Source organism: Jatropha curcas, chromosome 10 (assembly GCF_041381405.1).
Source record: "Jatropha curcas cultivar XTBG-Jc1 chromosome 10, XTBG_Jcur_1.0, whole genome shotgun sequence".
Lineage (NCBI taxonomy): Eukaryota > Viridiplantae > Streptophyta > Magnoliopsida > Malpighiales > Euphorbiaceae > Jatropha > Jatropha curcas.
In genome coordinates this window covers 14250426-14311373 of record NC_143160.1, presented here as the reverse complement: position 1 = coordinate 14311373, position 60948 = coordinate 14250426, and the positions used below count along the sequence as shown (strand labels likewise).

At 32.8% G+C, this 60948-nt stretch overlaps 3 protein-coding genes and 1 long non-coding RNA gene across 21 annotated transcripts in view; 1 reads left to right on the top strand and 3 right to left on the bottom strand.

The window, feature by feature from the left end:
* Positions 1 to 9609: 9609 nt before the first annotated feature.
* LOC105641350 (polygalacturonase QRT3) lies at positions 9610 to 13354 on the bottom strand. Its single transcript, XM_012225869.4, has 3 exons — positions 12816 to 13354; positions 12383 to 12610; positions 9610 to 10759 (listed from the first exon to the last, which is right to left on the bottom strand). Exons 1-3 carry the CDS (start codon positions 12990 to 12992, stop codon positions 9668 to 9670), a joined length of 1497 nt encoding a protein of 498 aa, XP_012081259.1. The 5' UTR covers positions 12993 to 13354; the 3' UTR covers positions 9610 to 9667.
* A 2850-nt stretch (positions 13355 to 16204) lies between these two features.
* On the top strand, positions 16205 to 20824 carry LOC105641343 (uncharacterized). The gene is made up of 3 exons (XR_001047237.4): positions 16205 to 16463; positions 16632 to 16688; positions 19568 to 20824. It is a non-coding gene; the product is annotated as an uncharacterized LOC105641343 (long non-coding RNA).
* Positions 20825 to 21691: 867 nt separating this feature from the next.
* On the bottom strand, positions 21692 to 24750 carry QRT3 (Pectin lyase-like superfamily protein). Its single transcript, XM_012225860.4, has 3 exons — positions 24205 to 24750; positions 23811 to 24047; positions 21692 to 22835 (listed from the first exon to the last, which is right to left on the bottom strand). Exons 1-3 carry the CDS (start codon positions 24433 to 24435, stop codon positions 21828 to 21830), a joined length of 1476 nt encoding a protein of 491 aa, XP_012081250.1. The 5' UTR covers positions 24436 to 24750; the 3' UTR covers positions 21692 to 21827.
* Positions 24751 to 58686: 33936 nt separating this feature from the next.
* The window catches only part of EMB1895 (ARM repeat superfamily protein), a 15218-nt gene continuing 12956 nt past the window's right edge, over positions 58687 to 60948 (bottom strand). For 11 of the 18 annotated variants that reach the window (XM_089726621.1, XM_089726625.1, XM_089726626.1 and 8 more), the window contains one exon: positions 59619 to 60358. In XM_089726621.1, coding sequence (XP_089582747.1) covers positions 59794 to 60358 — 565 coding nt within the window. In that variant the 3' untranslated portion in view covers positions 59619 to 59793. Of the gene's footprint in view, positions 58928 to 59618; positions 60359 to 60948 lie in introns of those variants that run through there. The other 7 variants (XR_016322858.1, XR_016322856.1, XR_016322857.1 and 4 more) reach the window with 7 other exon arrangements.

Below are 60948 nucleotides of genomic sequence, written 5' to 3'. Positions count from 1 at the left end.
GAGATTGAGAAATTTGACGGGAGAATGAATTTTGCACTGTGGCAAGTGCAAGTCAAAGACGTGTTGATTCAGTCTGGACTGCATAAGGTTTTGAAGGGTAAACTAGTCAGCGGAAAGAATTCAGGAAAAGACAGTAGCAGCGGAGACTTAGAAAAATCCAAGATTAGCGATGAAGAATGGGAGGAGCTGGATATCAAATCGGCAAGTCAAATTCGTATGTGTCTGGCAAAAAATGTTCTTGCTAATGTGCTTGGATTGTCTACGACAAAGGAGTTGTAGGAGAAACTGGAAGAATTGTACCAGGGCAAAAATATATCGAACAGGTTATATTTGAAGGAGCAATTTCATACGTTGAAAATGGCAGAAGGTACAAAGCTGTCAGATCACTTGAGTGTTCTTAACGGCATCGTCTCTGAATTGGAAACTCTTGGAGTGCAAACCGAAGATGAAGATAAAGCTCTTCGACTCATCCTGTCACTTCCTTCGACATATGAGCACATGAAACCTGTTCTGAAATATGGTAGTAAGGAAGTGGAGTATGCGGATGTGGTTAGTAAGCCCATTACTGAGGAGAGAAGACTGAATGAAATGAAAAATAAATCATATGAGGATTCAGCTTTATCTATCAGTACCAGGAAAAAGAATAAAAGCTCCAAAAAGAGGAAGGTTGTCTGATGGGGTTGTGGTCAAACTGGACACGTGAGGAAGGATTGCCCGAACGGTGGAGCTGATTCGGCTAGAAGCTCTAACGTTGTTGCTGCCAATGTGATCTCCTGTGGTGAAGGAGATGATATGATCTCTCTGTAATTGAGAGATGTGTGTCCTCATGGCATGATTGCTACCCGTTGAGATGCCATGAAAGAGGACGGATTATTGGTAGCTGGTCCACGGAAATGCGCACGGCATTGGTTGACAGTTGATGCAAAGTGTGTGGTGAAAAAAATATGTTGATGGCTAATGAACTCTCGAAAAAGTCAATAGGAGGGTTGCACCATAAACTATTAGCGGGATTCGACATGGCCGATGGAAAATTCTTGGAGTCGGTAAAGTGGTTCCAAGTGACGATACTCTTTTATGGTGGAGTATGATAATTCTTGACGATAAGAATTATGATTGTCGGTAGCAGACAATCTTGTGTTTTTTTATTTTATTTTCAAGGTGGAGATTGTTAGCCGCCTTTGTTGAAAAAAAATAAAAAATATATATATATAGTTTTGCTCAATCCTACATCGGGGAGATGAGCAAAAGAGGGTGGTAGGTTTGGCTATAAAAGGAAGCCAAAGTTTAGGTTTCTAAACACACCAAAAACACTTGAATGTGTTTTATATTATGGATTTAGAGCAAGTCTCTTGGAGTCCCTCGGAATATAAAATATTTGGGTTGTTTTGAGGGTGTCGGGTAGAAAAATATTTTGTAATTGTGGTTGTAACAATTTGCCGCACAGTGAATATTTTTCTTGGTTGTCGTTTGGCAACGGCCGTGGTTTTTCTCCACTTGGGGAGTTTTCCACGTTAAATTATTGTGTTATTTATTCTCTTTAATTTCTCAGTCATTATTTTATTTTCTCATTTGTTCCTGCTTGAAGCCAGTCCGAAGGGCGGGAAAATAGCGATTTTCCCAACAAAAATTTCTAATACAATCCACCAGTAGCCAGTTACAGCGACGACCATATTGATTAGCAAATTTTTTATTTATATCTGAAAATTTGGTTGATGACACCTTACATGGTTCGGTTCTGTTAAATAATTTGGTACTTTTCAAAAAGATATAATTTAATATTTTAAATACTTTCTCCATCCGACTTTAAGAGTCACATCTTTTTCTTTTTTTTTTTTTTTTTTACACAAGAATTAAAAAAATGATTAGAAAATTTGATTTTCTAAAAATACATGCTAAAATGACTAAATATCCTCTTCCTAAAATTAAAAAATCTCTGGTAATATACCTAATAAACATGGATAAAATTAAAAAAAACATTAATATACTCTCAAATTTCTTAATAGCCACATAAAATGGAACTAAAATACACTTATGTGACTCTCAAAGCAGGATGGAGAGAATAAATAAAAGTTGGCCTACTGTATCATAATACCTTGAGGTTTGTAAATTTTTATAATTTTCACTATATTTGATCTTTCTGATAAATTTATCTCAATTTCGTCATTTTAGAGTAATAAAACCTCGATGACAAGAAAATGTAAACAAAAGGAAAATTATTCTCTTGTTTTGTGTGTTTTATCATTCACTGAGGATGAGCATTCTATTGTTAAACCGAATCAATATACACAGGATAAATTGAAATTTTTAAGATAAAACCTAAGACTTAATGCATAAATTTGACCTTGAACTTTGGTCCATTATCCTTTTGGCCCGCTGAACTTTGTGAAAGTTGAATCATGACCCTATCGTTTGGGTTACACTATAAAAATATCCTAAACTGTGTTACTTGTCGCAAAATCACCATAAAACGACCTTCGTACCCCAAGTACCCCCATTTGAAAACTTAGATATATTAACACCCCAGTTTATAAATCATAAAAAGAACTGAAGTGATATTTAGTGTAAAACCCACTAATTTGTCTTGTGTTAGCTTAATCCGATGAACCAAAAACTCATTGTTCCTCTTACCTGTAACCCAAAAACCCTCTCTTGCAAGGAACATTCATCTTCTAAAATCGCAAATAGTTACTGGACTTTCCAACTCTGTTTCCCTCGCAAAGTTTTAGCAATAAAGAGGAATGCTGTGACTTGTTTATGATTAACAGCCTTAGCTTAAGCTTTTATCTTGTTTCCTCTATTGGTTCAGTAGCAGGATTGTTAATATATCTTGATAATTTATATGCTGAGAATCCTTAGTAGGCTTTTTGCAGCAGTTCATGTCATACATTTAATTGTCAATCGCACTTGCATACTTGATTTGTACAATTAGAATATATGAATTTATCAACATTATTATGTTGAAAACCACATTCTAAAATTACAGAATTCAATTTTCATGGCATTATTTTGATGCTTGTAAGCATTGAGACCTGCAGGCAGTAATCCTAAGACCTCCCATAGGAAATTTCTTTGAGACTTGCGTTTTGTGTGAATAAAAAATTGAAAAAAATGAAGAGAAAATAACAAGAATTTATAAAGAATTATAAGTGCAATAATTGTTTGGGATTTTAGAAGATGAATCGTTCATTTGTAAGAGAAGGATTTTTGGATTAAGGGAAAGAGGAGCAAAATGGTGAATTTTTAGTTCATTAGGTTAACCTAGCACAAGGTAAATTAGTGGGTCTCATACTAAATATCACTTTAATCCTTTTTATGTTTTAATTTTTAAACTGGGGTGCCAATATATCTAATTTTTCAAATGGGAGTGCCTGGAGTACAAAGATCGTTTTATGGTAATTTTACAACAAGTAACATAGTTGAGGTATTTTTGTAGTTAAAACCCGATATTTTCACATTTCAATAATAACTATGCCCCTCGCCAAAATGAAATATCTTTATAGAGATTCAATTATGACCCCACATTTTCATATTTCATTTTGGTGAGCATAATTATTAGTAAAATGTGAAATTGTAGGATCATAATATAGGTTCCTCACAAGATTTAAGAGGCCATAAAGATAATCGCTAAAAGTACAGAGTCAAATTTATGCATTCGGCCTAAAATATAAACAAACCAAATAACATGAAGAAACAGATTGTATAAAAAATCAGTTTGATTTTATCTATTCGATTCTATTTAGATATTGGATATATTAAGCAACAAATACTATAGCATTCAACAAGTATAAGATAAAAATGGGTATTTTCACCTATTAAGGACCTAATACAAAATATGTAATTATAGTGCATTTGAAAGCATGGAAAGGGCCAGAAAGCACTCTAATCAGTAACCACAATAATCAGTGGGTCATAAAATGGGGCAATTTATTTATTTCTATCACTAAGTTTAGCTAAATAATATGATTTTGAAAATATTCATTGTTAACTATCAAAATTGAGAATTAAAAGTATTTAAAAATCGGTCCCTGCTTGGAGTAATTTTAGGGTATATATATTGGAGTTAAGATAAATTCTACTAGGATAAGGATTGTGAGAATTCTATATTATCTATTAGTTAAAGTATATTTGGGACTCTAATATTCCTCGGTATATATTTATATATCATTATTTGAATATTTTATTATTATATATTATCAGTAGTTCTCCCAAAAAGAGTTGGTCATTTATGTCCAATAAATGTTATAGCTCATAGTGCGTTGTGGTTGAATTACTTAAACTGGAATGAATGGACTACTTTAAGACCGAACAGGTGGATTGAGTCCATTTAAATGTTGAGTTGCTTTAGCTCGGCCTGAACTACTTTAAGTCCGAATTTATTGGGGATTGCTTGAATGTGAACTGTTTAAGCTCGAATAGGTGGACTGCCTAAGTTCGAATAGGTGAGCTACTTAAGCTCAAATGGATGGACTGGTGAAGTCCATATGAGTGAGCTGCTCAAGCTCGAATATGGATTACTTAAGTCCGTTTAAATTGGCATGGACTGCTTAAGTCCGTTTAAATTGGCATGGACTGTTTATGGATCGCTTAAGTCCAAACTAGATAATTTGTTATGTCCGAGTTGATGGACTGTTTATAGACAACTTAAGTCCGAACTGGAGAATTGGTTATGTCCCAGTTGATGAACTGTTTATGGACCGCTTAATTTTGAACTAAAGAATTGGTTATGCCTGAACTGATGGACAGTTTATGCCCGAATTGGAGGGCTGCTTAAATCCGAACTAATGGACACTTATGTCCAAACTGGAGGACCCCAACTAATTGACGGTTTAGGTTCAAACTGGAGAACTACTTAAGTCCAAACTGGAGAACTACTTAAGTCCGAACTGATAGACGGTTTATGTTCGAACTGGAGGACTGCTTAAGTCCAAATTTATTGTGGACTGCTTAAATCCATTTCATTGAGGACTGCTTAAATTCGTTTTGTTGACCTCCATTTGGTTGTGCTACTTGCACTTTTATGATAAAAAAGAGAATAAAAGTACAAGTACCTGCACTTTTATCATGATAAAGAGAATAAAAGTACAAGGCAATAAACTAATTAACAAAATTGCTTTATTTTATCAAATGTGGAGAAAATAAATAAATATCATTAATTTATTATTATTCCAATTCAAATTCAAATTTTCATTGGCTATCATTAGTAACTTACCATCACCTCACCCACAAAAAGAAGGTAAAACGTGTAGTTCAAGACTAGAAGCAATATAATTAGCTAGATGATAATGAGACTGAGAATGTAATATTACAAAAGTTGTATTGCATGCTGCATAAAATATTTTCAATTTTTTGAGATATCAAAACAAATTAAGTTAATTCTATAAACTTTTGTATTTAAAAGTTCATTAAAACGTCAGCCATAGTCTACTTCCTCACCCTTTCTATCTCCATGTTTTTAATTATAAGATTGTAGAGTCATTTCTAAAACTCAATCATTGAAGTAATAAATCAAACTATATAGTTAAATATTTGCAAAACACTACTGCTTACAAACAAAATGACCCAATTTTTGATGTGTGGCGACTTGACATGCAAACCCACTATAGTGCTTACTAATGTGAATTACATGAATCGGTGCTTGAACCAATTTTAATAATCTGTTTCACTTTAATCCCTTCTTTTTTATTAGGTTCTGTTTACAAACTTTGAACTTTCTAATCTATTAGTAATAATCTAATCTATACATTAAAGAAGTAGTACTATCTCATTTGAGACAATATGATGCACTACTTAGAAATGGCAGGGAGTTCTGCAGCTACTAACTTTCTAGGACGATTTTTATTGGGTTCCTGAGATATAATTCTGGTTTGTTCTAGAGGAAAGAGAGGTTCTTCAATCCACTTATGGGTACAGGGAAGAGTGAAACCAGTAAAACGAGCTTTGAGAAGCTGACCAATTTTATAGGTTTTAACACAAACTTTTTACCATTGACTTCGCTGAGTAGAATGAGGGATTTATGTGAAGTCAAAGGTTGAAGATTGGCATAGAAATCTTTGACTATCATCTCATGTGTGGGACCATCAGAGGTAATCAAATGAAGCCTCCTTGTTTTCTAAAGGGTTCTAAGAATCCATGTCGGGTGAAGTGCTCAACATCATCTATAAGACGACCGGGGTGAACAGAACGTTTAGCGAAGGCCCTAAATGCTTCAAAATTTCTGGTTATGATAGGGAAGTCAAAATTAGAAAAGGGAAGAGAAGAAGAGGTACTACTAGTGCGCTTGCGTTTTGGAACCATAGTTTAAGAGTTCTAAGGCGAAGAAAAAGGGATTAACATAAGGCCAAGACAAATGAAACAAATCCATTAATCGAGCCCATCGACCAGCATCCAACAATACATCAAATGCCGATACAATATAGTTCCATATACAACACAAATAGTCACAACCAAACAATAACAACAGTCACAATGATAATCAATAATCAGCAGGTATTGTAAATAATAAAAGTTGCAGCAAAGATACCAGGCAAAAATGGGTTTAACAAAGGAAGAAAAATCGTTTAAACAACTAAAAATAAAATAAAATGGCCAGCCCAGAACAGAGATCAGGCCAAAACAAATACTAATAAATAATTTCCAAGCAAAACTCTACTTTAATGTTACCCAAAAACAACAGCTTAAAATCAGTAGAACAAATGAATATTTCAGTTTTGAGAATAAAATTTTAATGGAATTGAAAAAAAAAAACCCAAAAAAGAATATTGGAGTTCCAATTTTTTGAGAGCACAACCTTAATGGCAATGAACCTTTGCTGCAGAAATTCATATTTAGATATAAAACAAATGTTAATATAAACTAAGTTCCAAGTAAGAATCATCTATAAATTCAGAAGAAAAATTTTAAGCAATAATAATGTCAAATATTTCATTAGTTGATTAATAATTAATAATATTAGAAATAAAGTCAAGTTCCTTCCTTCCATTTTTCATAAGGCCAAGACGTTGCTCTTCTCTTACCTTCCATTTGACAAGTATTATTATAAAATTAATAATAATAATAATAATAATAAATCGACTTTGGATATCTAGATATTCATTCATTCCTGCAATATAGAGCATAAAAATCAAGTTTCAAGAGTGTAAGAGAGCAAAAGACAACAAACTCAGGTTTAATTCATAAAATGCAAAAAAGGTAGGAAAAATACAGCAGCAATATAACTCAGATATGAATAAAGGAGAGAGTCTGAACTTTTTTTTAATCAACTTAAATAATCAAAAAACATTGATGTTAAAGAAAAACAAAAGAACTATCCACTAGAATAAAGACGAAAAAAGCAAAAAAAAATCTTCAGGAAGCTGACATGGCACTCTCCTGTTTCAGTATTCATTTTTTCTTTTTTTTTTTTTTAAATTTTCTTAGTTTTAATACGTATATCATTTATTTGTTCCTTTTCCCACAAATTTGTAAATTTTTATTACCATGACAATTTAAATAATTGTTAGAGATAATTATTATTTTAAAAAATAATTTGCAATTCCTAATTAATCGATAGTTTAGCAATCTTTCATAAAATTTAAAATTCTAAAACTTAAAATATATATATATATGAATTTTTAAAATTTTTCTTTTTTCTTCTGTATATATATATCAACTTATATTTTTTTCAAGTCTACCATTTTTTATTTTCTAAGTTTTGAAAAGTCTATATAGACAATGAAACCATATATACTAAATAACTTATAAATTATAAATAAATTAGAAACTAAAAGTATAATATACAATGGTCAATCTATTCAAATCAATTTGATGTAATTATTTGTTCCCAAAAAAAAAAAAAAAAAATACCTAGCCGCTTTCTCTTTCTCCCCCAAACCTAAAATTTAAAAGTTCTCATTTATTCTTCCATGGACGGCCGCCGATGAGCCCTCACTGGTGATCAGCGCTTTTTCTTTCCTTTTTTTGTTTATTTTTTTGAAAATAATCCTCAGTATACAGATCTGAGTTATTATCACCCAATTATTAGAATTTGTTGTAGCCCATATATGAAATTTTGTTCTCAGATCTAATTCTAAGTTATTGTTGTTACCACTATAGTAATTTTGTTCAACATCTTTTGTTTTGGATAGTTATACAGAAATAATACAGATTTCCGGTAAAAATTTGAAGGTAATCAGATCAGATCTGTAGAAAGATCATGAAGCTGGATAGTGACCATTAATAGCCACTAAGTGGAGCAAACAATCGCTGATGACACAAATATTAAGTTTTGTCAATTTGATCAGATACTTCAAATCAAAATTGTGGTTTTTAATTCTTTGTATAAATAGTTTATTATTAGACTTCCTATATAAAAATATAGAAACATATTGATATGTATCCCATATCCATATACAGTTTCCTTTTCATGAAATTTTTAATTTAATTTCCTTTAAAAAAAAAAAAAGTATATTATATAGTAAAAAAGCAACCCGGGCAGTAACCAAGTCTTTACCTAATTAAAGATAAAGCTATACCTGAAAAGGAGGCATAAAAGCAGAAACAGAGTGGAGAGAAACTCAAGCTATGTAGGAGAGATAGAGCGTCAAATCTTGGCTTGCTGAATTTCGATTAAAAATACATGGGTTTTCGAGTAGAAATTTGATTAGGTTTTAGAAAGGGAGAGAGAAGGCGTTGATGCGGCGAACGATTGAAGAAAGTGAGAACATGACAAGGGAAAGACAATTAATTTTTCTATAATGCACAATTTTTCTTTTTTTATCAATCAATCTCATGTAAATGTAAATAAAATGCCTATATCTGTATATCAGATCACTCTATAAATATTAATGAAAAAAATATGTACGGTAAGATCTTATTGTATTTTTTTGAGAGAGATAGGCTTCTTAGACAAATCTCGATTTGTGTATTAATTGTTATTATGGTAGAATGTGTGTTTTATGATTACCGCACTATTTGTTAACTATCAAAATTGAGAATTAAGAGTATTTAAGAATTAATCATGCTTTGAGTAATTTTACGGTATATATATATTAGAGTCAAGATCAATTCTACTAAAATAAGGATTATAAGAATCATACATTATTTGTTAATCTCAATATATATTTAAATATTATTATTTGGATATATTATTATATATATTATCATTTATTAAGGTTGTTTGAATTTGATTTTTTAAAAGCATTTGTTATATTCAGTCCCGCATCACTTAGAAGCTAATGGGGTCAAATGATTCCCATTCAATTTTTTTTGTCGAATATGTGTGTGTGATCCTATTAAATTTAACAATTTGACCCACTAAATTTGACAATGAATCATTAAACTATTTTTATCTCTTAATTTTTCTGTCATCTCTTTTTCAAAAAAAGAATTTAAAAGCATAATTAGGTTAGTTAACGAGATAGATAACCCTATCATTTAGTCTATAATATTATTTGGACCGATTGTATTTCTTAACAATAGTTAACAATGAAAAGAAAAAGTAAATTAGACAAATATTTTAGGACATTTAAAAATGAAAATATGGACAAACATTTTGGATGGTGGATGAAGTAGTTAACAACAGTGAAAAAGAGATTATTGAAGTTTGAGACAACATTTCATCTCCTGTAAATATTTTCAAAATAATAATAATAATAATACATACTGAATTTTGATTAATTGAATAACATCTTTACATAATTAGAGTACCTTCTCCAACCATATTAAACTGATCAACCACAACAGAAATCATCCCATTAACTACTTTATCACTCTCCACAACTACAACATTATTTGACACATTTGTCACTAAAAAAGCCATGAACCCTTTATTATTACTACTATAAAATGAGCACTGAAAATGACTTATCCTGTCAGGAAAAACCAAAACAGATGAAAAATCAGCTACCCATTTTCTGGTACCTCCATTACTTCCTGCACCCACAGTTAGCCTCCCAATGGTTGATCTCATCCCCATCCCATTAACATTGTTCTGGTTAACCACCACTTGGTCAACACTTTTAAATTCCCCATCTAATTTCACTATAGGAACCATTTTGTTTTTGTTCCCATTAAACATATTATTTATTATATTTAACCCAGAAATTTTCCCATTTATAGCTTTTAAAACCACATTTCCATCTCCTATAAAAAGCCCATTAGTAACATGGACTTGACTTGGGTCTTCCATTACTATAGAGTTATAATCTAAGTAACAATTATCAATTCTAGTTAATGAAGCATATAATTTTACTAAAATTCCAATTCCACCCCAATAAGTTGCTTTGTTATAACAATGTACTCCTGTGAGAATGTTAGCTTGACCTCTTAATAGAATACCAATAGCAGCTGAGAAAATTGCAACGTCAGTTATTGCATTGTCATTGCTAGCTAGATCGATGGCCGTGCCGGAGAAATCTCTCTCACCTGTATCTCCACCAACTGTGGAATGTTGCCCTAAGAAGCAATTTGATATGAAGGTCTCATGCCCTTTTTGGACTAGAATTCCTTGTGTTGTGAAGTGTAAAAAGAAGCAATTGTTTATGCGAATTCGAGCTGAATCTGTAATGAAAATTCCTCCACCTTTATAGTTCAAATCGAATAGAATGTCTCTGAAAGTTATGTCCTCGTAATAGATTATGTTGGTTAGGTCTTTAGCATCATAAAAACCTTGAAGTTGAGTTGAATGTTTTTGATCAAGTACCTTAGAATTTGTTGACCATAGTTGGATCAGATGCTGATCATTAGGAAATGTGTCTGATGCTCGTATTGTTCCTCCTTTGACCTAATCCAATTGAGCATAGAGTTCAATAAATTAAAATTCAATTTCAAATTTTATGCACAAATTTTAAATTGGGTCTGATTAAGAAATCATATATATAAGCAGTGAGTTTGCATTTTGTTCAATCACAGAGAATGCCAAATGTAATGATGTAAGGCATAGGCAAGCAAGAATCCTACATTTACTGGTCTGAGAACTTGAACTCAAAGGGTCTGTTCAGTAAAATTAATTATTTTAATGACGTTTAGCTATTTGAATAACTTTTCATAAAAAGCTAAAATGTTAAACATTACAAGAATTAAAATTTTATAAAACGCTACTTTAACTTTTAAAAGCTAATTTAGACGCTATGTTACTAAATATTATAAAAAATAGTATTTAAACTAATTAAAAAATTGTTGCCGAATATAGACAAAGTCTTGTTACAAACGTAAACTATAAAACATAAAACCTCATTTTCTTTTTCATTTATCCTAAATTGTAGTCTCATTTCTACAAAACCAATTAGCTTATTCTAGGAACTCCGCCAACTAATTAAGATAAACCAATGTCAAAAAAAAAAATTAAGATAAATAAATTTTATATTTGTAAATTAGGAAAAATTATAAAAGTCTATTGGAAAAAAAATTAAAAAACGAAGCAAAAAGTTATGATATTATATATATATATATATATATATATGTGTGTGTGTGTGTGTGTGTGTGTGTGAAAGTCAAATTAAACCAATTTTTATCATATAAATGTTGTAATGGCTAATTTGTTTCATTTATTTTCACATTAAAAGTCAACCACTCCGTTAAGGACGGTAATTTATGGAATTTGTTGAAGCTTCTGGACAGGAGTTGTTGAAGCATACAGGCTATATTTGGAACTTGGAACAGTGATTTCAATTAAGAGATTGAGATTTTGACAGTAATTACTAATACCTAAAATAGGTAACAAGTCAGAAATTTACGGTTCCGAGCAGAGCAGAAGTCAATGCATGGAAGGGAGAGATAGAGAGATCACACAGCACAAAACGACAAAATAAGACAGACCCACACGCATTATGTACACTTACGCACAAAGTGACCTCAAAATGTTCAAGTGTCTTTACCCTTATATATATATATATATATATTTGTATAATAGACTTTGCAGGTTATGCCAAAAATAAAGTAAACGACGGAGCTGAAATACATAAATTCAACTTTCAATTTTATAATTTTAATTTTTGGCACCTTAAATTTTACAGATTATTTATTATGTAGTTAAATATATAAATTTTATTAATATTATATATTTTTTGATATTAATATCAATAATTTTTTGAGTTTTTTATTTTTATCTGTAAAATATTAAATTGATATGTATTTAGCACGAGTTTTAAAATAATAATTTTTATAAATTGTAATTTTTAATTAAGTGTTTAATTGACTTAATTTTACAAGATGAAGTATTTAATAAAATAATTTTAAAAATTAAAATGTTTAATAAGTTTAATTTAATAAGTTGAAATGTTTAATGAATCAAATTAAAAATTAAAATTGTTACAAAATTAAAGTAATAAAATTCGGTATTCAATTTATATATTCAGGCAAAATGAAGCAAAATTTTGTAGAGATATATAGAAGGTGAGTGACTGACCACAACATTGCCTCCACCAGAAGCAGGAAACCTGATAGGCTTGCTGATTTTATAGTTGCCACCTTGCAAATCAATCACAACACCACCCAAGTCATTCACACCATGCACCAACTCATTTCCATTTTGCACTTGAAACGCATCGTTTAATGCCTTTAGGATGGCATCACTGCTCTCTTGTGCCCCAGTTGGGTCTGCTCCATATCCAATTGGATAAAACACTCTCCCATTCTTTAACAAAAGAAAGATCGAACCCATTAAAAACAATAAACAATATTAATTTATGTAAAGTAAAAACTTTTTTATGTAATATTTTGTATTTTTAGAATTGAAAGTAAATACATTCTTCATTTCTTCAAGAAAACAAAAACCCATCAAATATATAAAGAAAAAAAAAATTTTGTTCGAATCTGTTGGAATGACTAATGAATTATACCTGTTTGGTTTCTGGAACTTGAATGTCCCTAGACGGGGTAGCTACTATTTCTTGAAGCTTTGCTTCCATTTCTTTTCTCTTCTGTTGTCTCATAAAAGAAAAAGAAGACGTTTCTTGAACTAACACTAGTAAAAGAACGCCCATCACAAGAAAAATTCTCAAAATTTTCATTTGCATTATGCTTTTGTGGTTCTAAAAATTTCTAATGTTTAAGCTATTCTTTAAAGAATGGTAGATAATTAGTAGCTACTGGGCGAGTATCAGCCTTGATAATAGCGATCTTTATAAAGAAAATACAGGCACATGACTGTATAGCAGAAATTGAACGCAACAGTATAAAGAACTAAAGATGGAAGGAATTTTCAAAAGGAAAGTGAAAGGAAAAGGAAGGAAAAGAAAAGAAATGGAAACAAATTAATAAAATAAAAGAAAGAGGGAAAGCTATATTTGAAAAAGGAAATGCAGATGCTAGAACAGCTTGATCTGGATGTAAAGTGGTATAATGGGATTTTCGTGGTTCTTTTTCTACTACTTTTTATTAATTTCCATTTACTTTGTAAGTTGTTCCCGAATTTTAATAAATGAAATAGAGTTAGCTGATCAAAGAGGCAATTATTGAGGTAGCTGAGGAAATATAATTAATGTCCTTGTATAAATCGATGTGGCTTTCACATTTGATTGTAATATGTCCAACTTTTACACGATGCGACCCCTGGCCCCTCAGTCCGCATCTGATTCTAATTTCTAAATTTTTGAATTTAATTTAAAAAAAAATATAGCTTTTTATTGTTTTAATATTTTTTCAATCTATATATATAAATATATATGAAAGCCGAAACAAATCATTCTCTTTATTCAACATTCTATTTTTCTTGTTTTAGAAAATTGTAAATTTTTCTTTATATTTCTGTATTTTGATTGGCCAGTTTTTTAATTTAATATATAATATTGAATTGATAATTGATAATTGATAATTTTTTTTAAACCTAATATAATCTAATCATCTAACCTACCTAAACAAACTAAAACACGTCGAAGGGTGGATACGTTGAAGAGGATTCACTTCATTATAAGGAATGGAGATCAGACTGACAACGCAAGTTGGAACTAGAAGGGAGTGGAAGAAATTAACACTAAAAATATAATTCGCAACACTGATAGAACAATGAGCAACATTGAATCTTCCCCCGAGGAATTCAATATGTTTAGGCGGTTCATGAGCCATCTCTGAATGCGAGAACGATGGCTGGAAGCACTGGAGTATCCATTTGCAGTTCTTCTAGAGGCAATAACAATGTTATAAAAAAACTTTATCATTCTCTTCCTTGATTAATTAATTTCGGTATATAAAGGTAGATGTTGTTTTAATTAGGGGTTTTACATTTTGCAGGATACAAGATAATTTATAAAAGTAATGGGATGTTTTAATTTTCCAATTATTTATCTAATATCTAGCTTTGTTTTTCCTTTTGTACTTTCTGTTGTTGTTTGTGTTTTGTCATGTCAACTCAAAATTCTGACCAGATTTGGCTTTGATTGCTTGGATGACATAGTGATAGTGGAACTAATTATAAAAGATTTATTGCACAGGGGAGGACTTCAGTTGCCTTTAATTCTCTTTCTTATAGTAATAGAGTTTGAATTCCCTTTGGTTTTTTGCGGTTTGCTAAAAGAATGCAGGAATGTAATTTTAATGGTACATGGTTTTGGATCGTGTGTGTATGCATAAATAGATTTTTGAGGATTTTTTTTTTATTATTATTTTTACTATCAAAAGTGGATAAAATAATTTAACATGTTTAAGCCAAATCATTTGCTATTTATACTTTTTCTATTTAGTTTCTACTGCATTGGTTAATTGATCGGTAAAGCAAGGTGGTATGATTGTGTTTTGACACACACACACACACGTATATATATATATATATATATATATATATATATATATATATATATATATATATATATATATATATATATATATATTTGTTAATTATTTGATATCAACATGAAATATGAATACCTATAGTACTAAGTATAAGCATTTAAATGCAAAATAACTCTAAATCAAATTAGTGTACATAATTTTTTCTAGAAAAAAATTTACATGATTTCATAAATAGTATATTTCATATATGTATAAATAGCCATGCACGAAGCGCAGATCAATGACTAGTTAAAACTATAAATAAGTATAAATTTAAAAATCTATAGCATATGCTAATCAAACGGTATTTGGTTAGATCATCTCATTTATGTGAGAAGTGGAATCTCTCGAATTTGAATTCTCTCGACCATAATTATTTTCAGTAAACCAATTGGAGGATTGCCTCTATTGTGTAGACTGTAGTAGTATTTCAGCTCATTGAGCTTCTAATGAATTAAAAAAAAAAAAACTCTATAAAATATATTAAAACTTCAATCAAAGTAACCCTCTCTTTCATAATTTGCACATGGCTTTCAACTTCTTTTAGAAAACTCAACTTAGGGGTATAAATGAGTCGAGCAGAACTCGAACCTGCTAGGCTCAAAGTTTAGCTCGATACAATTTAGCTTAGCTCGAAAATCAATAAGCCTGAAAATTTTAGGCTCAAGCTCAACTTGAGCCTCGAGTTCAACTTAGAAAATTTTAAGCTGAAGCTTGAGTAGTTTAACATAATATTATATATATGTATATATAAAAGCTCTGATAAGGAGCTTTCAAGTTAAACATTATTAGGCCTGAACTCGACTTATTTGCTAAATGAGCAGGCTCGAGCTCGATTCGAGCTAAGATTTTTCGAACTCTTTTCGAGCCGAGCTCTAATAGTTTACGAGTTAACTCGAATCATTTACACGTCTAGCTCCACCATTTAAATTATAAAAAATTATAAATATGTCCCCATATTATATTGAAATTAATTACTTTGTCTGCATAATTTTTAAAATACATTATTTTGTCCCTGTCACATCCATATTTTCTAAACATGTCATTAACATGCAATAAATCATTTTGAGTATAATTACATATTATTATGATTTAATTATGGTTTTGGCGAATTACAGAGCTATAAGGGTATCTTAGTAATTTGTCATGTGTAGAGACTGTGTTTTGATAAAACAGTGCAATTTATGCTGGACAATCAGAATTTATATTATACATGTGTGTAGTGTCAAATTTTAGCCATCCGATTGAAAAAGACCAAATTAAATATACACTATTCTATAATAAAGACAAATGTGCACCTATGCATTATTTACCCAATGGTTTAAGACCAAATTTTATGCTTTAACTACCGTCCAAAGACCAAAAGATATTATTTTAAAAAGATTCCTTATCCCAAATCCTACAGTTAATAATCTTGTATGCAACCTATTATCCTATGGTCTTAAACTAATGCATTCAATTAACCAAAAGACAAAACAAAACCACTCATTTTGTTGCAGTCCCAAAATCAACGGACCACTCTTCTCCTCTTTCTATCTCTCTCTTTTCTTTCTTTTTCTTCTTCTTTCTTTCTCCTCTTTCTTCTCTTCATCACCATAACCGAACCGCCTCCTTCTCCCTGCTCAAACACTTATGTTTCTTCACCAAAATAAGATATTATGGAGAATTAAAGGCATATACCACGCTTTTGAAGTTTATTTTGTAAGATCGAACATTTAAGAGTAAGATTTTTAAACATTTTTATTTCTTTGTCTTTTTTCTCTCTTCAAACCCTTGTATAATTTCATTCTCCATGGCTAGTCTTGCATAAAACATGTCATTTGCATATAGCATAAAAAATATTTCATTTTCATTTTTATTTTAAAGCTCCTCATTTTTCCTTGATTTAGAGGGAGAGACCTCCAAATCCAAGGGAAAGGAGCAAATTGGAGCATAAAAAGATTGAGGTTTGTGATTATTTTCCTTATTTTAGATATTCTAGGAATTTATGTTTGATTTCTTTGTTTACATGCTTCAAGACTTAACTTTTGAGTTATAAATAAGTTGATCTATGCTTTAAATGTTCAATATTTGTAAATATGTGCATTGTGTAAATTTTTAGTGCATGAGTGTTGATATGGCCGAACCTAATAATGATTTTTTTCTTAAAAATTTATGTTAGTTTTTAGTGATTTTATGCTTAAATCTACATGTATGAATGTTGTAGAAGCTAAATATGGATTTTTTTTTTTGAAATTTAAATATTGCTAAACCTTATGGTATTATTTTTATGATGTTTAAATATTATTTTGTGCATGTGATATGTAAATATTATAATGAGATGTTAAAGATAATAAAAGGATAATTTTAATAAATTATTGGACTTGATATGTAAAAGTTATATGGGGATAGAATTTATTTTGGATACCAAATAATATTTCATGACTCATGGACTTATTAGGACATGTTCCAAGGACTATGGAGAAATTTCCCTACGCTTAAGGATGATTTGGACAAAAAGAGAACTTTAAGGACCATTATGACATTTTGTAAGGATCCAAATGCAATTTGCATTAATTATGAACTAAAGAACAATTTGGGACTTAATTAAGGACCATCATTATAAATTGGACCGTTAAAAGGGATTAATTGTGGACTAGGTATAATTTAATATACCATTAGTCTATTTATTCCAAGTGGGATCCATTTATAATTGTTAAGGACTCCCAAGGGCCAAATTGTAATTTAGACTTAATTAAGTTGATGATTCATTAGGATTAGTGATAGTTTAGTAGTAGTAATAAATTAATTGGTTACTAGCAATTTAATTAAGCGGATAGGTAGTTGATCGGTGACATCTAGCTTAATTAGGTACTTAATTGGTAAATAATAGAAATAATAAAATAATAGGATTTTATGACTACTACATCAATTAGGTAGCTAATTAGTATAATTTAAGAAGCTAAAGAAATATTGGGTTTAAAAATCCTCTTAGATCCACTTAAGTCTCAATTATGAGTACAGTAGAAATAACAGAAATATGAATTAATAAAATGGTGATATACTATGTTAAAAATTAGTGCATTGGGAATTGTGTTATGGTCTTGGAAATTGTGCCTACTAGTGAATTACGAATGACTATGTGAAAATATGCTATGCTTATGAATTTAATTGGATGACATGAATTTATGTGCCATGGTAGAATATTTTAAGAGATAAAATATTTTTTATGAATATATGTTATGGATTTATGCAATTATATAAGAATTATGATTAATTAAGTACGATTATTTGATTTTTGAGTTATTTATGAAAATGAATTTATGATAGAATTTTTAGTATGGAAAAAAATGATTTTTGTGAATAAAAAAAATTTATGAAAGAGAATATTTTTCGGACTGTAATAAAATATTTCAGTGTAATTATGAGACCGAACATTTTATTTATGACAACTGATATGTATGAATTATGAAATGAATTAATTACAATTAATATCTTATCGGTCTTGGTCTACTTGGTTGAATCAGTAGTTGTATAGAGGTATGACATGTGATAGGAATACAGTATTGTCTACATGTGACACGCAGTATCTTATAGGGGCTAACGAATCCCATTTTATGCAGCTAACAAATTCCAATGTTTAAAGGGGCTAACAGACCCCATTTTTTGGATATAACCATTTGATTTCGACTGACGGGTCATATGATATTATATGGGCTTTCGAGCCGTAAGTTTATAAAGGAATTCTCTATCTGCTATTTGATTCTTCTAAGTATGCTAAAGGCCTAATAAAAAACGTAGTTTTCATAAATTAATTAAATAAATAATTATGTTGTTTTTATGAACATATGCTGATTTATGTGATATCATGATTAAGTATGTCTAATTTAGTAATACATGATTATTGGATTTAATTAAGCATACTGACTATAAATATTTGTATTATGCGTGTGAAATATGATATAGCATGATTATGATAAAATGTTGTGTATGATAATATGTGATATTATGATTGCTTATGTGTATTTCCCTGCTATAAATGGGAAATGAGCACCACTAAACTTTATGCTTAGCGCGTTGACTTGTCACGCGTAGGTTGCTAATTCGGGATAGGTGATCCATAGCAACATCAGACTATTTAGAAGCCCCTTTATTCTACGACAGTCAGTTTGTAAACAATTTCTCTTTTATTTCAGTCTTCAGGAAAAATCTAGGGGCATGTAAATATAATTAAGACACTAGAATTTTTTTATTTAAGTCAAAATGTTATGAACTAAATATTTGGAACAACAGTTTCAGAGTCAGAATATTTTATGGCATGTAATGAATATCTTAAATGCTTTCAAATAAAAGGAACTGATTTATTTTTGTGTTGAGTTTTTATGAGATGTGTTGGATGATGGGTTGCAAATGTGGAGTTTGTTTTGGAAAAATAAATTTGAGAATGTAGTTGTGTTGTGGACAGATTACAAAAGTGTTTTAAATATTTTTCTGTATTTTTGTGATACTGAATATATAGGAAAAAATCTTGCATTTTTTCTGTAGGATTTCTCTGAAAATTTTTCTAAGTCATTTTTATAAAACTAAAAGAAACGTTTTTAAACTGTTCAGTATTAAGCATGCTAGTTTAATACTTCGGTGTTAAACCTAATGTGGCTCTTAAGATCTTGTTTTATGAAATCGGATTTTGGGTGTCATATTTAGTGGTATCAGAGTATTAGGTTAATTGATTCTAGGATTTAACTTGTTTTAAGATATAATAAGAGTCTAATTAATTTACATGCCCTAAGAGACTATTAAGGAATATTCCTCTGATGTTGTATCTTGTGGATCTTTATGGTTGTAGGCTCATTGGGTTAGGATGTCTGTGTCAGGCTCCTAAGACACTGTGGACGAGGAGGCAGAGAGCTATGATCCACCCATTCCTCCTGTTGCACATGTTGCTACTGTTCCTATTGGTTCGACTGATCGCCGTGCTCCCAGATATGGTTAGGATGCATTCCTCCAACAGATGGCTGACATACTGAGGCAGGCTGTTGGTGCAGCTCCTCCAGTTTATGTTCCTGCTCCCAAGCCACCGATTGAGAGGTTGAGGAAATATGGGGTTGTCGAGTTCAAAAGCCGAAAGTCAAATGATGCGTCTGTTGCAGGGTACTGGTTAGAGAGTACTGAGCGAATCTTCAAGCAAATGTAGTGTATTCCTGCTGATTGCCTGATATGTGGAGTATCTTTGCATAAGGAGGAAGCGTACCAATGGTGGGATACAGTTTCCCAATCTGTTGATGTCCATAGAAGGACATGAGACTTCTTTCTATCTGAGTTCAGGAAGAAGTATGTTGGAGATTTATATGTGGAGCAGAGGAAGACTGAGTTCATGGAGCTTCGACAGGGTAGGATGACTGTTTCAGAGTATGAGAGAGAATTTGTCAGACTGAGTAGGTATGCTAGAGAGTTGGTGTCCTATGAGGAGGAGAGTTGCAAGAAGTTTAGGAAAGGCTTGCACGACGTTTGAGGATGCATTTGGTAGCTCACCATCACACTGAGTTTTCTACTCTAGTATTTGCTACACTGGAACTCGAGGAGGTTAGGACTGACCAGCAAAATAGGAGATCTAGATCCCAGTAGTTCAAGAGACCTCAGAGTCAGTCAGGTAGTTGATTTCATAGCCAATTGGAGGATAAGATGCAGAGGTCACTTCAGCCATTAGGGTGTAGCCCGACAGAGGTCACGGATATGAAACTTCATCTTTTAGATCTGCTGTGCAATCGACTTCTGTAGCCAGTACCGGAGGGTCTGGTCGGAGTGAGTATCCTACATGTGCCCATTGTGGTAAGAGACATACAGGTGAGTGTCGTAGAGTCACAGGTGCTTGTTTCAAATATGGTTCTATAGATAATCTATTCAGAGATTGTCCAATGGACTCTACTACCACAGTTCTGCCTCGGTCAGAGAGGTATGCTCCAGCTGCATCTAGAGGCAGAGGTGGAGGTCGTACAAACTCAGTGGGTACAGTTGGGCAGAGATTATCAAATTAAATTGATGGAATTAATAATGTATTTAGAAAATTAATTTATTAAACTAATTTAATTAGATTTATTTGTAACTTTTTTTTTGAAAAATATAATTCATTAATTATAATATCAAACATCATAAATAAATCAAATATTATAATTTTATTTAGAATAAACTCTCACAAAGAAAGGACAAAAAACTCCAAATATGGAGACAACAACAATAAAAATCAAAATAGATATGCTACAGGGTAATAAATCTGAGTTTATTAAGAGATTAAAAGAGAGAGAGTATCAGTTGAATCCAAGAAAGAATAGAAGGTATTGTCCACCACTGATCAATATCAGTAACCCCAAACTAAATTAGGATTAGACAATTAGAAAACGACAGCCTCAAACTAAAATTAGGATTAGACAATAAGAGAAAAAAGGGAGAGAGTTTGAATTGATTGTTACTTTGTTTCTAACAATTTGAATGTGAGTGCAGGCGTGCATAGGTGAAAATATCTATCAAATTTAGTAGAAAAATTTTCAATTATATATTTATATAATTATACCAAATGCATAAATATTATTATTTAAGTTATATAATAACAAACAATGTTGATATTTTCAAACTTTAGGATTATTAATTACTAGTATTGATACGTTCAAACTTCAAACTTGCTTTTAAAATCAAAGATTAATCTCAAATATCTTTGAATCACAGTGAGATTTGAATTCAAGATTGAAAGTGCAACTATTATTTCATGGAAACTTGTTAATAGTGTACCTATAGGTTGTGACTTGGTTGGCAATGCAGTTCGGACACGTGGAAAGAGCCTCGGGTTCGATTTTCACTAAACACACCTGTAGGGAGAGGTGAAGAGTCTTAATTGTGACTAACCCCTTAATTTTTAAGTCAAGTCGGTATATCGATAGATGTAATGGTCTACGTGTACATATATAGAGACAAAGCCTAAAGGAAACAAAATATATATCTTATTTTTGTTTTGTTTTGTTTTTCTTTCTTCAGGACACCAAATTAGTCCTGTTTTAAATTCCACTATACTTTCAACAAATTACAGCTGGAGCTTCCAATCAATATACACAGCTTCAACTAGTTTGTCCTTGATTCACCGTGACGAAAACCCTAGCCTCTACATCAACATCCGACTCGATTACAACCCGATTTTCCGATACATTTCTTAAAGCATAATTAGGAAAAGAGTTTCCAATTGCACGAAATGAATACTGAACATGATTAATTAGATCAGGAAATAATAGAACTGGACTAAAATCAACGGTCCATGATGTCCCATTCCCTTGCACACTTTCTCTAGCAACCGTAGCCCTTAAATTCATACCCCTGACATTATTCCTATCCACAATAACTTGATCAATGTCCTTAAAAGAACCATTTGATTCATCCAATTGAACAATATCGATTCCCTTATTATTCCCTGAAAATGTATTATCGACAACGGTGACCCCTTTCGCTACTCCATTTATTGATTTTAGGACAATAAATCCATCTCCGAGAAAAAAACTATTAGTAATTGTTAGTTGGACAGGGTCTTCAGCAATAATTCCATTATAATCCAAATAACAATTAACAATTCTGGTTTGTGTCAAGTTAGGCAATTTTAAATAAATTCCTGTACCACCAAATCCTGTAGCTTTGTTATAACAATGTACCCCAGACAATGTGTTGCCTGGACCTGAAACCATTATTCCTATTGCAGCTGAAAAGATAACAACATCGGTCACCGCATTGTCGTTACCCATCAAATTTATTCCAGTGCCTGAGAAATTCCGTTCACCTGGATCGCCTCCGGCGGTGATGTGCTGGCCGAGAAATGAATTTCTGATATAGGTTTCATGACCCCTTTGGACTAAAATTCCATTAGTGTTGAAATGTGTAATGTAACAATTGTCTATGGTTGTTCTAAGTGAATTAATAACTGAAATGCCTCCGCCTCTAAAATTGCAATCTAGCATTAGGTCCTTGAGAGTTATGTACTCATAATTATAGGAGGAAGAAGAGGATGTTGTGGAAGATAAATCTATAAGATACCCATCTGTCGGAAAATCATCCGAGGCTAGCAATGTGCCTCCACTAATCTGTTTAATCAAAATAAAAAATAAAAAAAAAAGAAAAAAGTCAGCTATTTTGTATTTGAAATTCATATAATACGAAGAAAAATTAGTGAATTTTTGAAATTTCCACAGAAATTACATGTAATTTCATGGATTATTTTTGCCGGAATCTACTAAAAACGGAAATTAAAGTCATTTACAAATGTCAAAAACTATTCTTTTAAAATATCGATTCGAGTTTTTTATCTCATATGGTCTGTATAAATACTTTAAAAGGTTTTTATAGTCTATTAACTCATCTAGTTTCAACACTAAATTTTTAAATTTGTTTGAATTTCTGTAGTTTGGACCTTTAAAAACGAATTTTTGAAAGAATTTATTTAACATGGACCTTAGATTTCTTTTTTTTTTTTTTTTCTTTCTTTTTTAAGGGAAAACGTGGACCTTAGATTGAATAGTCACAATCTGGGTTTCTATTAGACTAGTTGGCTATCTATTTGGCCACTTTTCAAATTACTTAATATAGAAAAAGTTAGTATGAACTGCACTAGCTAGTCATCTAAACATTTTCTAACTTCATAATTAGAATTAGAAAAAACGTTCTAATATTTCAAAATTGCAATTTTAGTCCACATAGGTACATATCGAGAAGTCTGTCCTGCCACGTGTATATGCAAAATTTTTCTTATTTGTTAGAAACTGAGATTACATAATTTTTTCCATTGAAGAATCTTAAGTATTAAATTTTCTTTTTTTTTTTTTTTTTACTTAAAAAAATTTACATGTTGAGAATTTTTCCGTCTTAATTTTTAAAAATCAAATTATAGCAATTTATTTCCATTAAAAGTTCAGATGTACCAAAAAGAAAACTACCTGTACGAGTTCAAGTGATGGCAGTTGGTAGTTTGGTAGATGGATACATTTTTAAAAAATTACAAGAGTAGAATATATTTTGTATATACATATATATATATATATAGGAATCAATGGAGAGCGTACCATAAGATTTCCTGCTCCAGCAGCAGGCAATTGCAGAGGTTTAGAAATCCTGTAAATCCCTCCTTCAAGATTAATACGCGCACCTCCAAGATTTATGATTCCATTCATTAACAAAAAATCTTTAGAACCACTTTGAAAAGCAGCTGCTATTGCTTTTCCAAGTGCGTCTGTGCTGTCCATTTTCCCACTTGGATCTGCTCCGTACGATGTAATCTGATATACTCTTGCCTGGTCCACCTGTCCCACCACCAAGAAACCAAGAATCAAGATTTGTATGAAAAGCAAGAACTATCCAAAAAGAACAAGATTAAATGCATAATTATCATAAAAAGGTTTCAAGCAAAAAGAAAGTTTCAAGATTAAAAAAAAAATGTAAAGTTTATGTATTATATACCTGTGGTGATGGAACTGGAGCAGAAATAGTAGGAGATGGAGATGGAGATGGAGATGGAGAGGAAACTAATTCGCGATGGATTAAAGAAGACTTAAGAGATTGCAATTTTCGAATTTGTCCATGGTAATGATGATCAAATGGTGGTGATTCTCCATTAACATGGATTATGATCAAACTTATAAAAGAAATAAAGAAAAAAACCAGAGGTTTTGTTTGGATTCTTGTGTCCATTTCTTGCTATCTTCTTCTTTCTACGTTACAGAAAGAGGTTGTTGAAGAAAAGGCATTATATACAACAAGGGAGAGGGGGAGAGACAGAGAGAGGAAGAGAGAAACTAGGATATGGACATGGAAAGAGGAAGGTCTAACTATATGATTTGATAAGAAAATGGGACATTTGAGTTTTCATTTTTATAAAGGATCATACAAAGAAGCACATCCTCCTATTCTTTTGGTCTCTTTTTAATGTTGGGTTTCTTGATTTGTGAAAATTTTCTTCTGTGACAGAAAAGTAAGCAACTTACCAACTTCTTACTTTTGGGACCTTTACAAGTTTGACATTGTGTAAAAGGTATAATTTTTCTAAGTATAAAGCGCATCTATTCGTACGGCAGTTGGGCCTTTTGGTATTGGAGACGGAATATCTTTTAATCGAAGATTACTTCATTTTCACACAACTTAATTTGGCCGGCTTATTAAAAAGAAACAAGAGATGTTATGATGCTAGCTTCCAAATGGAGCTTAATTTTGTTCTTGTATGATGATTTTTCTCATTTTTATTGATTTTTCTTTGATTTGATACCTCTCCTTTTTAATTTGGCTTTAATGGCGGATTAGAAATTAATAAATGGTTGGAGAAGTTGGGTAGGTTACAAGGGTGGCCACGGTTCCGGAACTGCCGGTTTCGGTTCCGAAACCGAGCCGAAAATTAATGGTTTTCGTTATGGTTTAGAATCAAACGGTTCCGGTTCCTCAATGGTTCTAAAATCAACGGTTCCGGCCAGTTCTCTGGCCGATTTTTCGACAGTTTCGGACCTGTTCTGGCCAGTTTTGGACGGTTCCAACCTATTTGAGATGGAACTAGAATCGTCGGTTTCGACTGGAGCTGGAACCGCCGATTCACGGTTCTAAAACTGGTGGAACCGGAACCAAACCGATTTGGACCGGTTCTGGTTCTGGTTCCCACCGGTTCGGAACCGATGGTTCTGATTTCGAAAACCGAATCTTGGCCACCCCTAGTAGGTTATGAAAAAAGTTTTAATTTCATTCCGACAGCAAAAACAAATTTTTGGCTAAATATATTAATTTGCCCTTAAAGTTTACGTGTTTAATATCGTGACATCCTTAAGTCTGTGATGATGTATCATGGCCTTGAAGTTATCAATTTTAATAACAATTATGCCTCTTGCCACGTTGGTGAAGCATGCATGAACATCAAATGCGCAAGAGAGGTGACAGACCGTAAATGCTACCAACGTGAGCTTCTTCTTTCTCTTCATCTCTAATCAAAAAAAATATCCCTCTTTAGTATTTAATCAAACACAAGATGAGAATCTCCAAAAGCCAAAGCAAGAACGAAAATTCAGAAATCAAATAACATCAAAAAGAAAAAATTGTGCTCACGCATTCTATCAAAGCTAATCCTAAACCTTTTGTGCTAAAAAGTTCCTAGATATAGTTTATAGAAATTAAGAAATCTCTTAGGATCTATGCAAACTCTTACAACATATAAAGAAAAAGAGACATGTATTGAGAAAGAGAAATGATTTCGAAAGGGATTACTTGCAGATTGAAGATTGAAAACTCTTGCAACTTCTGTAAATTGATTTGTTTCTGTTGTGTTTAAACATAAACACAAAACACATACATATATATAAATGTGGCATTAATAAAAATTAACAATATTAGTCTACTGATTTTTAGCCTTGAGTTTGTGAAGAATTATCCCATTATCTTGATTTTTAGTAAAGATATTCTTCTTTGCAATTTATGATTTTTCTTCCTTTATAAACTCTAATTTTGCTTTCTTATTTGACTCTAATTTTATTTCCTTATTAGCCTCCCTCAAGGTGAAGACGGATTGTAAATAAAGCCACATCTTGCTGTGAAAGAAAAGAAAGGATGCTCTCGCAAAAGGCTTTGCAAGAAAATATGCAATCTGATGTGAAGATGGCACAAATCGTGTGATTATATTACCCGTGGCTACTTTTTCTCGAACAAAATGGAAATCTATTTCCATGTACTTTGTCCGAGCATGAAAAAGAGGATTAATGGACATATGTAGAGCATTAAGATTGTCACAAAATAATTGAGGAGGATGAGTTAAAGAAATAGACATTTGGATTTTGGACGCAGGGGCAACAGATCACATTGGCAACTCAATTTCTCTATTTACCTCTTATAAAAGCATTAAACCTATGAAAGTCAGATTACCTAATGACAGCTTTGTTATAGCCCATCACTTAGGAACAATACACTTTAGTAATGATTTTTACATCATTGATGTTCTCTGTGTTCCTGAATTTAGTTTTAATCTCATTTCAGTAATTAACAAAACTTATCAAAACCTTAAATTGCATCTTACACTTACAAGGTGATTATTGTTTCATTCAGGATCCCAATACCTTTAACATGATTGGATCAGCTGAAGTTAGAGATGCTTTGTATGTCTTGCAAATTTCTTCTCAATCCATTTCCTCTGAAGTTGTTTCTGTCTTCACAATTCCCTCCACAACTGTACAAACAATCTCTCCTCTTAAACTTTGGCATTTTAAATTAGGGCACCCCTCCACCACTAGACTTGCTACACTACATAAACACTTCCCTTTTGTTTCCTATAATAATGATGTAAACAAACCTTGTGATGTTTGCCAATTTACAAAATAAAAGAAGCTTTCTTTTTCTCGTAGTAATTTGTTACTAATACTGTCTTTGAATTACTACATGTTGACGTATGGGAACCTCTCTCCATGATAGGTGTCGAGACCACCAAAAATAATTCATGCTCTTCCTATTCTAAGTAATTTGTAGATAGAATGAGAAGGGTCGAACCTTAGGGACTAGTTTTGATTAAATCTTTCAATAACCAAAACATAAAATAATAAAAATAAAAATGGGGGATTTGTAGTAGAGAATGAATCAACAATTACAATAAGTAAGAATTCAATAAAAGAAACAAGTTTAAAATCAATAGGAGATGAATTCAGTCAAAAGCAATTCTTAGTACGAAATTCACTTGATTGATCATTGATTCTAAGATAACTCAATAATTTCAAGCAATAGATAAGTTATAATCTTTGAACAAGCGTCGCCAATCAATCTTTCCGTATTATTAGATTAAACAAGACAAGCGCTATGAATAGTCCCTAACTAGCAAACAATCCTAAACAAGTGATAGAGCTTAATTTGCTAATAGTAATAAAAATTAGAAAGACCCTGCCCTAATTAACAAACTCTACAAGCGAGGTTCATTTAAACTAGATTATGAATTTTTCATAATATAATCCAAAAGTCTCGTTACAATCAAATTATATTATTTGCTACTTGATTCAACTTAACTAAACAATTATGGATTTAATCTTGTTGATTAGTTATATGCTATCCTATTAAGTTGACCAACTGGCCACATTGAACAAACAATAAGATAACAATGGAGATGGAGTTTCTCATATATGCAGAAAAATAGACAAATACTGATGGAATTAAAGAAGAAAATAAATAAATTATGATCTCATAATCATAGAAGAACTTCTACTCCGAATTCAACCTTTGACTGAAAACAAAATATTTAGCCACTCATGGCCATGGAGAAAACACAAAGGAAAGTAAATCCTAAAATAAATGTTGTTTCTAAAGATGAGAAAGAGATTTCCTCCTCAATAAACTTAATGTCCTATTTATAACAAGGGAAACGAATACCAAGCTAGGAAGATAAAACCTAAATATCTTTAGAAAATTCAATAATTAAAAGAAAATCTAATATTCAAATCTGAGTATTTCCTAATCCCTTAAATGATGGATCAGCTGCTTTAAATGATTTCCTTCTAGCTAGCAAAGCATCTCAATCCCAATCAGCTCTGGATATGCCTCCCACTAAGCTTGCCCAAACTTAACTTGAAAACTTCTAGAGGGTTTTGGACCTGCTTTGGATGCATCCCCCGCTGAGCTTGCCCAAGCCTAACTTGAAAATTTCCAGGAGCATCTTAGAAGTTCAGCTCCAGCTTGGTAAAGTTCTTCAAAACTCCAAGAATTAGCCTCCAAAACTCTTTTCCAATAGCATAATCTATGGAAAATATGAAAACCAAATGAAACTTTTCATTTTATACCAAAAAGTAACCATAGATATTATTTAAACAAATAATATTTTATGCTAAATTAACTATTTAGCACTTCATCACATCTATTCATGGTCACAAATAATTTTTTGACACTAGTTGATGATTATTTAAGGCATACGTGGATGTATCTCATGAAAACTATGGCTGAAACTAGATCTTTATTGCAGAACTTTATACACCTAGTAAAAAACAATTCAACACAACAATCAAAATCATTAGAAGTGATAGTGGCCCTGAATTCCTTATGATAAATTTTTATGCCAAAAAGGGAATAGTTCACCAAACCACTTATGAGGAAACTACACAACAGAATGGCAAAGCTGAGAGAAAGCACCAGCATATTTTGAATGTCACTAGAGCCTTAATGTTTCAATCACACCTACCCCAATCATTTTGGTCTTATGCTGTCTCCCATTCTATGTACCTCATTAATAGGATTCCTAGCCCTAACCTTTAAGATAAAAGCCCTTATGAGAAATTTTATAATTCCCTACCTGATCAAACTGAACTTCGAGTATTTGGATCATTGTGCTATGCCTCCACATTATCTCACAATAGAACCAAACTCGACCTTAGAGCCAGGAAATGCATTTTCCTTGGCCTCAAAACTAGTACCAAGGGCTATATTATTATGGATTTGTCTTCAAGAGAAATTTTTCTATCTAGGAATGTCGAATTTTATGAAACCTGTTTTCCCTTTTACAAATCTACACCACCGCTTGACATACGACAATTAAATGGCATCACAAACACCATCTATTCTTTATCACATGATTTTGATTGCACTTCCCCTCCCATACTTGCACCTCAGTCATATATTACTTCACCTCCTTCATCTAGTATACCCTCCACTTTACCCCCTCCTATACAATGACCTAGACATTCTTCTTGAATAAGAAAAGCTCCCTCTTATTTGCAAGACTATTACTTAATTCTATTTCAGTAGCTTCATCATCTGCAGGTACAAAATATCCTTTGTCCTTAATTTTATCTTACAATCACCTGTCCCCTTTATTTTCTACCTTTATTCTTAATATCACTACTTATTCAGAACCCAAAACTTTTGCTCAAGCCAATAAAGATCCCAAATGGCAAGCAGTTATGGTTGCTGAGTTACATGCTCTTGAACAAACCAAAACCTGGAAGTTGGTTGACTTGCCTGCAGGTAAAACCCCCATTGGCTGCAAATGGGTTTACAAAGTCAAACATAAGTCAGATGAAACCATTGAAAGGTTCAAGGCTAGACTTATGGCCAAAGGTTACACTCAAATTGAAGGCATAGATTTTTTGGACACTTTTTCCCCTATAGCTAAAATAAAAACAATTAGATTAGTGCTTGCTTTGGCTTTTATAAATTGATGGCATATTCACCAACTAGATGTGAATAATGCCTTCCTGTATGGTGATATCACAGAGGAAATCTATATGGTTCCACCTTCAGGCCTTTCTCTCTCTAAGGCTAATCAAGTGTGTCTCTTGCAGAAATCACTCTATAGCCTTGAGCAGGCCGGTAGGCAATGGTTCTCCAAACTCTCTCAAGCATTATTACAATCTGGTTATTCACAATCATCAAGTAATCACACTCTTTCTTTCAAGAAACATTATGATTCCTTCACTGCTTTGTTAGTATATGTTGATGACATCTTCTTGACGGGAAATAACATTTCTGAGATTGCTTCTATTAAAGATCATTTGGATTCTTTGTCTAAAATCAAAGATTTGGGTAAATTCAGGTACTTTCTTGGGCTGGAATTAGTAAGATCCCAAGCTGGCATATCCTTATGTCACTGCAAATATGCTTCGGTGCTCCTTTCAAACACAGGTTACTTAGTAGCAAAACCTGCCTCCACCCTTATGGACACTCATCTCAAGCTTGGTTCAAACACAAGCCAACCCCTTCCTAATTCTTCTCTTTATAGGAGATTAATAGGCAAATTATTATACCTCACCGCTACCTGTCCTAACATTACATTTATTGTTAACAACCTCAGCCAATTCCTTTCTAAACCCACTTCTATTCATATGCAAGCCCTACACAGGATACTAAGATATATCAAGTCTGCTCCTGCTTCAGGCCAAGGTTGTTTTTTCCTTCACAATCTACTCCTCATTTAAAAGCCTTCAGTGACTCTGACTGGGCTGGATGCATTGACACTTGTAGATCTGTTTCTAGATTTAGTGTATATCTTGGAGATTCCCTAATCAGTTGGAAATCAAAGAAACAAACCATTGTTTCTAGGTCCTCTTCAAAGGTAGAATACGGGCCCTTGTTGCTGTTACATGTGAGATACAATGGATTAAATATCTTTTAGAAGAGCTTGTTGTGTCCCATCCACAACCTGCTAGTCTCTTCTATGATAACAAATTGGCTTTGCATATTGCTGCTAACCCCACATTTCATGAGAGGACTAAACACATTAAACTGGACTGCCATATAGTTCGTGACAAAATTGCTTCTTGTCTCCTTCACTTGCTACCCATTTCTTCCTCTCGCCAACTTGCTAATATCTTCACAAAAAAAAAAAAAAAAAAAAAAAGCAATACCAGCTCCTGCCTTTAATACCTTTATTCTCAAGCTGGGAATGATCAATGTTCATTCTCCAGCTTGTAAGAGGTATTAACAATAGGTGCAAACACAGACAATTCCATCAAAGAAGCAGTTTAATTTATAATCAATTATACAGTTGTATAAGTTAAAGTAATTAGAGAATCAGTTAGAAAAGCTTAACAGCTCATCACAGTTAGTTTCTTTTCCGCCAAATGTACTTTGTATATAATCTAGCCTGTTGTGATCAATAATACATAACTCTCATTTTTCCTCAAAACTAAGATCATTGCAAATCCAACAGATTGGGACAATCATCTTTATGATTCACAAGTTAAGTTGGCTCACCAGTTCAAGAGTAACTGGCAAGCCGATCCAACCCATATATAAGGTTTACAACTCTGAATATAATTGCTAAATTTTGAAATATTGCTATTGAAATATGTAATAGTTTGTAAAACTTACTGTACAAATATGTTATTAAGTACTTTTAATTTTGTTGGTTGTATTTTTTTATTGGTAAATTTAATGACATTATTTTTACTTATTATTATTATAGTTCTTTTTAAGAAACTTGTTGTAAAATCTTGCTATTTAATTACTTTATGAAGCTAATTATATAATTATGTTTGTGACATCCTACTGAGTCGAGTCTTTTCATAGAGTCGAGTTGAGTCGGGCCGAACCAAACCCGGTTGGGGTAGAATGGGTTTATACGTGGACTTACTTGCATGAGAGAAAAAGATCAAAGTATGAGGGTTAGGATTTACTTGCACTAAAAGATCAAGTTTGGGTATTAAGTTGTAACCTGTTGACTTTTGAGGTACCATTTAGTAAGTTTTACATAAATTCCTTTATATTTTGATGGCCTACCCGTAATAAGCATTTCACTTTCCCATTTTTCATCCTTATCTTCATCTTCTTCATCTCCTTCCTTTCTCCATCCATTTTCATGGTAGTTAAGCATTAAGGCAACCTCTATTTTCTCCAAGTAAGTAGAATTTCTTGAAGCTTTATGTTATCCAACCTCTAATTGAGTTATATTGTAGATAAGTTATAAGAATTTTGATGTGTATAGGAGAAGTGAGTTCAAAGATTGTAGAAAAAGGAAGCTAAAGAAGAGCTCAAGCTTTTTGGAGTAAAGGTTTGATATCTCTTGACTTTTACCATTTTCTTTGTATGAGAACTTGTGTGGTGTGTTGATAATGAGACAATATATTGCTTAATGTTGAGTGAGAGGACTCGAAATGGTGAGAAAACATGGGATGAACTGAACAAATGAAGTAGATATTGAGTTATACTGAAACAGGTTTTTCTGGAAAAAGAACCAGTGACTTCACCTTGATTTTGACCCTATTTAATGATGGAATTAGGAAGTTTCATAGAAGATTTATTTGTTCCTCTATGTGTTAGCTTTACATGGGTTTTTGAATCACCCAAATCGGAGTTGTATATTGAGAGATATGACCAAAAGAGTACAGACTGCGCAGGCTGGAAAACACGTCGCGCGCTCGCGAATTTCCTTTGCGCGCTCGCAACTTGTGCCTGGAAACTCTCTGACTCTCATTTGGTGCTTTACGCGGTCGTGACTTTCATTTGCGCGCTCACGACTTTGGCCTGGAAACTCACTGACTCTCATTTTTTCATCTCACGCTCGCGACTTGTGTTTTCATGCACTTTTGGACTTCATTTTCAATGCAATTGGATTCCTTTGCTCACCTTGTATGCCTCCAATCATTTTAAAACAAAAAGACAACATTAGAACATGTATCAAAACAACATGAAAGCATACAAATGATGTGAAATCAAGTAAACATTATGATTTATGAAGTTATGAACATAAGTTATGAACTATTAATGTGATGTTGTGTTATACTATTGACATACCAACATTTTGCTCCATTGAGGTTAGGTAGAAACCATGTAGATAAGACCATGTCACGACATAGGATAGCAGATCTGCACCCCATACAGTTTGGTACTCCGGCTACAGGTCGTTGAGTGGATATGATTATAAAGGCCATAGCAGCCAAGCATACAGTATTCATCCAGTTTCATACAGTTTTTCTTATCACTTCGGTTTCACTATAACCTTATGGAGCCATACAGATATCTTGACTTAACATTGCATGAATCATACAGTATAATAAACAGAAAGAAAGACCATCAAGGTAAACTGAACGTATCATGATATGTGTGCATATATATGCCATATGTGTTTATATGGTTATTTCTACACATGTATGTGCTTAATTGTTTCTTTTTATGTTGAGATATCCACTGAGCTTTATTTGCTCAGCGAGTTACCTGTTTAACTCGCAGGTTTTGAGACTGGACCGTAGAGAGTCAGCTTACAACTGCTGCAGTTCATCTGTAGAAGACTCAGTCTTCAGGGTAGCTACTCATTTGGATGTGTATATTTTGTCTATCCTTTTCATGGCATGTACAGGGCACTCAGTTGGGCCCATTCCATTTTGAAACTAGTATCATGTCTTGTAAATATTAAGTACATTATTAATGTAAACAACATCAGCATGATATTATATTCAATATACATTATGATTTCAGCATGTCAGGCCAGTAAGTCAACCAGTTTGTAACGTCTCGGCTCGGTTTATTCGGGTTTATGGGTGGACCGGAAAGGGATGTTACAAATTTTGGTATCAGAGCCCTAGGTTTAGTTTCCCCGGGCTTGCATTCATAAGTCAGTATAGTGTACATGCCATGACTAGCCTGATGAACTAAGCAGTTGTTGTTCTTTTAGGAGGATGTCACAAGAAGGTGAGAGTGAGTCACACGCCTCCAGAGCAGTGGAGGGTGAGGCTCCAGCAGCACCAGGTCAAGAGACGCTGTTAAAGCAACTTGCAGATACTTTCAGACAGATTGCAGGGGTGATACCTCAAGCACCAATAGTAGTAGAAAGAGAAAGAAAGCCCCCACTAGAGAAGCTTCGAAAATATGGTGCGAAGGAATTTAGCGCTAACAAGGATGATAGTCCAGAAATAGCTGAGTATTGGCTAGATGGGACATCGAGAGTTTTGGAACAATTACAGTGTACACCAGAGGACAAGTTGATTTGTGCCACATCATTGCTCATAGATGAGGCCTACACATGGTGGACTACTGTTCAGCAGCGAGTATCAACAGAGCAGCATACTTGGCAATTCTTCTTGGATGAATTCAAGAAAAAGTTTATCACAGAGGCTTACCTTGATGCGAGAAGGAAAGAATTCTTATACTTGAGACAGAACAGAATGTCCGTTTCAGAATATGAAAGAGAATTTACCAGGCTCAGCAGGTATGGTAAGGGGATAGTGGCTACAGAAGCCGAGAGGTGTAAAAAGTTTCAGGAAGGCTTGAACGATGAGATTCAAATGGGAGTGGCAGCTTCCAGATTCAGAGAGTTCTCAGCTTTGGTAGAGGCAGCTCAGGATATAGAGCGCATTCAGGCCAGTCAGCGTACCAGACGCCAGCGGTCTCAGCAGAGGAGAGACCAGACTCAGAGTGCACCCAGTACATATCAGTCGGAGAGTAAGAGATTCAGAGGTGCTAGTATTTCAGCTGGTTTTAGGCCATCCTTTAGCCAAGGCTCAGCTAGGGTTGCTAATGCCCCAGCGGTATCAGTTGTGGCTAGTTCTGCCGGTGGTAGTCGAGGTTCAGGCAGAGGAACTGGTAGAGGCACCAGTAGAGGTGCAGAGTCAGCCGGTTATACTTTTCCACCTTGTGAGCATTGTGGCAGACGACATGGTGGAGATTGTTGGCTGGTGACTGGCAAATGTTGGCTATGCGGAGCATCAGACCATCAGAAGAAAGACTGTCCTAAGAGGGCAAAAGTTCCTACACAGTTCATAGCAGGCAGAGGTAGAGGTGAGAGCTCCGGAGGGCAGAGACAGCAATCAGAGACTGTGGACAGACCTAATACAAGAGGTCCAGCCAGGGTCTATGCTATGCGAACCAGGGAAGATGAGGAAGCTCCAGATGTAATAGTTGGTGAGTTTTTTTTATGTGATCATACAGTTTATGCTTTAATTGATCCTGGATCATCTCATTCATACATTAGCATACCGAAACCTTGGGTTAAAGGGTTAGCAGTTGTGTATGTGAGTCAGAGTATGTTGGTTACAAATCCATTAGGAGATGTAGTAAAAACCCATACAGTGGTCAAAAGTTGTCCAATTGTTATACATGGAAAGGAGTTTCCAGGAGATCTTATGGAGTTGCCATTTAGAGACTTTGATGTGATTCTAGGTATGGATTGGTTATCTAGACACTAGGCTGTAGTTGATTGTGCAAAGAAAAGGGTGACATTATATACAACAGCAGGAGAAGAGATAATAGTAGTCGGGAAGCGGCGAGATTTTCTGGGTAACGTGATATCAGCCATGGCAGCAAAGAGATTAATTCAGAAGGGTTGTGAAGCATACTTGGTATGTGCATTACAAATAGAGAAAGAAAAGTCAAAAGTGCAAGACATACCAACCGTGTGTGATTATCCAGATGTATTTCCAGAAGAGTTACCAGGGTTACCACCAAGGAGGGAAGTGGAGTTTACCATAGATGTTTATCCTGGAGCAGCACCAGTATCAATTGCACCTTATAGAATGGCACCAGCAGAGTTAAAAGAGTTAAAGATTCAGCTACAGGAGTTATTGGATAAAGGCTTTATCAGACCCAGTGTATCACCTTGGGGAGCACCGGTATTATTTGTAAAGAAGAAAGATGGATCATTCAGATTGTGCATTAACTACAGACAACTGAACAAACTGACAATCAAGAATAAGTATCCATTGCCTCGAATCGATGATTTGTTTGATCAGCTAAAGGGTGCAGGTATGTTTTCTAAGATCGACCTTAGGTCGGGATACCATCAGTTGCGGATAAAGGAATAAGATATCGCTAAGACTGCATTCAGGACCCGATATGGTCACTATGAATTTTTAGTAATGCCATTCGGTCTCACAAATGCACCAGCGATTTTCATGGATCTCATGAACCGCATGTTTCATTCATATCTGGATCAGTTTGTGGTGGTGTTTATAGATGACATTTTGGTCTACTCCAGAGACAGGGTTGAACATGATAAACATTTGCGGATTGTACGTCAGACACTGAGGGATGAACAACTATATGCCAAGCTCAGTAAGTGTGAGTTTTGGCTGGAAGAAGTTTCTTTCTTAGGACATGTGGTGTCATCGGAGGGTATCAGAGTGGATCCTAAGAAGATTGAAGCTATTGTTGATTGGAGACCACCCAGAAATGTCACAGAAGTTCGAAGTTTTCTGGGTTTAGCCGGTTATTACAGAAGGTCGTAAAGGGATTCTCTATCATTGCATCACCTTTAATAAGATTATTGCAGAAAGCGATTGTATTCCAATGGGATGATAGATGTCAGCAGAGTTTTGACACTTTGAAGAAAAAGTTGACTGAAGCACCAGTGTTGACCCAGCCAGTGTCAGGTAAAGACTTTGAGATTTACAGTGATGCCTCTCATATTGGGTTAGGATGTGTACTCATGCAAGACAGGAAAGTGGTAGCTTATGTCTCCAGACAATTGAAGCCACATGAATTGAATTATCCAACCCATGATTTAGAATTGGCAGCCATTGTTCTAGCGTTCAAAGTATGGCGGCATTATCTGTACGGTGAAAAGTGTCACATTTACACAGATCATCAGAGTTTAAAGTATTTACCGACACAAAAAGATTTGAATTCAAGACAACGGAAGTGGATGCAGATTCTGGCTAATTATGATTATGTCATTAATTACCATCCAGGCAAAGCTAATGTGGTAGCTGATGCCCTTAGCCGGAAATCATTGTTTGCTTTGAGAGCAATGAGAATTAGCATGGAGTTGCAACAGCAGGGAGTTCTTCTAGCACAGATGCAAGTACAGCCATCTTGGGTTCAGGAAGTTGCAGAAGCACAGAAGAAAGATGCACAAACAGTATTATGGGTGAAACAAGTACAGGAAGATCATGGTGGAAAATTTAGATTGGATAACAGTGGAGTCTTATTCTATGAAGACAGAGTTGTTGTACCACAGATAGGGGAGCTTAGACAAAAGATTCTGCATGAAGCTCATAACAGTCCATACACAATGCATCCAGGTAGTACCAAGATGTATCAGGATTTGAAGAAATGCTATTGGTGGCCAGGCATGAAGACAGACATCGGAAATGTTGTAACAAGATGTTTAACATGTCAACAAGTAAAAGCAAAACATCAACTGCCAGCTGGATTACTTCATCCAATAACTGTGTCAACATGGAAATGGGATCAGATCACGATGGATTTTGTTACTGGCTTACCTCAGACGCAGCAGAAGCATGATGCAGTATGGGTAATTGTAGACAGATTAACCAAATCTGCACACTTTCTACCAGTTAGGATGGACTATTCTCTGGACAAGTTAGCAGACATTTATGTTAGAGAAATAGTTCGACTACATGGAGTTCCATCATCCATTATATCTGATCGTGATCCAAGGTTTACATCGAAGTTTTGGGGTAAACTGCAAGAAGCATTAGGAACGAAATTGCATTTCAGCACTGCATTTCATCCTCAAACAGATGGCCAATCAAAGAGAGTCATTCAAATCCTGGAAGACATGATGAGATCATGTGTTATAGAATTTGAAGGCAGTTGGGACAAATATGTACCTCTCATGGAATTTGCCTACAACAATAGCTACCAATCGAGCATTAAGATGGCACCATATGAAGCATTGTATGGTAGACAATGCAGGACACCTGTGTGTTGGACAGAACTTAGTGAGAAGAAGATTTTGGGTCCAGATTTGGTTAGAGAAACAGAAGAGAAAGTGGAAATCATTAGAAAACGGCTGAAAGAAGCAGGTGATCGACAGAAGTCCTATGCTGATTTAAAGAGAAAGGATATTGAGTACTCGGTCAGTGATAAAGTATTTCTGAAAGTTTCACCATGGAAAAAGATTCTAAGGTTTGGACGAAAGGGTAAGCTTAGCCCTAGGTTCATTGGTCCATACGAGATTGTTGAACGTGTTGGACCATTAGCCTATCGCTTAGCGTTACCTTCAACCTTAGATCGGATTCATAATGTTTTTCATGTATCAATGTTAAGGAGATACAGATCAGACCCATCACATGTGTTATCAGCAGAAGAGATTGAAATTCAGCCAGATCTCACTTATGAAGAAGAACCTGTTCAGATCCTAGCCAGAGAAATTAAAGAATTGCAGAACAAGAAAATAGCATTGGTAAAAGTTCTTTGGAGGAATCATAAGACAGAAGAAGCAACTTGGGAATCTGAAGACACCATACGACAACAGTATCTGCAATTGTTCACAACAGGTAAACTTCGGGACGAAGTTTTTATTTAGGAGGGGAGAATTGTGACATCCTACTGAGTCGAGTCTTTTCATAGAGTCGAGTTGAGTCGGGCCGAACCAAACCCGGTTGGGGTAGAATGGGTTTATACGTGGACTTACTTGCATGAGAGAAAAAGATCAAAGTATGAGGGTTAGGATTTACTTGCACTAAAAGATCAAGCTTGGGTATTAAGTTGTAACCTGTTGACTTTTAAGGTACCATTTAGTAAGTTTTACATAAATTCCTTTATATTTTGATGGCCTACCCGTAATAAGCATTTCACTTTCCCATTTTTCATCCTTATCTTCATCTTCTTCATCTCCTTCCTTCCTCCATCCATTTTCATGGTAGTTAAGCATTAAGGCAACCTCTATTTTCTCCAAGTAAGTAGAATTTCTTGAAGCTTCATGTTATCCAACCTCTAATTGAGTTATATTGTAGATAAGTTATAAGAATTTTGATGTGTATAGGAGAAGTGAGTTCAAAGATTGTAGAAAAAGGAAGCTAAAGAAGAGCTCAAGCTTTTTGGAGTAAAGGTTTGATATCTCTTGACTTTTACCATTTTCTTTGTATGAGAACTTGTGTGGTGTGTTGATAATGAGACAATATATTGCTTAATGTTGAGTGAGAGGACTCGAAATGGTGAGAAAACATGGGATGAACTGAACAAATGAAGTAGATATTGAGTTATGCTGAAATAGGTTTTTCTGGAAAAAGAACCAGTGACTTCACCTTGATTTTGACCCTACTTAATAATGGAATTAGGAAGTGTCATAGAAGAGTTATTTGTTCCTCTATGTGTTAGCTTTACATGGGTTTTTGAATCACTCAAATCGGAGTTGTATATTGAGAGATATGACCAAAAGAGTACAGACTATGCAGGCTGGAAAACATGTCGCGCGCTCGCGACTTGTGCCTGGAAACTCTCTGACTCTCATTTGGTGCTTTACGCGCTCGCGACTTTCATTTGCGTGCTTGCGACTTTGGCCTGGAAACTCACTGACTCTCATTTTTGCATCTCGCGCTCGCGACTTGTGTTTTCATGCACTTTTGGACTTCATTTTCAATGCAATTGGATTCCTTTGCTCACCTTGTATGCCTCCAATCATTTTAAAACAAAAAGACAACATTAGAACATGTATCAAAACAACATGAAAGCATACAAATGATGTGAAATCAAGTAAACATTATGATTTATGAAGTTATGAACATAAGTTATGAACTATTAATGTGATGTTGTGTTATACTATTGACATACCAACATTTTGCTCCATTGAGGTTAGGTAGAAACCATGTAGATAAGACCATGTCGCGACATAGGATAGCAGATCTGCACCCCATACAGTTTGGTACTCCGGCTACAGGCCGTTGAGTGGATATGATTATAAAGGCCATAGCAGCCAAGCATACAGTATTCATCCAGTTTCATACAGTTTTTCTTATCACTTCGGTTTCACTATAACCTTATGGAGCCATACAGATATCTTGACTTAACATTGCATGAATCATACAGTATAATAAACAGAAAGAAAGACCATCAAGGTAAACTGAACGTATCATGATATGTGTGCATATATATGCCATATGTGTTTATATGGTTATTTCTACACATGTATGTGCTTAATTGTTTCTTTTTATGTTGAGATATCCACTGAGCTTTATTTGATCAGCGAGTTACCTGTTTAACTCGCAGGTTTTGAGACTGGACCGTAGAGAGTCAGCTTACAACTGCTGCAGTTCATCTGTAGAAGACTCAGTCTTCAGGGTAGCTACTCATTTGGATGTGTATATTTTGTCTATCCTTTTCATGGCATGTACAGGGCACTCAATTGGGCCCATTCCATTTTGAAACTAGTATCATGTCTTGTAAATATTAAGTACATTATTAATGTAAACAACATCAGCATGATATTATATTCAATATACATTATGATTTCAGCATGTCAGGCCAGTAAGTCAACCAGTTTGTAACGTCTCGGCTCGGTTTATTCGGGTTTATGGGTGGACCGGGAAGGGATGTTATAATGTTACTGACTATATTTCATTTGTTGGTTATTTTTTTAAAATATAGTTATATTTTATTAAAAATTGTTTATATTTTTATCATTTATTTGGCATGCGAATATATGTTCTAACTCGATTCAGCGCAATTAATATTTAATAATATGTGGGTGATGCATTGAATTCCATTAAAAAAAATCAACTTTATATTAACTAATGGGATCCAATCCGATCCATGTGTAACCATAGTACTTGATACCTGTAATCTCAAATCTAAACTCACTTTTATGTGTGGAAGGCCAATGTATGAATACTTGCTTATGATATTATAGTGGTTGGAATTTTTATATTGGAAATGTCACTTTAGAAGCCGTTGCCATATAACTACTCTTTCTAGAGGGATTATTGATTAGGACACCAACGCTTCGGATCAACGGTAAAAACTTACTCAACAAATATCAAATTTTTTATAAATTTAAAATATATTTAATTGACATTTTTACATTATCTCAATTGTTGAATTTAACATGGATCCACGTTGAGATTAGAATACTTAAAAAATACATACATCTCTTAAATCTCACATGAACTTTCAATTTGATTGACTCAATCAAAAAGGAATTAAGTTTCTATTGACATAAAACTTATATATGATGGCTTTCGGAAATTCGATTTTTTCTCCATAAATTTTATTTTTACTTTTTGCTCTCTAATATGTAAATTTTAGTACTGACCCTATGTGTATATTTATTTCTAATTGATTAGTAATTTGAATTAGAATTTTTATGTAAGAAGGATCTTTTTCGGTGGATCCCTCTTGTTCCTATTTAATCATCTTTGTTTCAAGATATGATTACAGTTCTGTTTCAAATTAAAATCAAATCGAAATTGGATCAGTCAAAATCAGACAAATCGTAGTCAATGGCTACCGATTCTAAGTTGTAACAAAACCATATGCCTACAATTTAGTTATGACGTTTTATCATTTTTAGAAATCAGTTTTCATTTAGTTTTTTAAAATTTACTACTACTACTTCATATTATTATTATTGCTACAAAATTTAAATTTAAAGAACTTGAAAAAAATAATTTAATTTCGATTATAAATTAAAACTAAATTCGAATTAACATTCCAAAAAGCGCTTAAAAATTACTTCATTCGGATTTCACTCTTTTTAAGAATTGAAATCGGCAGTTGGAAACTATAATCATATCGAACTTTATGGATTTTATTGCTTAGACTCTTAACGGAGAAAACTCATTAAAGAGTTGATATGAAAATTAATAAAAGAGAAAAGGAAATAATCAAACCCTATTTAGTTGGTAATTAAATATCTTATTTATTGTTATTTTTCTATCCTACACAATAATTCAACAACCAAATATGAAATGTCTAACTCAGCATGAGAAATCAAAGATTCAAATTGTTTTACCTCTCTCATAAAAAATCTTTAATATATATTATTTAATTTAATTATAAATAACAAAAGAAAATTCATAGAGTCGATGGCTAAACAAAAGCACATGTCATCAAGAGGAAGGTGGCCCTTTGTTTTTTGTTGGGTTTTTTTCTTGCATTTACTAATACCAAATCAACCAATTACATCACCAATATCAAATAGTATGGTTAAAATTAGGTAGTTGCAGATATCCTAACACATAAAAGTAACACCAATTTCTTTTTTTTTTTCTACATGTCGCTCTCTCTTTTAATTTTATACTGATTTCATAAACTTCTGAAATGAAATTATTTCATTTAACATTACAGTTAGTTATTGAATATATTGATATCGTGAAATGGATTCATTCAGAAATTTGGACATTGAAAAAGTAAAAAATTGCGGCCTAATGGGTAGTTATATCAAAAGAAAAAAAAAAAAAGTAAAAACTTATTTGTTGGACACAGATTTTTTTTTCTTTAAATAATTTTCACTTTTTTTCTTATTTTTTCTTAAATAATTTTTCACATTTTTTTTTTAATATAGATAGGAAGTTGTATAAGTTATCACGAGGACCTCCAAATAAAAATAATTTTTGTGTTTTTTTTTATTTCAAATCAACGGTACTTCATTATTTGATACAATGATCATCGGTGTAAAATTTAAAAAAAAAACTTGTTTAGATCCGGTCCATGTCCCCACATATGCACTTTATGACTAAGGATCGCCTAATTCGGCTCAGAGTTAAGTCACAGTTAAGACTCTTCTCTCTTCCCTATAAGTGCATTTAGTGGGGATCATACTTGAAAGTTTTTCCCACATACCCAGCCTGCGTTGCCAACTGAATCACAACTCATAGTTTTCTTTTCTTTATCTTTAATAATTGATGGACCTAAAATGGTTGATAGCTCCTTGTAAGAATTAATAACTCCTAAAATAATTTAGTACCAATAAATGTCACAAAAGCCATGCTTGAAGTGATAATTAGGGCCACAAAATAAATATTTTTTTATTAATTAAATTAATAACTAAGTAGAAAATAATTGGCATGAGAATATTGACTGGATAAGGAATTGGTGTTGTTGGGTATGGTTGTTTTGGTTGCTGCTTCAACTTCAAAAAATTGAAGTAACAATTACTACTTGTTTGCTTGTAATTGACGCCAAATCCAACCAGTGGGTCTAATATGTTATAAAAGAGCTAAGTGGATATTTCAAGTAATATGTGAGATCTGGTTTACCTACCACAATCATTTATTTATTTATTTATTATTATTTACTACATTAAGAGGAAAAATAGAAAAGAAGATTAATATCACACAATTGCCGGTATAAGCCACTCCCGCAAAATTATGAGCAAGTAATAGGATAACGTTCCAAGCAGGAAAATCAAATAAATATAGATCCATTTGCAAATTTATAGCCTTAAACAAGTCAATCCGCATAATGATTAGTTTCAGGATATGAGTGAAAGATATTTAAATAATAGATTATATGTTTTAAAGAAAAAATTTATTACATCTAAGGTCGTAACTCAGATAGTAATGCAGAATAATTATGTAAGAAGAGTTTTAAGGTTTGATCTCCACTTGGTTTACGCTAGTTACTACACCTAACAAATTGATATGAATAAAAATATATGCATTTTTATTACGAAAAAATAAATCAATTATTGGGTGGATATAAAATATCGTCATGTTCCAAACTTTTGATTGCAAAATCATTTAAATTTCATTATTAGGTATCTCATTTAAACTTTAATATGTACTAAAAAAGAAAAATTAGCTGGCCATGACAAATGAAGCACGGAAGCAGTAATATATATGCCATAGAGTCTTTCAAGGTCAGAAGATATCCTTATATGGTGTTTTTCCTTAGTCTAATTGATTGAAGGGTCTATCGGATAAAATTAGTTGTTTCAATAGTGTTAGCTATTTTGCTAGTAATTAGTTTTTTGAGTAGATTTTAACAAACGCTAAAAGCTAAATGTTACATGATTAACTTTCTATAAATATTATTTTAATCTTTAAAAACTAGTTCAAATGCTATATTACGAAATATTATAAAAAATAACATTTTGCATTTTGACTAAAAGTTGTTTAAAAAGTTGTTGCTGAACACAACTTAAATGAACAAAATTTTAATTAAAAATAAATTAGGTTTGTCTTTTAAGTTTAAATAGGTATAATTCCATCTGGTAGGTAGATATCATATCAAAGGAAATGTCCAGTTTTTCTTTCACCAACCGCTTTTTAATCGGAAGGACTTGAGAAAAATTATATTATCACATGGTTTAAAATAAATTCAAATAAAATCATTTCATTTGTAAATGCATTTTAGTAAGAAAATTTATTCATTAACCGACTATGTTTGAATCAACTATAGATTTCATTCTCAGTATATTATTTCATCAACTTATTATTAAAAGTTATTATATTTTGTACTCTTTTAAGTTTAAAATTCATTTACAAATTCTATAGACTCATATACTTAAGTTTAACTTTAGTATATATCATGTATTTAACCAATTGCATAAAATTAAAAGGGAAAATTACAGTAGCATTCGAGTGGATTGCGAAATACAATTAGTCCGTCGCTGTCTTTTTTAAAATATCCTTATAGTTTACTTCCCATCAAACTTAAAATCTTTCTATCTAATTTTTGCATTTTTTCCTCTATGTTTTCTTGTTAACTTAATAAAAAATATGCAAAAAATAGATAAAAGAACCTAATAATGTAACGAAAGCAAAACATAAGGACAAATTAGTATATTTTAAACAAGACAGGAACGAACTAATTTTATTTCACAAATTACAAGAAGTTGTAATGTACTTTTCCCAAATTAAAACTATATTAAATAAATATGGCATGTTGAGTATTCATCGCTAGTTTTTGTTTCTTTAGTATCTTTTGGAGAATAAAGGTCAATTTGGTTCATAAACTTATTTAACAAGATCAAAATGTTAGATTTGACTTTTTGGACCAATTTAGCCCTTGAATTTATATAAAATGATTAAAAATATCTGATTTTACTTTTTATGCCAATTTAACCCTTGAACTTATTTAGATTTTATAAATTAATAATTGATTTAATTTAACATGATTGACTTTTTATCCTTTTTTTTTTCTTACACTAAGAACACTACAAAAAAAACGCCATTTTGCGACCGACAAATCGGTCGCAAAATGGCAAAAATCGGTCGCTATTTATACTTTGCGACCGATTTGCGACCGACAAACGTCGGTCGCAAAATCACTAGTCGCAAATGTTAATTGCGACCGATGAGAAAATCGGTCGCAAATTAGAGACCGATAAGTCGGTCGCAAAATTGAAAAAGCGGTCGCAAATTTTGGTCGTGGTTTAATTGGAAATTCAGTCGCAACTTTGGTCGCAGAATATCGGTCGCAATTTTTTAAAATCGGTCGCAAATCGGTCGCAAATTATAAATTCAAAAAAATTTTTTTTTGGTATCAAATCGGTCGCAAATCGGTCGCAAAAATGAAAAAGGGAATAAAAAAATTAAATATTATTTTGAAACCAAAATTTTTCTACACCTGTGAAAGTTGACATAAATGCATATATACACACACGCAATTCAAGAACAGTATAAAAATGTAATTTTTATTGTTCTGAACAAATTAAAAAATGAAAATACAAATGAAAAAATAAAAGGTCGGAAATCAAATCTATATATGCTGCTGCTCATCTGCAGGATCCGATGTCGAACCGCCGGGAGCAGTACCTGCTGGATGTGATGTAGCGCCAGGAGGGGTGAGCAAGGTATCGCCTGCAGCATCGGGATCAGGAGCCGATAGTGGCTGCTGCTGAGACGTCGAAACATGTCGGTCTGTAGCAGGCGCAGGATCAGAGGAAGAAGTACCAGCACGGTCCTCACCGGACAGCCGCAGCACATGCGCTCTAAGCTCTGCAATCTGTCTCTGCTGATCAGCAAGCTGAGCCCGTATATCATCATCATAGTGTGAGCCAGTGTGCTCCGGCTGCGGTGCTGCGCTGGCTGTAGAAGCGTGAGCTGCTGAGCCAGTGTAAAACTGTGATGCCTGAGACCCGATGCCGTATACCTTCCTCTTCTTCTCACCCCCTACAGCCTCGAGATAAAGCGCTACCTCGTCAATTCTTGACTCAGCTTCGGATTCATCGGTCTGAGAAGTAACAATACGCTCCCGAGCTGTAGTATAGTTCTCCTGAAAATAAAAAATTAATTAATCAATGCAATTGCAAGCTTTATTATATTGAACTTTGTACATCTTCGCAATGATTAGAGGGCAAATGTAAATATTATTCATTGTTACTTACATTGACGCTCAGCGCACGTCTGTCGACAAAGGTATTACGATCGTGGTCCTTCGTGTGAGTGTATGTAAACACCTCCATCGGTGTGGGCTCACGACCTAATTCTTTAGCCTGTAATAAATTTTTATTCATGATATATTAATATATATAATGTACTTTCATTAAACATCAGTGTATTGTAAATGGACTAGGTCACTTACTAATAATCGAGCTGTCTCTATAGCAGATATAGATCCGCCTGTGTGTCGCGAAGGTCCTGCTCCATCACCGCCAGTCTCACTGCGCCTGTTTTGTGCAAATATCTCCCGCTTTCTCTTGAATGCAGGATCCTCCCAAGCCTTTTGCCAGCTCTCCCATATCTCCTGAGACACGCACTGCTGCTTCTTACCGCTTTTTCTCATCCTATACGTGAAGTCAGCGTATCGATCGGCGCATATCTTCTCCCAGGCTACTTTCAACATAGCTGTAATGGCCTCGTCCCATATGAAATGTTTCTGCAAAAAAATGAAATATAGCGTTTAAACACTAAGGATTTATCTTGAATTGTAAACATTGAATGATGATATAACTTAAACCAAAGAGTACCTGGAACTCCTCCCAATAAAAGTCTCTCGCCTCTTGTGGTACGGCATCCCATGTGTATCCTTCTTTATGCAGCTGTAGCTTGATTATCTTCAAAATTTGCCTCGCTGCTCGAGAAGATGGATATATGCTGAAAAAAAAAAAAAACAGAAGTGAAATATAATTACACGAAAGCATCACAGAGATGAACAAGTACAAAATATAATTACAAAATATGCCTACAGAAAATCTGAATAAGTACTTACTGTCCCGCTACCAAACTGAGGGTGATACGTGGATCTGATGAAGCTGCAAAATAAATGACAAATGTTATACATTTCTAGATAATTAATATATAATTAAAATGACAGTTATGACATTTATGATTACCTTGCACAGTGGGTGACTGTGCAGCTGCTGGAGTCTGTAATGGTCCAGAAACGGGGGTAGAAGAGGAAGGAGCAGAAGAGGAAGGAGCAGAAGGCTGTGATGGCGGCAGTACTGGACGCTGAGCAGAGGATGAAGCCCCAGACGTACCTGAAGAAGGATGTGATGGCGGCAGTACCGGTCGCTGAGCAGATGACGAAGCCCCAGACGTACCTGACGAAGGACGAGGGATCGACCCTACTCGTCCACGGGCACTGCGTCCAGGTACACGACCTCCACGCGAACCACTGCCGGACGCGTCAGAATCAAACGCTCTGCCTCTAGCCATCTGTACTGCAGATATCAGAACCTAGATAAAATGAATTTATACAATTATATGAATTGTAGAACATGTGGTAAATACGAGTAAACAAAGTGAATACCATTGAAATTCTTCATTAATAATATTAATTGCATATACATTTATCAATTTCTAACAGTAAAATTGCTCTAAGTTTTAAGTGTCTTCAATATCATCTGCTTCCTCCTCCTCTTCATCAGCTTCCTCTTCTTCATATTCGTCTTCTGAGGTACCCATGATGATTTGATCTTCTTCCTCTTCATCATCTGATGCTCCTATTTCAACATAAGATCGGCTTTCATCATCCAACCTATCTGTTAAATCTTCAACAACTTGCATCGGTTGCGTTTCAACCCTAACTTCTTGAAATGCCTCCGATACTGCGAGTGAAGAAGACTGTTTCGTTTCAAGTGCATGAACAACTGATCTAGCCTTGATTTTACACACTGCCATCCAATCGCATCTATCTCGTTTAAACGATGGATATGGGACATAGTACACTTGTGCAGCTTGCATTGCCAAAACAAACGGTTCATACTTTGTATATCTTCTTCTTTGATTAATATCAACCAGATTATACTTAGGATGAACCTTCGTGCCAATGTTTGGCGTAGGATCAAACCATTCACATTTGAATAAGATTGTGCACTTCATTGGTAGGCCTGGATATTCTAACTCCAAAACCTCAACCAATTTCCCATAAAAATCGTTTGACACGTCACTGTAGTTTGATCCCTTTATGCACACACCGCTGTTCATTGTCTTTCTGCTTCTCCCATAACCCTCAGTGTGAAACCTGTAACCGTTTACAAAGTAGCCAGAGTAGGCATTAGCAACCGGTAATGGCCCCTTTGCCAGATCCGTAATAAATCTGTTACGAATATCGCTTCCCGAGCTTCGAGCCTATGGGAAATAGTAATGACATGAGTCAAATTTAATAAATGTACATTCCGTGTTGTGTACATTGAAAGTAACTTACATAATATTTGAACCATTCTGCAAATTCCGTGTCCAGCTTTGCATCAACTGCAGTATCAGTCAAATTGAGATTTTGAAGCCGCAGAAGATTGATATATTCCCTATTTATGAACGAACCATATTAGCATAAGTATACTTTAACAACGGCCAACATCAAGTCTAGAATGTTTACATTATTTATACTTACTGTACATATGGTGTGATCTCTTCGCAATTCAATAAAATATAGGTTTGAGCCGCTTGTATCTCTGCATCAGTCAATCGTCTATTTTTTGATTTACCAATCGTACGCCCAGGGTAGGTGAAAATTTTTAGATTTCCTTCAAACTCAGATTGAACGCGATCTCCTCCGTCATCGTTACGTGGCACTCTCCGATGCTTGGTGAAAACATGTTGGTCAAAGTAGTGCGAACAGAATGTGGAAGCTTCTTCAACCAAATATGCATTGCAAATGGATCCCTCGACCTTTGCCTTATTGCGCACATTCTTTTTAATTTTCTGCAGGTGTCTGTGATTGTATAATGCCAATATGTAAGTATAAGTTCAAATAAATGATGTAATCATTAGAATGAGATGTTAGTGAATCACCTCTCAAATGGATACATCCATCGATATTGTACCGGTCCTGCTAAACGACATTCATAGGGCAAATGAACCGGCAGATGTTCCATAGAATCAAAGAAGCCGGGTGGAAAAATTCGCTCCAACTTGCACATCACAATTGGGATTTCTCGCGCTAATTGGTCCATATCATCGCATCGGATAACAGTCATCGTCAATTCCTTGAAAAACAGACTCAATTCTGTCATTGCTTCCCAAATTTTTCCTGGTAATAATTCTCGGAATGCCACAGGAATCAATCTTTGCATGAAAACATGGCAGTCATGGCTTTTCATGCCAAACAATCTGTACTTCCTCATGTCCACACATCTACCCATATTTGAACAGTAGCCATCTGGAAACCTTAATGATCGTAACCATTCGCACAATAATTGCCTTTGGGGTTTATCTAAACAATAACATGCCTTCGGAAACTTACCAGTAAGTACAGTTTGCTCGAGTTCTGGTCGACGACAAATTTCCTTCATGTCCGCTCTTGCTTTTGCATTATCCTTGGTTTTCCCTTCAATGTTCATAACAGTGTTGAACAGATTTTCAAACACATTTTTTTCTATGTGCATGACATCAAGGTTATGACGAATAAGAAGTGAACTCCAGTATGGCAAATCCCAGAAGATGCTTCGCTTTTTCCACCCGCTATTCCTGCCAATTATTTTATTTACCTCATCTGCACCCAACTCAGTAACTTTCATAAGCCCCAAATCTTCAATTTCTTGTAATATTTCTGCTCCAGACTTCACAGGTGGAGGGGGTTCAACAATAGTCGTGTTCTTTCTAAAGCATTGTCGATTTCTCCTCCAAGGGTGAGATTCTGGTAAGAATTTGCGATGACAATCAAACCAACATTGTTTACCTCCATTCTTTAGTGTAAATGCATTAGTGTTTTCCATGCAATGAGGACAAGCCAATTTGCCAGCGGTACTCCACCCAGATAACATTCCAAATGCTGGAAAATCACTGATGGTCCAAAGCAAAGCAGCTCGCATTATGAAATTCTGATTGGTCGAAATATCGAATGTTTGAACCCCATATTCCCATAAATAATTAAGTTCGGCCATCAAAGGCTGCAGAAACACATCAATTTTATGTTTTGGATTAGTAGGCCCAGGAACAATAACACACAAAAACATATATTCATCTTTCATACACATTGTCGGTGGTAGATTATATGGTGTGACAATGATAGGCCATGATGAATATTGTTGTCCTGATTGGCCAAACGGCTGAAACCCATCAGTACAAAGCCCCAATCTCACGTTTCTTATTTCAGCAGCAAACAGAGGATGAATGTTATCAAAATGTTTCCACGCTTCAGAGTCTGACGGATGAGTCATTATACCATCCTCATATTCATGCAAAGCATGCCATGTCATGTGTTCAGCTGTCGCCTTTGATGCATATAACCTTTGAAGGCGAGGAACAAGAGGGAAATAATACATCTTCTTGAAAGCCTTCTCCCTTTGTACTCTACCAGTCCCTTGACCGCGCCGTTGATATCTTGGAAGATTACAAAACTTGCATTCTCTGAATTCCGAGTCAACACCCCAGAATATCATACAATTATTACGGCAGCAATCAATCTTTTCTACCGGTAGTCCCAATCCCCGAACTAATTTTTTTGTCTGATAAAAATTATCAACCATTGAATGGCCTTCAGGCAACATTTCTTTTGCTAACTGAACAAAATCATCGTAACACCTTTCTGAAAAATGGTGCTCTGCTTTCATGTGTAGTAATCGTGCAACAACAGACAGAACTGAATGATTCTTGCATCCAGGCCACAGTTCAATGTTAGCTGCACTTAGCATGTCAAACAATTGTTGTGCTGCTACATTTGGCGATTCCTCCATATTATCCCAATCAAATTGTACTCTACTCGCATCGATTACCATATCATTGCATTGATTACCATACAGAAATTGATAAGGCTGAACTTCTAAACTTACCGGAATGGAGTGGCCTGACCCACTGGCAACTCGAGCTTCACCATGATGTATCCATTCGTAATAATTTTCCACGAACCCATTTTTGCACAAATGAAGTTTCACTGTATCGATGTCTAAGAAGGCTCGATTTCGACACTTCTTGTGATTACATGGACACCTCAACTTATTCCCATCCATAAAACTGAGATTACCAACTGCAAACTGTATAAACGCCTCCAATCCGTGCAGGAACTCTTGTCTTAATATCCCATTGACCTCGAACCTCCAGTACATCCAATCTCGATTATTTTGCATTTTTGTTACCTAATTAACAATGTGTTTATCAAGGGTAAATTATATGTAATTGCATTAGTCTGATCTAGCCTTAAAACATGCCACTAATGTAATGTTCAAGTTACACTTATAACTAACTAAGGTTATTTCTATAATAAGGGGGAACTATAGATAAATGTAAAATAACTAAGTTCATTTATTCAATACCAAGGTTATATATATATATATATATATATATATATATATATATATATAAAGGTAAGTGTACTATTCTACATATTGAATTTATTGAAAAAAATTCGGCAGCATTTCGGCACAACACTATCAAATCTCAAATAGAAAGACACTTCAATAAACACTTCTATAACATATCAACATTCTCCAAAGGCAAAATGGCCACTACTAGGCCTCCAATCCAAACTCATCATTAACAGGACTTGCTCAAACAACAATTATCACAACAAAGTTGCACGTTAGGATAAAAAACTACAGCACTCATTACAATTATCACAACCCTGATTCAAATTCAATTTCAATTAACCTAAAACGCAAAATTCAATTCTAGTGAGGGTTTCTTTTTAATTTTAACTTAGGCAGTAGTGGAGCAAGTACATGTTGATAATTACTATAACTAAACAACGCGTATTTATAAAAGCCCATAATTCTTTGGGCCCTTTAAACCATCGCCTTATTAAATTGGGCCCCAATGAGCCCACCTCTATCTTTTCTTGTTAACTAGCCGTTTAACTTTTTCTTTTTTTATTTAACTTATAATGTTAAAATTATTTTATAAAATATTTTAATTGAAATATAATGAAAGCATTTTCAAACAAGTTGTCGTTATCCATTAGAAACGGTGGAAATTATTAAAAAATAAATTAACAAAACACCACTTTTGTCAATGCAACTGTAACAACAATGACAAGTAAGTTTATTATTGAGAATGACAAATAAATTATATATATATTTGTTGTGTTCAACGTATTTTTATCTTATATTTGACGTAAGATGGTTAGACTTGCGAAATAATTTCTGAAAGTGACATAATTATTAAATAAGAGTTGGTGCCACATTATTTCATAATTTAACAATTATTAAAAATTAATAATAAAAAATATTTATCATATTGATGTAAATATGCTAATAGAATCCCCCAAAAATCAATACTTTCCTCATCCAGGTAACCAATTACGTTTGGGAATCTTTTGTTGTTTGTTTATTACTATAATTTTATATTTCTATAATTAATTAATTTTATTTAAATATTTTAAAGAATTCTTTTTTAATGTTATTTGGAATCTTTGTACGTATGATTTTTTACCAACTCCATCCCTCTATTATTGATGGTTTATTCTAATTTCATAGATAAATTATTCATGTATAATTATTGATATAATTATATATATATTTTTAATAAATTTAAATGAATGCCGATTTAAATTTGTATTTTTTAATTTAAATAATTTACTTATATGTTTTCATTAAATAACAAAAGATGATATTATATGATCATTACTTAAATATGATCATTTTTCTGCCAAATAAATTGAAATATTTATTATTGTAATTAAATTATTTTAATTCAACTGACATAATTATTTATTTTTTTTCATTTTGAAATTCTCATATATTCAATTCAAATCCTTATTAATTTTTTTTATAATTACAGGACATATATAAAGATTTAATGATAATGCAATTAATCTTAATGAAATGAAATTATATTTTATTTTATTAGTTAATCTTATTATTATAAATCCATTATTTGATTAATGTTATTAATTATAATAAACAGTCACAGTAACAATAATAATAAATCGAAATAATAATATTAACAATAATAATAAATTGAAAAATAATAACAGTAACAACATTAACAATATTAACAATATTAATAATATTAACAATAATAACAGTAACAATAATAATAAATTGAAAAAAAACACAAAAATCGAAAAAAAAAATTTCGAAAAAAATAATAACAGTAACAACATTAACAATATTAACAATATTAATAATATTAACAGTAATAACAGTAACAATAATAATAAATTGAAAAAAACACAAAAATCGCAAAAAAAAAAAAAAATTGGAAAAAAATAAAATGGTCACCGGCTTACCTCAAATGCTGTCCAAACGGTGGCGAACGCCGTAGAGGAGTGACTGGAGTGTCGGTGGCGGCGTCACAGTGGCTGGAGCGTTCTCAGGAGGGCTGGAGGCGCGCTGCGGACGGAGGAGAAGAGAGGAGAGGAGAAGGAGAAGAGAGAAAGAAGAAAAAAGGAAAAGAAGAGGGCGCGTTTAAAGCCCTAATATTTGCGACCGACGAATCGGTCGCAAATGTCATTTAAATCGGTCGCAAATTTTAATTGTCCGACGTCGTTTTAATATGCACCAAAATTGCGACCGATCTGCGACTGAAATATGCGGTCGCAAAAAAATCGGTCGCAATTTTATCTCATTTCGGTCTCAGATTGTGTCCCTTTTTTTGACGCGCCCATTTTTGCGACAGAAACAAAGTTGGTCGCAAAGCGGTCGCAAAATCGGTCGCAAATCCGCAGTAATTCAGTCGCAAACTGAAAGGCAATCCCGCGCGAGTTTTCCGCGCTAAAATCTGCGACTGTTTACCAATCAGTCGCAAATTGGTATCCATATTGCGACCGACTTTTGTCGGTCGCAAAAATCGGTCGCAATTTGAAGTTTTTTTTGTAGTGGAACACTCAGATCAAACTTTTCCAACACTTATAAATATAAATTTAATTCATAAAAACATCATTTTTTGTAATATAATAAATTTATAAACATGCACTATAATTTTAATTTACTCAACATGAAAAATATATAGATTTCATAAGCGATAACCTAGAAATAGAGGTTAATTTTAAAATGTTCAAACTAATACATATTTATGAACTCAAAATCATCAATTAAGGTAAAGAGAGATACAATATACTTCATATATCATTTTCTAATATTTTATAATTAATTAATTTTTTAATAAATTAATCAGCTTGATTCCAACTACAGTTTTAGTAAATGTTTATATAGTGATTTTCACATTGTAAGTATAATAAAGAATTAGAAATTAAATTGATTCAAAATGTCAAATATAATTTTTTTTTTTAATCATAATGAGTTTCACAATGTAAGTACAATGAATAATTAGAGATTAAATTGACTTAAAATGTCAAATATTTTTTTTAAAAAAATCGTTTTAAATAAGTTCATGGGTTAAATTCCTAAAAGTGAAATCGAATCTTTTTAATCATTTCATATAATTTTAAGGGTCAAATTGACCCAAAAGGTCAAATCTAACATTTTTTATCTACTAAACAAGTTCAAGCACCAAATTGGCCTTTATTCCTATCTTTTGGGTATTCCCCTCGTTAGTATATATAAAAAAAAAAAAATTAAAACGAACTTTTATACCAACTTGAGTTTTTAATATCTCAAAATTATTAACTTAACCAAATCAAATTTAGTAGAATGGAATATAATAAAAATTGAATTTGGTTCAGTATTTGGATATAATAAAAATTAATCGTACAGATATAAAATATATAATTTAAATATCACTAATTAATTGTTTACAGTATACTTATATTATTAATAAAAAATATTTATACTACTACAAATAATTTCAAATGTATATATTATTACTAAAAATATCATAAAAAACACACAAAGCTTATAATTAATGAAACCTAATTACTCATTATTCATTATTTGATTGATCCATATAATTTCTTTAAGGGGTTAGATTTCAACCTGTGCACACAATGATATGGTAAATTAAAATTCTTCACCAATTTAATAATAATAATAATAATAATAATAATCTATATAATATATAAAAGTAGAGAAGTCTATCTTATATGACAATCAAGTATAAGTTTCTCAAATTACCAAGTATAAGAAGAGTAATTATTTCGCATAATTATAAGAAGATAAATTGTAATGACAACAATTATAAGAAAATGCGTTATTTAATATTTTCATATAATTATCTCTTTAAATTAGAAAGAAAATAAAAAAATTATAAAAATAAATTTATAGAGAAAATTAATTTTATTTTTCTTTTATATAAAAAAAATGAGTAACATAAGTTTTTTTCTTAAATTTAGTTCCGAAAAATGTCAAAGTTCACCAAATTAGTCAGACCTAATTTGTTTTGTTCCCTGATCATGAGTTTTTTAATCCAATAAAATCTCTCTCCTATTTAGAGTTACGGTTTGACGAAAATTGATCATTGAAAAAATTGGTTACTAATCCCAATACTTTTTTTTCTGTGTTTTCCTTCCTCTATTAATTTTATTTTTTTTACATAAAAAAATAAGTAACATAAGTTTTTTCAAAAAAAAATTTAGTTCCTTCTTTTGTTTCTTATATTTAGTTTTGAACAATGTCATTATTCAACAAATTGACTTGGCCTAATTTTTTTTTTCCCTATTCATGAATTTTTTTAATCCAATAAACTCTCCCTCCCAGTTAAAGTTAGGCTTTGACGAAAATTGATCATCGGAAGAATTGGTTTCTAATCTCAACTATTTACTTTTTGCATTTTATTTCCTCTATTAATTTTATTTTTCTTTTATATCCAAAAAAATAACATAAGTTTTTTCTGAAAAAGAATTTAGTTCCTTCTTATTTTTTCTTATCATTCATTAATAAAAAAAAGACACAAAAGAATTTATTTTTTTTAAAAAAAAAACTTTATTTTTTCTTGGTAATAAAAAAAATTTTGGTCAATTATTTTGGTGGATGGAGTAGTCTTATATACCAGGAGCTAAATTGCACGGACACATAATACGAAATACCGGAACATACGCAATACAATAACTTTTAAAAAAGTAGGACATCCACACACTTAAAACACACTACAATAAATAAGTATAATACATTAATATACTAAATAAACAATTATTAGTTAATAAACAATCATTTATAATAAATCAGAAACATAAAAAATACTAAATTTCTTATTTCAGTATAATTAGTTAAATTCTCAAAATTATTATTATTGAAAGGTACATTAATGGTGAGTGTGTATTTTTTGATGTAGGTCATACTAGGGGTGTCAAAATGAGTCATGAAACACGAATATGATATGCCTAACCCATGAAATAAATGGGTTAGAGTTGAGATTAAATGGGTTTGTGTCATAAATGAGTCACTCATTTATGACATGAATATAAACGTGTCGTATCGTGATTGACACAGGCTAGGCGGGTGAACCATTTATTTAAAACTAAAGAGGTAATTTTAGTCTTAGATATAAATACTTGAACTAAAATCTATTTTAAATTTATTATTGTATTAATTTTTTATTTTAGTTATAAATCTTGAAAAATTTATGCATTTTATGTATGAAAATTTATTTTTAAATATGATCGGAGTTAAATAGGCTAAAATTTAAAAATATTATAATTAGATTAAGTGGATCGTATATAGGTCAACATGACCCACTTAACCTGTTTATGGTATTAAACGCGTTACAGAGGTTGTATATAGGTCAACACGATCCACTTTACCTATTTATGATATTAGGTGGATTAAACGTATCGTATTTGTGTCACCTGCTTAATTTTCGTGTCGTGTTCATGTCGATAAATTTAACACAATTACGTGTTAGGCAAATTCGTATCGAACCTAACATGTCAATCCATTTTGATACCCCTAGGTCATACCATGCATGATTTTTGCTATTGCATACGTTGATAAAAGGCTTCACAGGATACTTAGCAAGACGTATCCTAGCATTGTAACTTTTTATTAACTTATCTCAATGAGATATAATTTTATAATGCAGTATAACATGTCAATCCATTTTGATACCCCTAGGTCATACCATGCATGATTTTTGCTATTGCATACGTTGATAAAATGCTTCACAGGATACTTAGCAAGACGTATCTTAGCATTGTAACTTTTTATTAACTTATCTCAATGAGATATAATTTTATAATGCAGTATATAATCATTTTATTATACAATTTTATTATTTTTGAATAATGCTATAAAAGATTATTTTATTTTTAATATTACTTCACACATGCGTGGGTCCTAATACTAATAGCAATAATAATAATAATAATAATAATAATAATTTAGGCTTCATTTATTTTTTAAAAATAACCCGTCTTTAGAAATTATTTTCAAAATAACTCTTGCTCTATTGTTTGATTGTAATATGGAAGATTAATTAAAAAATATTAAAATTTTTAACTTATAAAACCAACAAAGTAATTATAATTATATAAATTTTAAACGTTAAAATTTTATTGTTAAATGTGAAAAACAGTAGAAAAAAATTATAAATTGGAACTTACTGATAATTAGTGATACCCGTGGTGGTAAGCGGAAATAGTGGCCCATGGCAATCAATACTGATGGTTAGTGGTAAGTGGAAATAGTGGCCAATGGCAATCGATACTGATGGTTAGTGATAATTGACGAGCAATGATGGTACTTACTGATAATTAGTGAATTAACACGTGTGTTTATGGGATTATAATAAGTTAATTAATATTCAGAAAACATTTTCTTCTTTCAAAAATTAGAAATTATTTGTTTTCAAAAAATTAATTTTTCTTTTAATCAAGAAAATATATTCTGTTAACTGATTTGGCAAAACACTCTGAAATATCAAAAAATATGAAAATTTTCTCAAAAAAATTATTTTTTAAAGAAAGAACTCGACAAGATTTAGACATTCACGCTAATTGCATTTACATTAATCATGTAATGCCCTAACATTAATTCTTGTCCATTCAGAATTAAAAAAACATGTTTCACACGATTTTAAATCTACATTATCTTAATTTATAATTTGTCGTTCTAAATCTTGTAACTCACATAAGAGGGGCCTCTTTTTATGGAGACTTGTCTAAATGAGTCCATGCGAAGGAGATATGTAATCCGGCACATAGAGAATAATTATTCTATGGAATAATTCATGGTCTAGAACATGACATTTACAAATAATACGGTGTATATATATATATACACGTGCGCTTACACACATCTTGTTTATAAATTAGACTCAAGCTCGATCTCGATTATTATTATTGAGCTAATTCAAAAGCTTCATTATCAATTTAGCTCATGAATTCGATAAACAGGTTCAAACTCAGCTCGTTATACTAATTAAATGAAATACAATAAGCTTTTTTAAAATCAATTCTCAAATAGCTCACCAGCAATTATACTAGTGTACAACTATAATTAGGGTGGCTGATGAGCCAGATAGCTCACAGCCCTGAGCCTATCACTTAAAAGTTAAGAGCTCGGGTAAGCTTTTAGGGTCAAAACATAGGACCAAGCCCGGCATTTTCAGATTAACTAAGTTTACATAATTTTACATGAAAATCTGGAAATAAAAATTGGGACAAATTAATAGATGTCAGAAATTAAATTCTAATATTAACAAAATGTCAAAAAACTTTAAAAATTAAGAGTGTCATTTTTGGTCATAAATAAAACTATAAATCATAAAGTAACCTTAATAAATACACATCACACTCAAATCCTCACAAATGGCATCACTTACAAGCCGAAATCTCCTTCAACAAACAAAAACAAAAAACAATTCAAAACGACAGACACTACCATCACTCCTCTAATCACCATGGTGCATAAACTCTGAAAATCGGAAGCAAAAGTTATAACCACCATATATCAATTAACATATTAAATCAAACTAAGTAAATACAGGGTGTGTGTGTGTGTGTATAATTCAAAAATTAAAAGAAAAACTCTAGAAAATCAATCAAACACAATACCTCAATGCAGCCAAAATTCATATAATAATCAACAAAGTAACTCACTTGAAACCTAACAATCTACAAAAACTTGGAATTGCAACCAAAACCGACAGTGAAGAAGACAAGAAAAACAGAATCAAATTGACTGTAAAATAGCTCAAGAGGAACAGAATCTAAACGGAATCAAATCGACTGTAAAATAGCTCAAGAGGAACAGAAGCTAAACGGAATCAAATCGACTGTAAAACAACTCAAGAGGAATCTAAGCGGAATCAAAATCAACTGTAAACGAGAACAAATACAGAAAGAAGAAGAAATGAAAAAAAGAAAAGACGGTGAAGCAAAAATGAAAATGAAAATGAAATCATAGAACAGAAATCGATTTTCCAATGAGGAACAGAAACAAAAACGAAAACGAAATCGTAGAAGAACAGAAACAAAATCGATTTTCCGGTGAGGACTCTCACGCCGGTCCTACAGCTTGTAAACCCAAAAACGAAATCGGAAAACAACATAAAGAAGAAAATAAACGACAGCTAAAAAAAAAAAAGTACGTTAAATATCGCAAATAAAAAATAAAAGTGACATTATTTTAATAGTTTCAGTCAAAATGACATTTTTTTAACTGAAGTTTAAAAATCTAGCATGTATACAATTTTCCCATAAAAGTTGCATGAAGCACTTTTCAAATTGAAGGGACAAAATACAGTTCACAAGGCAAGATATGAGCACAGTAATACCAGATTAACCCACAACAGGTGATTTCTGTACAGTAAATACAGGTCCAGTATTTAGTGGAAGAAGGCTCCAATAAGAACCTTTAGTATCAATGCAACAGCTGTGCCACTTGATTCTGTAAGAACCTACTGGAAAATCAGAAACATCAAGAAGGCAATTTGAAAAGCCTTGACCTTTATAATTTAACTCAATGCACACAAATCTATTGACAATCTCACTATTGCTGTCACTATCATTATCCCTACCACGCTTACCTTTGTCAGTCTTCTTTGCAGTCTCTGTTACATAGCGGAACAATTTTTCATTCATTGTAATCATACTTGACATTTCCCAATCCTCATAATCCAACTGAATTTGCCCTCTGGTTTCTCCACTTGATTTAGGCTCTCGAAAAGACGCACTAGAACAAAGAACGCAATACAACTTTTTCATCTGAACCACAAGGTTCGGTGGCACATTCCTCAATTGAAGACAAAGATTTATTGATAGGTGAAAACCTGGTAATACAGTTAACTCATTTGAGTTTCTACTGTCTGCATTAAACACGAAGAGCTCTGCACCAATGCAAGGCCTGCATTTTCAACATCAAATCAAATATTAGAATTCCTTCATAGTAAAAAAGGTATAACATCATGCATATATTAGCCACATTCAGTGAAGAAATAGTCTAATTAAATTACACCATACAAGTCCTTAGGATATATGCATAGGTACAGTGAACAAAAAGAAAAAAACTGATATATCTCGAAGCCCAGCTCAGAAAGATATGGTCCTACAAGCTCTATATAGGAATCACATTAAAAATTTTGATTGATAAATTAACAAGATGGAAAGAAAACTTCAATTTTTATTTCTGTTACACATTTTGCCATATATTTTCCAACTCTGCAGTTTGTAAATAGATAGCATTAGTGCATTATAATATTTTATCAGTAACTTCTAGGCAAGTATATTGTTTTGTTATTCTAAGAGGTTATCTATTCCAAATTCTTGGTTTCAAGGACACAACTTAACCAACAGAATAAAGCATTTTCCATTCAGTTATTGACAAATTTTATGTATTGTATTCCACAGGGAAAACTAGTGATTGGCTGTATCAACAAAGAACACAACTTACTACCACATTTGTACTCTATTGGTGTCAAATTCATTTTACCAAAT

Excerpts from the sequence above, each read along its gene's own strand:
- LOC105641350 (XM_012225869.4), bottom strand. The coding sequence starts at position 12,992 with ATGCAAATGAAAATTTTGAGAATTTTTCTTGTGATGGGCGTTCTTTTA. Across the intron at positions 12,611-12,815 it reads AAGTTCCAGAAACCAAACAG|AATGGGAGAGTGTTTTATCC; the intron begins GTATAATTCATT and ends CTTTTGTTAAAG. Across the intron at positions 10,760-12,382 it reads CTGGTGGAGGCAATGTTGTG|GTCAAAGGAGGAACAATACG; the intron begins GTCAGTCACTCA and ends CAATTGGATTAG.
- QRT3 (XM_012225860.4), bottom strand. The coding sequence starts at position 24,435 with ATGGACACAAGAATCCAAACAAAACCTCTGGTTTTTTTCTTTATTTCT. Across the intron at positions 24,048-24,204 it reads CTCCAGTTCCATCACCACAG|GTGGACCAGGCAAGAGTATA; the intron begins GTATATAATACA and ends GTGGTGGGACAG. Across the intron at positions 22,836-23,810 it reads CTGGAGCAGGAAATCTTATG|ATTAGTGGAGGCACATTGCT; the intron begins GTACGCTCTCCA and ends TTGATTAAACAG.